The 72,089-nt window shown below is 39.2% G+C and overlaps 1 long non-coding RNA gene across 1 annotated transcript; it reads left to right on the top strand.

The window, feature by feature from the left end:
• Positions 1-41,743: 41,743 nt before the first annotated feature.
• LOC123375581 lies at positions 41,744-48,958 on the top strand. Its single transcript, XR_006581519.1, has 5 exons — positions 41,744-41,857; positions 44,185-44,284; positions 45,473-45,501; positions 47,701-47,781; positions 48,740-48,958. It is a non-coding gene; the product is annotated as an uncharacterized LOC123375581 (long non-coding RNA).
• The last annotated feature ends 23,131 nt before the right edge of the window (positions 48,959-72,089 follow it).

Genomic DNA, 72,089 nt, shown 5'->3' with positions numbered 1-72,089 from the left:
AATATTTTCACTCTGTTCTTTATAGGTTCTCATGTTGCGCTCATCATCATATCTGAACTTTTTATAGTAGTGCATTAAGCAACGTGACTAAATTATTTTATTTGATTGAAAGCATTTCCCATACTTTTTCTCCAAGACAAAAATGTTGGAGATCTGTCCTTTTCAAAACCAATCCATTACACACCTGGCTATTAGTAATATTTGAGTTATCAATGGGTCCTTTCCCGAGTCAATAACCTCCTTTGGAATGTAACCTTAAGAGAACTCCTAGAGGTCTGTGCATAGCCTAACTTTAGTTATCTTGAAAATTCTATTTGTTCATTTCCTCCAAAACACTACAATCTTATAGCATTCCCACCATATATACAAAAAGTTCCCTATTTCTCCACATCCTCTCCAGCATTTATCAGAGGGGTAGCCGTGTTAGTTTGGATCTGTAAAAGCAGCAAAGAGTCCTGTGGCACCTTATAGACTAACAGACGTATTGGAGCATGTGGGTGAATACGCACTTCGTCGGATGCATGCATGTATTCACCCACGAAAGCTCATGCTCCAATACGTCTGTTAGTCTATAAGGTGCCACAGGACTCTTTGCTGCTTTTCCAGAATTTATGACTACCTTTTAAATATATTTTCCTTAGCTCAAAGGAGTGACATACCTGATAAAATATTTTGTCATTTTCCTTAATGGTTACACAACTAGATAAGATTTTGGACTTCCTCAAGATATTTTCCCATTTTTCCAAAGTGATATCTCTAAGGTCTATTTCCTGTTTATCTAAATCTATTACTAAATCTATTACTAAATCTATTACTAAATCTATTACTATCTTCTAGATTCACCAGTAACAATTTGTTATTTTATTTGGACTTTGAGGGGGCCTTTCCTACAATTACTGTTTCTGTCTTCATTAATGGTCCACTGAAACTTGGGCTTCCTACATGGGATTTTATATAATAGTTTAATCACAAATATACCCAGACTGGTATAATTCATTTTCCCCATGAGTTTTTTTGATGTTATTAAGTTCCATTATTTTATAATTACAGAAAAGCTTGCCAATGGTTGTGGTGCCCTCTTTCTTCCCATACATTATATACTGGATTAGAGAACACTGGCTGAAATTCTGGGTTGGTTCTGATGAGTGTAATCGATACGATTCTACTCTTAAATTAATGGAAGAATGTTATCGTATTCCTTCATACTCACTTTTACTACTTCATTTGATTCCCATATATGCCCAAAGTAAGTAATCATTACAGAGGATGGTGAATCCTGGAAGCAACTTTCCATGCTTATTACTTGGATTTTTAAAGGAATTCACTTCACCTGTGTTCATATCACTTTTGTTTTTTCTTTTCACAAACATTCTAGATAATGAGTTTATGGGCAAGAATATTCAAGAAACCAGTGGAGAATGCAGAAAGCAAACTTTCAATTTGAAAGTGAATTTACCCTAAGAAATCTGATTCTAAGCATTATATTCATACAGAACAGGAACATATTATGAGACCTAAAGAACAACCATAACTCATCAACATCAATTGAATTTTGAATAATTACAATTAACTGCCAGCATACAATCCACAGGCCAAGAATTCTTCTCTGAAATATCTGCTAAATAATTGTAAATAATATATATGTGAGAGAATTGTAATCTGTTGATAATTCAAAAACATAAAGCGAAATATTGTTCAGATGCACTAAAAAGATAGTGTACCTAGCTTTGGGTAACAAAGGTCAGAGTTTGCATCTTTTTTTAAGCTGCCACCATCAACTGTTCAGCCACTCTGGTCTGATATTAGTAAAGGGGCAATTCTTTGAAACTAGGGGAAGATGAATGCAGAAAAGACAGGGACGTAGAGAAGATTTTAGAGAGCAATTATGAAAAAATTATGTTTTTAATTCACATAAATATTTTTTGGTAGACACTGGGATGTGGCACATTGATCTAGATGGTGAAGAGGCTTTGTAGTCTCAACATTTGTGCTTATTGGAAGATAATCAAACGGGTTGAAAGCTTCTTCAGCAATTAGGTCATTGCTTTCATTCAAGCCATATTGAAAGAGAAAATTCATATCTCATTTGTCTGATCCAAACTGGTGTTTAATGCCTACATGCTTGTATATGCATCATTCAGTGTGAAGTGACCCATACATCAGAAGGTTGAACTAAAGTAGATGTTCCGATGTATGTTGTCAGCATGAATCTGAATAACTACTGTACTTAGGATTTGCTTATATACCTTTATGTGGGTCACCCCAACACTGAATAAGGACCAGCAAATTGTGATATTCTGGCTAGCATGCATGTGTAACACTGCCTTTTCTAAAAGGAATGTCAGCTCCATTCAAACCCTATCATTGCTGCAGCTAAGGAAAATTTAGCTGAAGAGGTAGTACCCTTTCTTCTTGAAGCAAAAGTACCTCATCCCATCCACTAATGTAAACCTCATTCTCAATACAATAAAATGGCATCTTTCACAGAGATGCCTGACCACCATCCAGAGTTATGGAGATAGTAGAGAGGTATTTCTACAAACTATTTTGATTTAACTATATTTTTACTGTAATTAAATATAGCTACCCAGGGGCTCATCTGTTGTGCCCTGACTCACACTGAGTACTACATTACTCTGTGAGGTTTCACTGCAATCAGCAGGTTTGTTTCTGCTGACATTGCACATGCTCAGCCATGACTTACTCTGAGTTGAAATAAGGGTAAAGTACTACTCAATATGAATGAGGGTAACAGAATCAGCCTCTCGGGTATTATTACTGCATGTGAGCTAGGGGGTTAGCAAATCCCTGGAGCTCCTTTAAGGCTCAGCTCCTTTCTCTTTTTTCCCCCATCTAACATTTTACAATAATGGCCTAATCATTCTTAACTCCTTTGATATTTATTGCAAGAACATTAATTCTGATGGACTTGCTCAGTATTAATGTGGATGTGATAAGTACTTCGGTAGGATTTCAGCTGGAATTCAATATTAATTAGCTGGGCCATTATATTGAAGCATTATTCATTTAGAGCTGCTCTCTCTACCTTCTCCTCCCTTGGGGCCTGATCCTTCAGCCCTTGCCTGTCTCAAACTCCGCTGACTTCAATGAAGTCAGTGGGCCAGATTCTGCCACTGTGGCTCATGCTGAGCACATAGCCACAGTTAGGTACAAGAATGGTAAAAACTGGTCCACTGAGAGTTTGGGGCCCATGAGGGCCGCAGGATTTAACCTTCTGGCAAATAATGCTCTTTTGTGTGAGGATTGATACCAGATACTGATTCATTTGTTACTAAGTTCAAGAAGTGGGATAAAGTATGGTCAAGATGGAGTAATTCATCTCACAGAGAGAGACATTTTTAATTGAGCTGCTGTAGTTCTCTTTTCCACAGAAAGGAAACTTGATTGCATTTTAAATTCCACTGCAGCAAAAAGATGCACTGTTATTTAATAAACAGTTAAAATAAGTTCTTCAAGTCTCCATGGGAAGAAAAAAAATCTACAAATAATTGCACGTGATCTACTTATTCAGGGACTATCTGCTGACCTTCTTAACAGACTGGAAATGCAGATATTGATTACTGCAGGGTTTTTTTTAATATTACCTTAGAAATCCTTTTATGTTTTGGAGTCTTTATTGTCCTGGTGTGAATGAAATATTATGAATAGATGGTATTCCACGCAGGAATATGACTTTTCATTGTATTATACTGACAAAGCTTTTAGCTTCTTAACAGTTATTTTAATCTGCATATACAGTGCCAAGGTCAGTCCATTATTCAGTAAAATAGTCAGGGATTATAAGTGACTTAGTCATATTACCAGGATCTGTACTACACCATAGATCTTTATAAAGAGGTTTGACCCAATAAAATGTTCAATTATTTTTGGGTTCACATCTAATGGAGGGTGAACTTCTATTCACTTTTTCCTCCAACAACCTCATAGCATTCAGTAACTCATCCTCTAGAGATGTACACTGGAGCAAGCAAAATACTTTTATTTCAAATAAGGCCTGACATTAAGGCCCCTATTTTACTTGCCACTGACAGAGACATTTTAGATGTCATTCTAAGACTTGGCCTGAAGGAAAAAAAAATGCTGAGGTTTTCTGAATGTAATCTAGAATGCACAGATTTAGAATTTCCCCATTCCCTGATAACAGTAAAACTATTATAACGATTTCTAACATGCACAGACAAGTTTTCAGTGCCAGTGCAGCTGCTCCAGCCAAACAGATCGTTGCTCCTAGGAAATCAATAGGACTCTGCACAGATAGGAATCTGCCAGCATAATTGGGGCCTATAAATCCAATCAAGGACTGCCCCCATCTCATGGGAGATGTAGTCCAGCTGGGCAGCTGGGTCAATAAAGGAGAAATATGAGGTAACCAAATTATAACCCCACAGAAACATTGCCAAATCAAAATATTTCAGTGTTTGGTTGAAATGTTTCCAGTTTTACAAAAACTTCTGAGTTTTTTTGCAGAAAGCCTGGCACTTTTCACAAAAAGGGAAAAAACCTAATTTTCTGTCAAAAAATAGTCTTGATGGAAAATTTTCAACCAGCCCTGGCAGAAATACCTTATATTATGAAGAAATAATATGCTGTCAACTATATCCCATATTCTTCCTCCATGAGAATGCTCAATGGGCATTTACACTGTAAACTCTGAAGGGTAGAAGTATCTTGCCTCTCTTCCACAAAGCACTGACACGTTACCTGGCAAGGTATATTTATTGTTATAAAGTAATACTTTGTTATGGAAAATGTTTTCCACTGAAGAGCAGAAATTCTGGGCCCCATCCTGCACTTTCTTACTTAAGTATCAATCAGGAGCAACCAACTAAAGTTAATGAACTTATACTAGTGTAAAATAAGTATGAGTCAGAATCTGGGTATTTGGCTTTGTGGTTTCGTGTTGCCAAGACTGTATCTGAAACCACTGTGTAAATTAATAATGTAAATTGATTCTGCATAGATTAATCTAGTTTCTCATGTCAGATTTTCATGTAAACTATTTATTAGCAAGAGATCTATTATGGCACTAAGTGCATCACATGGCAATGCTGAATTTCTAAAATATGGAGCTTCCTCTTTAAAGAAATATTCCACCCCTATATGTACATCCTACTTAAGTTACTCAACTCAAGTGAATAGTCCCACTGAAGGAAATGGAACTATACCTCGTGTAGATGTAAAAAGAGCAAGATTTGGCTCACAGGTGATGGTATGCTCACAGGTAAGTAGGTTATGTAGAAGATGCTTGCTGGTAATGGAGTGCGTAGTAAATGTCAGCATAAGGATGCAGCATATAGTCCAGCAGATGGCACATGGGACTTGAACTAAGGGAACATTATTTTATTCCAAGCTGTGCTGCTGCTTCACTGAGTCACTTGAGCAAGTCACTTATCCACAAGTCAGTTTCCCTATCTGCAAAATAGGTATAATAATACTGAACAGTTTTATTAAGTACTTTGAAACCAATGAATGAAAAGCACTTTTTGAGTGCTGGGTATTATTAAGTGTTAAGTCAGTCCCAGCCTGGCTGCATTTTTTAATGTAAGTTTATAAGTTTGCAAAATCTTAAGTGTTGTTGAAATGAATATTGTTTGTTTTACCAGAAGAAAAACGTCATGTTATGTTAATAAATCAAATAGTATGTTTAGTTTTACTAAAAGCACTGGTTAATTGAGGACAGAATTTGTATGTTCTGCAGATGTATACGATCATAATATTTACTGGTGATATAAGCTTGGCTTTGATTCTCTGCATTAACTTTATCAATGTAAGATAACAAATGATTAAATGTACCTAACTCAAAACATTGCTGGGGAGTCAACATTTTAGTATGTCTTCTGAGTGACCTCATAAACAAATCAGCATTTCTCCCTGGCTAGAGCATGAGCACATTTCCCTTCATTCTGAGGCTGTTGATTACCACCAAAATATTATACTTTCATGGTTTACACAATCAATGAATTAAGATACAACTGATTCCCAGATGAACAGTACATGCTATAGAAGTTTGAGGGACAACATTCATTTAAAAATGTTCCTAATGGGTGCCAGATCACACTGAGGAGCACATATATCCCCACTCATCCCAAGGGACATCTACTCAGAAGTTAATACAGATTAGAATCATAGACTCATAGGGTTAGAAGGGACCCCAAGGGTCATCTAGCCTAACCCCCCTTTAGGACTCCATTACTTTCTGAGAGGAACTGTGAAATCCCTATCCCCTTCCCTTTTAACAGGGAGTTCCAGGGGCAAGTCTGGCAGGAGATACAAAGCCCAGCTGCCATTGGAGCATTGATGGAATAGCAAGGAGGCGTGGAGGTAGTATGGAGGCTCTATGCTTTCAGTGGGGTTGTCAGATAAATGGGACTTGGAGGATGAACTCACTTTGGAGAATGTAGATAGCAACACCCTCTTCTTCCATGTCCCTGCCTGTGGGGATGATCTGGGAAAAACTCTCCAAAAAAGGAAAACCTCCTGGGATTTTCCTCTTTCTGATGCCACCTCTGGACATAACTCCATCCCACAGGTTCTCTCTGCATCAGAGCAGGGAGATCTGCTGTATAGATTATATTTACTGTACAGCATATCCATTCTTATTTACAAAAAAGGACAGTACAAAGTGTAAATATCACTGATGTTGCACAGATTTTAAATATACCTCACCCTTTCTATAATCAATCAGGGTAAATTTAAACAAGAAGTAACATATAAAGGAGTTAAACAAAGAAGAAGCATTCCCAAGATTTTTACTTCTATTCACGTGCAATTAAAATCAAACAATAGTTCAAGAATAATTTTACACTATCATACAGTGTTATTCTGGAAAATCCCTGGGGGAAGTTATAAATATTTCCAGCAAACAAAATAAAGAGAAACATTAGTCAGTTTCAAGCCTCATTTACTCAATGATGGGCGGTAACAATGCCATAAATCACTAGTTACCTTAAGTCATATGATATTTTGTGCTATGGGCTTTTCAATAATCTTTACATTTACCATCATGGGGATATTTGATGAATAAATATTTAGCAGCCCAACACACACTTTTTTTATGATAGCTCATTTTTGCAAACAGCCTTGAAAAATGACCTGAGCACATAAGAGACCCTCAGTGAAATAACATTTATTATGGTACTATTTTTACATATACTTGATGTATGAGATTACATGTCTATCTTATAAGTGTACAAGGTATTTACTACAATGACTTAAAGCTCATGTCAATATTTTGAAAGTGAAGTGTACCTGTCGTTTGATAAGGAATGTTGGCTAATGCAACTGATTAAGACCATACACCCAGTTTACTCTTTATGAATGACGTTCTTCTGACCCTGTTCAAAGCCCAAGTGCTGTGGATGGAGAACTCTAGAGGGACTGGAGCATGGAATTTATCCTGTCCAGCTTGTGGGCAAGTAGCTGGGTTCAGGCAAAAGTCTGTCTGTGGCCACTCTGCCACCCTAAACTATTCATGAAGTGAAACAGGAAATCTTTTCTTAATATCCCCAAATATTTGCACAGCAGGACGTGTCATTTTAATTCTCAAGTAATTTTGGTGCACAGCACAGTTCAGGGGATCCGATTATAAACTCTTTACTCAGGCAAAACTGCCACTAAAGCGCTATCTGGTTTTGCCTTAGTAAGGAGTGGTAGATCATGCTCTCCGTAATAATTACCAGCATTTTAAAATATTTCTCTTATGCCAGATATTGCAAGTTGTGCTGTATATCCTCGGGCTAGTGCAAAAAGAAGTGGGACATTCCTTAGATGTAAAGACTGTTCATCCTATGAAAAATAGCTGTCATAACCATGTGAAAAGCTAAAACAGATAGACAAGAACAACAAAATATTTGACTTTCTGTGAAGCTGGCCCTTAAAATGGAATTATGAGTTTTGCTGGTCATGGGAATTTTTCACCATTTAACTCGGCAGTACAGTAACGACAATTGCTGTTGCCAGTTAGATTCTGAGAAACCAGAACAAGAAGGTTGCTATTTTCTTGGGCAGTGAAGAATGCAAAGATCGAGACACCATATACATACGCCCAGCATAACAGGACAAATGCTGCTTTCTTCCCAGCAGGTGTACAGAGCCCTCTGGTGGCAGGAGCAGTGTTTGTGCACCGCACATGGGAACAGGATTTATAGACTCATAGACTTTAAGGTCAGAAGGGACCATTATGATCATCTAGTCTGACCTCCTGCAGGTTGTTATCCAAAAGGCTTGTGGTCATGGGTGGCAGGTATCAAATGCAGTGGAAGGCTAAGCCTACCCAAACTGTCTGCATGGTCACACCCATACTCCACCCCCAGGTCCCCTCCTGCTTCCTACCATGCTTTGCTGTGGCTCTTCCTTCCCATGTGGTTGGGGCCCTGGGCCGGTGGCACTGGATCAGGGTGAGGGGTGGAAGCATTAGCCCTCTCACTTTTTGAAAGTGGATGGGCCAGGTCCATTCACTTTTTCCCCAGAGTGAACCCCATCCCTTTCCCCTCCTCTTCTCCCAAGGTCCCACCCCTGGCCAAGCCAGCATGGAGTCTGGGCAGGGAGCCCAGGCAGCTGTGGGGAACCACAGTGGACCCTCCACCTGTCCGGGGTGCGGGAGGGGCTTAAAGCAACCCCTGGCCTGAGTTCTTCCCTGACTGCCCGCGGAGGTGGAGGCTCCACAACTCCACACCGGCTTCCTGCAGCTGCCCAGGCTGGGGCTTCTGGGGGCTGGCCTGCAGCAAGGGACTCCGGGCAGCTGGAGCTGGTGCTCACGCTGCCTGCCCACTCAGCGCTTCGGGTCATGCTGCCTACTCTCCATGCTGGGGTCTACCTGCCCGCCTGGTGCTCTGGGGCCTCTGGATTCCAGCGGGGGAATGGGGCGGGGCCCCATGCAGAAGGGGCAGGTCAGACGGGGGCTAACGTCTCCAAGCCCGTGGTTCACCTGCTCCCCATGCTTGTGGTTGAAGATCACCCAAGGACGTGCCAGTTTATAGATACTGTAGTGAGGTGGATGTTTAAATGCTTTAATAGGTAGGGGGTCAGCTGCAGCCATGTCCTCCAAGCAGATTGGTTAGCTGGATCGGAGGTTTCTTTACTCCGTGCCCTGTGTGGAGATGTCTAATGCACAGCCCAGAGTTTGGCTGTTGATGGCTGGAAAGATTTGGGTCTCGGTGCTTAATTTGGTTTAGCTGGATGAGAGGACATTGCCTAGACTCCACATTTCAGACATTCAGTGTATATTTGGTTTTGACTTCGAAATGTCATCCTATGTGAGAGAAGTTATGACATCTTGTAACTCTGTAGGGTTTACAGGTGCATTACAAATGACATCAGCAACAGTATAGAAACTGGGTTTCAGGAACTGTAAACCAGTTTCTATTTTTCTGTGATACTGGTTTGCAATCAGGACAGAAAAACTGATGTTTAACAAAGAAATAGTCTATTTATACATATGTGCTTGTAAACTCCAGGTGAAACTTATGGACTGCAAAGCAGTAAGGACTAAAACCAAGTCAGCCATTTGCCAAACCACCTGTGAACTGAAATAGCTCAATGTTTCCCTACTCTAGTTATCAATAAAAGGTCAGTGTATGAGATTTCTGTAACTGAAGAATATCTGAAGATGGTACCAGGACTAAAAGACAACAGAAACCTAGCCCCATGAAACTGGGGATGAGCATTAATGGACACGAAAAAGCACACCTGCTAGTTAACAATCTGACAAGGACTGGATACAATCTGAGATTAAAACAGACACAAAGATAAAATACCAGATTGCCCATGGCATATTCATGGAACAGACTTGTTCATATGGAATGGGAATATAGCATTCTGACAAGACAGGCCATGTTTTACTGGCCCATTAATACATGCCTCAGGTGCATTCTGAGGCATGAGACCACAGGCTATTACTGGAGATATTTGAAATAAAACAGCTCTGGAACACCAAAAGCAATTCTGTGATCAGTCACTTCCTGCCCCTGCCCCACCCCCCCAAAAAATCCATCCTAGCATGTGAAAGAGGATCTCAATTTTAAAGGAGGAATTCCAAAGGTTTGTACAAAGTGGAAATTCATCACAAACAAATGCATCACCTAGAAATTAATACACTGAAACTTTGACCATGAAGATACTGTAGATAGTGAGATATGCAAGGTGAGTGACATATCCTTCTCCCACACTTTTATGGAATGATGTTCTTTTTTATTTCAAATCCCCTTCCTCCCCTCCCGCTCCAACTAAATTCTTCAGGGAGACACTCAGTAAAGCCATTATCTCCCACAACTCTCAAAGTTTCTCCTATAGAGAAGAGGCTTTCTTAAGGCTAAGGGAGTTATGAGAGTGTGGTTGTCGCTTGTACTCTAGATGACCAAGATATGATAGCTCCCCACAAACCTTAACCCTCATGGGGGTCTCTTGAAACTGGGCGCTAAAGCAATGATTTAGCAAAGCACTAAAGCACATACTTAATGGGGCTACTGATATTTAAAATTTAGAGGGAATAGTCATGTACTTAAATACTTGGTTGAATCACGGCCAACAGTCAGTACCAAAATGTGGCAGCATTTTACACCCATTTTGCCTTGGTGTACATGACCACACAAAGTGTATGCTAACAGAGAATGAGGGCCTCAAGGGATGCCCCATAATTCTCCAGAGCTGATATACTAGTAAGCAACCCTTTCCTTCCTATTGCAAAGTACAGCTTCTGTGTGTTTTGTGATGAATTACCTGAACTTCCCAACTCACATTGATAAAGTCATTTATAGTAAATACTAGTTCCCTTTACAAACATTGCATCCAAAATATTCTTTCTACCTTCTGTTTGTTATTTGTACAGAAGGGACAAATATAAGAAAAGCAGTCACTTCTGGACAAAAGCATTGTGTGACTAGCTAAAGGACCCGTTAGCCATAATTCACCCCCTCCAATAGTCTTTTTGCTTGGCACAGAGAAGATGAAACCATGGACTAGTTCTCAGTCCTAGATCATGCAGTCTGTGGGACCTGTGGGAAATTTCTGCAGATTTTAAACAAATTCACTCAAAACAGATTAAAAAAATGAAAATACACTATGCTCACAGATACTTACACACATACTTACCTGGGACTACTTTTATGATTTAAACATGCGCTCCATAAAGTAGGATAAGTTAGAGTAGCTTGTATGGAGGTGGGGTGAAGAGTGACATAGGAGTTGCTATACCAGCTCTGTCCATCCAGAGATAACCTTAACACAAGCTGAATTGTCCTGGAGTCAAATCCTGCAGCTTTGCAGCTGTTTGTGCCACTAGAACAGGCTAAAAACCATAAGGAAGTGGTGTCCTACAGTGTTTTATTTAAACCTCCAGTTATTGGAAACAAGCAATTAAGTAAGAACCTCCTCAGCTTTCATTAAAGGAGGGGGGAAGGGTGGAAATAAGTTTCCATCACCCATAGTTGCAGAGAAAAGGTTGAGGACTAGTAGATTTAAGCATTACATCACGGGAAAGACAGTCTTGTCTGTAATGGTTTCATTTTTGTCAGACTGCTGCTGTAGTCTTCCAAGTTCCCCCGTAGATTTCTGGATTCTTCAAAGGCTCCCTGCTGTCCTAGTTCTCAGAAGACCCTCATGAGTGATATGCTGAGTGCATGAGGGTGGCCTAAATCTCTCTGCTGCATGTTTTCTGTCTATAAAACAATGAATATAGGCTACACCAAGATTTTTTTCTCTCCAAAAAAATAACCAGCAGATACCCTCTGTCAGTTCAGTAATACAAGGCTAAAACCTTTGCCAAACTGCTTTTACAGGAATTTAGTGTATAGGATTGGGTGCAGGGGCCTCACCTAGAAGTTAGAAAGAAGTTAAAATCCTCCTCCTACCTGAGGAAAGGACCACAGCTGCATACCCTACAGGCAAGGATTGTCCATGAGGAAAGGCTGGCTAGGCCCAGGTGTTGTGAATTAAGTAATTCTTCCAGCATGCTCTTAGAAGGTTGTAAAAAGCAAGATCCAGATCCAGACTAACACGGCTACCCCTCTGATATTAGAAGGTTGTGTATTTGCAGAGTAAAGTCTAGTCAGTCATAGATATTGAAACTTCCTTCTGAGATGAAATGCAAGCTGAAAAGGCTCATTTTACAGGATTTATAGAGTTACCCTTATAATTAGGACAGATTAGGAAAACAGGCTGTAAAGAACCCTGTAGGACTCTCCATTCAGACTCTGATTTAGTTTTGACCAGGCAATAAAAGGCCCATTTATGCAAGTTGCTGAACTTCATAATGTGTTTTAGGTCCCAGAACAGCAGAGCCTGGTTAACCTGAGATGTCCCAACTTTTTCACCTAGTTTTGCTGAGATTCACTGAAAGCAAACAATCTCTATTATAGCATACAACAAATAGTTTGATTTATAACAAAGCTCTACAGCAGATGATGTTTTTTTTTCCAAAATTCTGCCTCTGACAAGAAAAAAACAAATGCATTTCACTCATGCTCATGGACTCAAGTTTTCACCTGAAAGCAGAAAAAAATCATCATCTGTATGTGGCTGGATATGGAACTAAAACCCTCATTTGATGAGATTTATATCATATCACATTAGGCTCAGTCCATCAACAAAGAAAATCAGACCAGGATTAACAAATCTCAGCACATTCCTTCATGGATATGTTACAAATCTTAAAGACACTATCAGCTCTTGACCCAATCTGTGCTTTTAGACCTAAAAGACAGGACCAGAGAGTCACTCTTTTGACCTTCTCCATTTCTGTTTTAGTAACTACGGCTAATTTGATTAATGCTGTCCCCATAACTTATGCAAGCAGTTAAGCATGATATAATTTGAACAACAAAGAGACAAAGTAGAGCCTCATGTGTGCTTTGCTTGAATGTGTAATTGGAAAAGTAACAGTCAAAGATCAAGCCTCTGTGCACAAGTCCTACCTCACAAAGTCAGGGCTGGGTCAACATATCATTTACCATAGGGATTGTTCTGCTGCTGATACTCACTCAGGTCTGGGTCAATGTGTGTTAAGTGATAGAAGATGACCTGGTGGTGGTTCCTCACTTTGTTTTTCCTGTTCTGTGGAAATCTCCCAGCCTGAAAGATTCAATTTTAACCATTTAGATTAGTTTGGGTTCAGAGATATTGTTTTCCACCCAATGAGTGGGAGGTTAATATATTTCCGCCTCACAGATTATCACTGTGAAATTCAAATGACATTGTTTCCTCTGTGCTCAGACTTCATGCCTTAGGAACCACCCAAAGAGACCACGTAGGAATCATCTATAAAAAGTGAAACTCTTTCAAGGGTCACAGAAAGTTGGCTTTTGGGGAGGGAAGGAAGTATGAGGAGAGGGGCTTATGCATTCAAGGTGAAGGGATTGGGCAGGAGGGGGAAGTGTAATTGGTAGAGGTGAACTAAACTAGGGAACAAAGTTAGAGGGATAGGTAGTGGGCAGGGATTGATTTTAAGAAAAGGCTAGGAACAGTGGATGGGAGAAGCTTGGATGAATGAAGTGTATGAACAGACAAAAGTGAAAGGAAAATAGGATGGAATCTGCAGGAAGATAAAATAACTAAAACTCAACACCATGGCCTCTAGGAACAGACCTAACCCTGTGTCCAGGCAGTTTACCTTTGGACATTTCAAAGTCCTAGGCCTGAGGAGGTGGGGCTGAAAAGGGTGGGAACAAAAGAAATACTTGGAAAAAAAAGCTATGGAAACCATGACCATTACCTTTACCCAGACATAATCTCAGACACTTATTTTGTATGCTTCCCTCCCATGAATACTCACACCATATCAGTTGACATCTATCAACCTCTCTCAACTCTCTTTCAGCTCTATTGCTTTTAAGTTTCCCCACTCTATTTTCTAATCGTAGTTTAAATGACTTTCTCCCCCGATGTATTGCATTTTATATTTTCCTCTAGTTAAATCTCATTTTGTTGATTTCTGTCCATTTGTCAAACGTTTCCTCTATATCCTTGTGTATTACTTCTCTTCCCTTATTCATGTTTGCAACACCATGCAATTTAGCATCATGTACAAATCTCATTAATATGCTATGTATCCTTCTTTCAGATAATTAAATGTGATGTTAATTAAGATTCAAACTGGCACCCATTCCCAACTAGGCACTTCCTTCCAGCTCAACATCTTAGTCTTGAGTATAACCCTTTACTTAGTTCTTCAGCCAGTTTTCAGTTCAGGTGAACCTTGCTATCTGAGTCAATTTGAATTAATTTTGAGTGTAAGGTTTTGTGACAGTGTATTAAATGCTATATTGTACTTCTGCAATCTTTCCTTCACCCACTAATTTGATAATTTTATCTACAAAAGTAAGATCTGATCTTTATGAACCCATGCACCTTATTACTTATATCTAGAATGGACTCATTTTGCCTTCTTGCTGTCCTTATTTTTCCTTACAAGCCTCAGCTGACTTTGTATTCTTGACTGGTACCTTCCCTCTGGTTAGATTATGCGCTTTCTGGCGCATGATTTTTAAGATGAAACCTAGGAGTTTCTTTGATAAAGCATGTTTAGATGCATGTTACCCAATGCATATATGACTTGTTACATTTCCCTATTGGTACAGTATTCTGCAGTATGTTTTCAACAAACTGAGAGTTGATGCAGAAATCTTTGGGTCCCGTTCTCCTTTGGCCCTGTAGTAGCTATATTGCTTTGCTGTTTCCTTCAGTTTTCAATTCTTGTATCCCAAACCAAAATAATTTGACACCTTACTTTTCATTGCTGAATTGCTTCTCTCTGGTATTGTAAAAATACTTTTGATCTACAATACCACTCAATTATAAGTAGAACTGTTTAAACCTTTAGGACTGGGAAATTTTCATATACAAGAACAGGTTTTGGTGAAAACTAAAATTTGTTCAAGGAAAATTTCAATTTTACAAAAAATATAATTTTTATAGGAAATTTCAAAACAAAATGAACTGAAACATTTCATTTAGTTATGAATTGCATTTTTCATTTTGGTTCATTTTTCAAAAAACAAAACAATATTTTTGATATGATTTGAAAGTTTTATTCTAAGTTTGTTATGAAGATATTTTAAAACAATCTCTAATTATACCCAAATAGGATCATATTCACAACCATTTAGTAGTGTGATTCCTATATTCCTTTTATTTGTATAGACACTTCAGAACCTTAATTCTCTTCTTATTCTTCATATTCAGATTTAGAATATTTCCAACTATTGTTTTATTTTATATGTTAGAAACGTATGACAGGTTATTTAAATTAAATAATCTGAGTATTTGAGATATGATGTTCTAATTTAAATTAAGAACTCTTGTTTCTAATGCAGTTGCCAATGTTCTGTATTTACAGTGACATGAGATGTATGTCTTCCTGCTTAAAAGCTTATGAAACAGCACTGAGCAAAGTGAGGGTAAAGCAGTTTTTGCATCCAAATATCTCATCTTCACTTTCTCAGTGAAGCCTTATGTTGACCTTGTGACATGAACCACGTTGACGACTTGTATTTTTCTCTGCAATTTGGAACTATTTGTCAACAATGAAATCCACTTTTAGCACATATATTATTTTCCATTGCAGCCTTCAAAATGTTATTTCCGTGGAAAAAGTTCATTTCCTTGAATGTTAACTTTGTTAGATATTTTCCTTATAATTTTCAAATAATAAAAACAGGGATTAAAGAGGATTTGGGTGTGCTTATTTTAGAAAATACATAAAAAGTAATTAATCAACAAAAGGAGTTGTCTCTGAAATAATGACAAAATAAAATTATTATTAGACATTTACTTGCCTTGTTTCCATAGTTCATTGTGGTCCTGAAACAAAGAAAGTATTTCCATTGACTGCACTGGGCCTTAGATTGAGATTTATATGATGAAAGATGGTAATATGCTCTCTCTGTCAGCAAGAGGGACTATGTATCCTTTGTAATATGTCAAAGACATAAATACAATATACTCATGGTTCTCACTAGACAATAGATTTTATACATCTTAAAGTGGAATTGCTCTAGATAGTCTCTGAATTTGTGAACTGCATTGCAAAGGCATGAAATGAGCATAAAACAAGGCAAATTTATGGATTTTTTGGGGAGCAGGGAAATTTACTAGCCGACCATTTGAGCATGAATTATATTGATGTGGTGGACAGATAACTCAAGTGTTGGTGCTATTGTATGGTTTTGCACTCACTCCTGTCACCATAGTATCTTAATTTTAGGCTTGTTTATTACTATTTTAACATATATTGGAATGGATCCATTAGAAAAGTTATCAGCACAGATGTACTTTTTAAATATAAGAACTGCAGTAAATTTGTTAAACTGTTCTTAAGGGCTTGATCTGGACAAACTGACCTTTCACAGCAGCTGGGCTGCAGATGCTCCACACATTTCCTGCACTTCATATCTGAAGGCTGCTTCCCATTCCAGTTGGGAAGCCCCAGCTTCCTAGCAAGTAGCTGAATGCTGCAACAGGTATTATCCCTTCCCAGTTAAGTATAAGGAGACATACTGGAGCAAACTACACTCTCCAGAAAATCTAATTAAGGACAACTTGGCAACAGTTTACCACCAGGAAGGCATTTGAAACCAGGTTAGATTAAGAAATATCAGTACTGTAAGAGTCCCTGAAGATTAGGGATTCCAGATTTATTATAATAATTTTTGGAAAATTTGATTCCATCCTTTTTCTCTCTATGTTGTGTGGATATTAGGGATCCCTGGGGCTTATTCTCCTTTGCTCTGCACTTTGTGTAGTTATTTACACCAATGCAAAGTGAGCATAAAATGCTATCAAATTAGAATAAAGTCATTTTGAACTGAAGTAATGACTATACAAGGTGCAGCACAATAGAGAATCTTTTTCTGTTGTATTATGAAACTAAAGAATGGCTCACTCTATCAAAGCTAAAGACCTTTATGAAAAAAAACAGCTACGTTTTTCTGACTTTCAGTCTTGCTACCCAGGAAAAACATGGAGATGGCTTTGATTCAAAGTACTTTTGTTGGCTGTTGGACTCTTATAGAAAATACTTTATAACACACCCTGCAGCGTACTAACCTTCCACTGTCCTATGACTGAAAAGGTGATAATTGCCCGGTTCATTTTAAATGGTCTCCTGCAACATGTCTGAACCCCATATGCTTAACAATGTGTCCCACCTTGTATTTAGCTTGGACAGTCTAGTTTCTTTCTTCAGACATGAAGAAGAGCTCTGTGAAGCTTGAAAGCTTGCTTCTTCCACAAACAGAAGTTGGTACAATAAAATATAGTACCTCATCCATCTTGTCTCCCATCGTCAAGACTACACCACTTCTGCAGCTCAGGAACAAAACTTTTTCTCTATTGAGTTGTTTCTATACAAAGACAAGTGTGACATAGCTGTTGTTATCCCATAATCACAGACTCATAGAATGGTAGGACTAGAAGGAACTTGAAAGGTCACCAAGTCCAGCCCCCTGTGCTGCATCAAGACTAAATGAATCTAAACCATTCATGACAGATGTTTGTTCAACATGTTCTTAAAACCCTCCACTTATGGGGATTCCACAATCTCTCTTGGAAGCCTATTAGAGAGCTCAACTACCCTTATAATTAGAAAGTTTTCCCTAATATCTAACTTAAATCTCCCTGGCTTCAGATTAAGCCCATTACTTCTTGTCCTACCTTTAGTGGACATGGAGAACAATTGATCATTGTCCTCTTTGTAACAGCCTTTAATGTGTTTGAAGACTTATCAGGTGTCCTCCCATTCCTAGGTCTTCTTTTCTCAAGACTAAACATGCCCAGTTTTAGGTCAGATTTTGTAAATCTTTTATCATTTTTGTTGCTTGACTCTAGAGTCTCCAGTTGATCCACATGTTTCCTAAAGTGTGGTGCCTAGACCCAATACTCCAACAGAGGCTTCCCCAGTGCCAAGTAGAGAGGGACAATTACCTACCATGTCTTACATATTGCACGCCTGTTAATACACCCCAGAAAGATATTAGCCATTTTTGCAACTGCTTCACATTGTTTACTCATATTCAATTTATTATCCAATATCACCCCAGATCCTTTACATCAATACTACCACCTTGCCAGTTATTCCCTGTTTTGTAGTTTGCATTTGATTTTTCCTTCCGAAGTAAAGTATTTTGCACTTGTTTTTAATTGAATTTCATCTTGTTGATTTCAGACCAATTGTCTAAATTGACAAGGTCATTTTGAATTCTAAGCCTGTCCTCCTCAGTGCTTGTAAGCCCTCCCATCTTGTTGTCATACCCACATTTTATAAGCATACTCTCCACTCCATTATCCAAGTCATTAATGAAATTACTGACTAGTACCAGCTCCAAGATTGAGCCCACTACATATGCCTTCCTGGTTTGACAGCAAATCCTTGATAACTACTCTTTAAGTATGGTCTTTTAACCAGTTGTGCACCTATCTTGCAGTAATTTCATGTTGACCACATGTCCCTAATTTCTTTATGAAAATGTCACATGGAACTGTATTGAAAGCCTAACTAAAATCAAGATATACCACGTCTATGGCTTCTCCCCATTCTCCAGGCCAGTAACCTAGTCAAAGAAATAAATAAAATTGGTTAGGCATGATTTTTTCTTGACAAATCCACGCTGGCTATTCCTTAGAGTCCTATCATCTTCTAGGTGCTTAAAAATATTTATTTAATGATTTGTTCCAATATCTTTCCAGGTATCAGAGTTAGGCTGTTTGGTTCTATAATTCTCTGAGTCATCTTTTAAAAGGGGAACAAAGAGAGGTACCATGTTTGTCTTTCTCCAGCCCTCTGGCTGCTCACCCATTCTCCATGAGTTCTCAAAGATAATAGCTAATGGTTCTGAGATTGTGTCAGTTAGCTCCTTAAATAGCCTAGGATGAATTTAATCAAGCCATGCTGACTTAAATGTATCCAACTTCTCTAAATATTCTTTAATCTGTTCTTTCTCCATTTTGACTTGTGTTCCTTCCCCATTTAACTGTATTTTGTATGTGCTCACCATTAACCTTTTCAGTGAAGACTGAATCAAAATTCTTAGGTAGTTATGAAATAGACTGCTCATTCTATGCAAAGCCAAACAGGATTCCAATACACAACATATTCCTCCCTTGACATGACTATTATTAACTAGGAAACTAGACCAGATTACCTAGATTTCTGGTTAAACTCTAAACATTGCCACTAAGTCCAATTTATACGGATGTCTTCTGTTTCTAGTCAAATGTAATTAAATTGTACGGATTGCTAGAAAACAAGGGGGAAGGTGTCTTAGAAGTATCTCAGACAGGTATCCAGAACTTCCATCCTATCACAGTATGCAAAACAGATATAATGGAATCAGCTGCTTGATGGAAGCAAAAGCTGATACATGATCTGTTGACAGCAATAAAGGAGGTGATTCAGGAATGGAACTGTTTTGACAAAAAAGTGCTTCATCCATATATTCTTAGTCTGAAATGCTTGAAATGATTAATCCAGTGGAGATGTCATACCTGCTGCTAAAAGCTGAGTAACGTGTCTCTGCCATGTGAAACCACTTACCACACCAGTAACCCATTTAGCTCTTGCAGCAGAGTTAAGCTAATACCACTTGCCTGGATGTAAAAATTCTTTTGTTGACCCTTATCATTTTATCAGTGACTATAAATTCTATTTCATGTATCAATATATTTTAATTTCTAAAACAAATACTGAAGCTCCCATCTCCAGCTCTAGGCACCCTTTACAATACTTACAACTCACTATAATAAAAAATTACATTATGCTGCCTTAAATTCACTGCTAGTTGCCCATACAACCATAATCAAATCCAACCCTACAATTTAATTATACCTAATTAGGAAATTCTCTTCTAACTCTGATACTGTTCAAGGTACCACAAGTATCATCACTGAGGGTTTCAGTAATTCCAAACAGGTATGCACGTATCTTCTGACCATCAGAGTGCATGAAATAGAAGCACAATCTGTCTTTCAAGTAATTAAGTGTATGTATCTGATCTTCTGGGTAAAGAACGTCAGGCATGTTTCATTGCTTGACAAAAATCTTTCTGCCAAATCACTGATGAGCAACGTGGTACAATGATGATTAAATATGACATAAAGCATTCAACTTCTAATGAGTGAGGTCCATTCTCACTTACTACCACTTCTGTCAGATTTTGATGGATTAAAATTTTGTGCAATTGCTGGAACATATGTTCAAGTAGATCTGGAGGTCAACACACAGATCTCCAGCCACTTAGAGTAAACATAATTTACCTCCTAGGGTACATACATGCCCTTCAGAGGTATCAAAAAATCCATATGGATGCCTTGCCAAGGATTATGAAGCATAAGAACATAAGAACATAAGAACGGCCGTACCAGGTCAGACCAAAGGTCCATCTAGCCCAGTATCTGTCTACTGACAGTGGCCAATGCCAGGTGCCCCAGAGGGAGTGAACCTAACAGGCAATGATCAAGCGATCTCTCTCCTGCCATCCATCTCCACCCTCTGATAAACAGAGGCTAAGGACCCCATTCCTTACCCATCTTGGCTAATAGCCATTTATGGACTTAACCACCATGAATTTATCCAGTTCTCTTTTAAACGCTGTTATAGTCCTAGCCTTCACAGCTTCCTCAGGCAAGGATTTCCACAAGTTGACTGTGTGCTGCGTGAAGAAGAACTTCCTTTTATTTGTTTTAAACCTGCTGCCTATTAATTTCATTTGGTGACCCCTAGTTCTTGTATTATGGGAATAAATAAATAACTTTTCCTTATCCACTTTCTCCACATCACTCATGATTTTATATACCTCTATCATATCCCCCCTTAATCTCCTCTTTTCCAAGCTGAAGAGTCCTAGCCTCTTTAATCTTTCCTCATATAGGACCCTCTCCAAACCCCTAATCATTTTAGTTGCCCTTTTCTGAACCTTTTCTTTTCTAGTGCCAGTATAGCCCTTTTCTGAACTTTTTCTAGTGCCAGCCATGATCATGGAAGCACAGATGTCAGTATAGATATATTCCTTATACTCAGCCACAAGGACAGCATATATAACTTAAAATATAACTGATAAGTTAAATCAGTTCAATACTAAACAATTATTTAACTTTGGGGAAAAAAAACCCTATAAGTACCATATACCACAGTTATAGGCAATAATATATCTCAAACTTTTTGTGTTCGTCTACACATATTTTTGTACTATTTTATGTACTGTATATTGGTTTGAAATAGGTATAGTTAAAGCAGAACAACTTCACAGTGTAAATGAAGTTATATTGGATAAAGGTGCTTGTACTATTATAGTTTATTGCCGTAAGAGTAGAGGAATAAGCTATGCTAATATAAGACACCTACACTAGGAGTTGCACTGATTCAACTCTTTTTCAGTAAAAATTCACTCCTCAAACTGATCTAGTTAAACAGTTACAAAAACCATGTGTAGATCAGGCCTTTTACTTTGGTTGTCAGCTGAAATATCTAGCCAAATACACGACTAAAGTGTATGGTTGATTACAAGTGTACCAGCTCTTTGTTTTCCTGTCATTAACCTTCCTCCCCAAAACCATCTATTTATGAATAAAGAAAACCATAATTATTGCTTAACAGAATTTTGAAAGCATATAAACCTAAGAAGAATTTCTTTGAAGAAGATAATTTAGAAGTTTTTGGTTCCTTCTTATATTGTTAGCACTAAAGCAATCTAATTGTTTTAAACGGCTCAATTTGCTGTTTTTAACTCTTCTAGTGGTAATGTGTCAGAGTAATTACAATGAACACAACTACAGTAATTTAAGCAACAGATTGTGGCATTAGCAGAGTATCAATAATTTCAGCCACAGCTATTATAGCTAAGAAAAAAAATCAGGTGTTTCTCCAGACATCTGATTATTTCAAACAAACTATACTTATGCAGTGCTATTAACTTTACTAATGAACACCTTGGAATGGAGCTCAATGAATGTTTGAATACAAACAAGGCCATTCCAAAAGTATTATATAACCACATTAAACAACTCATCCAGGCTGGATGGGCAAAATTAATTTAAACTAAGGAATATAAAGCACTTCTACATATCTAAACGAGAGAATTGATCAGCAGACCCAAACATATTTCACATTTATCAATAACATATTGCTTTCTGAGGGTGAATGTGCTGGAAAAGGAAGAGTCATTTTATTAATTAGAGTCTAGTTCCTCTTCACTGCCATTGATTGTCCTTTACATAGAAGCAGCATTATGTAGTTTCGAAAGAAATGAGTCATGCTAATGTCTCAACTTTATAAATAATCAATTAATCTGACTACTGTTTCATTGAGACCACCTACTTAATCTTTTTTCTTATGTTGTTTTTAGCATCATGCCTTGTTCTCAGATAGTGCATGATCAGATTTCAGTATATATTTACAAACAAAGCTTTCTTTAATCATTATTAATCATTTTTTTCATTAGCCTGAGACCTTAGAAGATATATACAATAATAAATAACATACTACCAGTAAGATTAGCCTTGTACAGTATATAATAAACTGGGTTTACTGTACACATGAAAGTAGTTTAACCAGGATTTTCATCATGGCTATCTTCTCTCATTCATCAAACTCTTGACAACAAAAGAAGAAGAAAAAACAACATAACATTTTTTGATGCACCTTCCCTATCACACATTTCTGCCAGTCAAGGTAATCCTGAAGATAAGTCTAACAGTAAGAAGGGACCCAATTTCTTTATTCACTACTAATTCATCACAATTTAACAGCAGGATCTCAAGAGAGATGACACTGTGTTGACCTTTAAATCTTGACTGGACTACATTTGATACTAGTTCTCACAGGTAAATCCAATCCTTCTCCTTGCCCTTTTCCCATAATTTGACTTTGATTTATCTTTTAAGTATCAGCAGTCAACATTAGCACACTGAGCTGTGGGTGTGAAAATCAAATATGGAACATTATCAGTCCTGTAATCATTTATGTCTATCCAATACAGCTCTATTAACGTTGAGGCAAAATGCAAACTGATTTCATTGATTTAACAGCAGAATAAATTTGCACAGTTAGTTATCTCTTGTTGTTACAACTATCTCTGCCTGGGGATTTCTGTACTGCCATGATATTAAACACATGTGCCCCTGTGTGCACGCACCCAAATAGTTCACTGTAACAGATGGCACTGTTTTAAAAATGCCTGTATTCCATTTACACTAGTGCTCTCACCATGGCTACTGTTGATGGAGCTACTTTAGACAAAGTCTTAGGACAGGTCTACACTATGAGGTTAGGTCGAATTTAGCCACATTAGGTCAATTTTATAATGAATGCGTCTACACAACCACCCCCATTCCACCGACCTAATGTACTTAGCGGGGACATGCACAATCGACTGTATAAAATTGGTTATTAAAGATGGACTTCTATTAAATCAACCTAATTTCGTAGTACAGACATGCCCTTAGTGAACAAGTTATGGACAAAGGAAACAGCTGCTCTCTACCATTACATATACTACAGGAGAGACTCTTCTATACCAGTATGAACACTCCTGAAATCCCAGTGCAAATAGTGTATTTTATGTTTTCATTAGCCCTTTAATTAAGGGCTCCAAATATGTTAAAATATGGATCTTCAAAAGAGCTCAATGATTTTTAATATGCCAAAATGGCCAGTTTTAAATCCTTTACTTTAGAGGCATTATTCTTGGTAATGTAAACAATTCAGTTTTCACTTAACCCAAGCTAACTGAATATGTACTGCACTTAATATAGCAACGATAGTGATGCTTTGTGCTTAGAGAATATAACACCCCCCATCTGAGGATGTCAAAGTGCATTTCTGACAATGATGAATCTTGCCCTGCAACACTCCTCTGAGGCAGGAAAGAATTATCCTCACCATTTTACAGATGGGAAAACTGAGAAATAAAGAGATAATGATGAGCCCAGACCTGCATGTTCTAACTCATATCAGGGTCCTTGCCTTGTGCTGAGATCAATAGGATTACTCCCATGCTTAAACTTAAGCACTTCATGAATCTTTGCAAAATCAGGGGACAAGTTTGTAGCAGAATCTATGAAGAGGTAGACCAAACTATTGTGCCTTTCTCCTCTAGGTCATGTTTTTTAGTGGAGTCCATGTAACTCTGATCATCCAGCCATCTGATAGCATTTTGGTGCCCCTTTGTGAAATTATATGAATCTATTATATGAATCCGGCATCATTCAGGAGTACTACATTTATTTCTAAAATAGTATGTTAAAAGTAAGCTACATATCAGCTGAGGAATCAAATGTTTTAATTACAATGCTTTATACTTACAATGCACATTTTAGCCAGTAGGATCCCAAAGCACCCTAAAAATGTTTAAAAAAAATTAGTTACACACTAATGTATGGAGAGACTGATTGTTAATTCCATAGTTCAAGTTATGTCTACTGACTTGTGCTTAAAGCAGGAATTCAGTCTCTTTGTTAATTATATGTGTATTTTCCCTGAAATTACTACACTTTTATTCTTAGAATATAGAATGGATTTTCTGTGAATTTTCAGCTAAATCTGTTAATTAGTTAATGTATATTTGAAATGGGTCCTTTAGGAAATTTTTTTGTGAAACTCACCTTTTTTTCTCATACCTCTAGCTCACAAAGCTCTTTGACAAAACTAGATACCCAGTTTACTTTGGAAGAAATTAGTAGTAATTAAGCAAAGTTATTAAATTTCAGGGCAAGATCAATAGTTGAAGTCATTCTTAAGTAGTGTCATTGTGACATTCAAGGTCATACCTTCCCCTCCAGTAAATATGCATTTTGAAAGTCTTTTGATTGGCAGGAGTCAATGGATGAAAGGGGATTCTTTGGTAATTTGAGTTCTCATTAGTAGATTGCTTGATCTTCTAGACATATACCAAAAAGATTGGCTCCTTGCTTCTGTTTGTTTTGGTGAGGCATTTGTGTATGTGTAAGATGTACATGGGCTAAACGTACCATGAAAAATCTACTACCTATAAACTGTTATTCACTTGTTTCTGAGTAGTGTGTTTGGCTTAATTTAACTGTCGATTTCCTAATTTTCAAATCTTTGAGCGGGTGTTGTCTGTACTTGAATAATCTAAACTGCTACACTTATGTAAGTCTTTATTTGTATGCTTATATAAGAATTACTAACCTTTCACCCATCCAGGAAAAACAAGACAGCTTCTTCAAAAAAGCAAATCAATATTACACAGCAATTTAGGACAGGAAGTGAAGAATACTTAATCCAACTCATAATGTTTGTGGGAGCTTTTAGTATGGAGAGTGTTAAACCTAAAGTGACATTGATGAGTTATTGTATCTCTGTTCTTTCTCTATACCTGTCGTGTTTATTTATGCTTCATGGCATACTCCCTGCATACTCAACCCATGCACCTGCAACATGTATTATTGTCTAATGGGAGAATATAGACAGATGGGGCAATAAGGTAATCTCTGAATTACAGAGGGAGGCTTGCTGTGTGTTTGAAAATTCTGTAGGAAAGGTAAGAGCCTTCTTAATCAGTAGATTCATGCCATTAGTCATGCAAAATACAGAAAAAAAAGAGAAGATAACAAACATTTTACCGTGTGCCAAAATGAGTCAACTACCTGTAAACACATACCACCCCTTGCTATGAAGATACATTGGCTTTGAGAATACAACTCCAGTAAGGATTAGCATTGATTACTGGGAAAATAATTACCTGTCATCCACAAAGGCAAATTTTTAGCTCAGTTAATATTATTTGAACTTGAACCAATGATCCAATGATTTTGTTTGTTTTTCAGCACAGACATTCCCTTTGACTGTCTTTTGTGTTGTATAATTCATAGTATATGACATTTCAATTAGTAAACAATAAATTCAGTGCAGAACAGAAAAGTAAATTACATTTTCTGTACCATTCACTTCTCTTTACAAACAGGCAATAAGTCATCACACAAGACATTATTTTGGAAAAGATGGGACAGGATGATGGATCACATAGTTAATTTGAATAAGCAAAATCCAGGCTTCTTCTTTTTCTTGTGGAATCAATTTTTTTAAAAATAATTTTTGAATTAACAACTGTCAAAATAAAATACAAATAGTTCAATAAAGAGCTTTTCTAAATTCCATGCAAATACTAATGATACTATTGTTTATCATACTCCAGTAGAAACTGTAAACAGCTTGAAAACATGTAAAAATTATAGCTGGCAAGTTAGCTCAATAATTAGACCAAAAACCCAAAGATGTCTAATGTTTTAAATTACATTAGAACCTTTCCAAGCTGTTCTGGACATTTTGCAGAACATTTTCTAGCTGGAAGATGAAGTTATTTCCACTTCCCGAATAGCAGTGGATCCCCAAATTTTTACAATCATGCACCACTTTTTATCAAAGGAAATGAACTCAGGCTCCACTTTCATATGTATTAGTGGTCAGTAAATGGGATAAAGTATTCACAAATATTGTCGTGGAGAATCTCATCTGGATTTTTCATCAGAATTGTTAATTATGCAAATTTCCATTAATGAAATTAGAACAGCAGCCACATCTGACACATAACAGTGATATGGAGGAGCTTGTTATTGAGCACAGAGCGGGAAAAATTGATCCACCTGGAACCTGGTGTGTTACCTGGACATCACGCATGGGGGAGACAGACTGAAGGGACAGAACAGGACAGGAGAGGGACAGAGATCCAAGGGGAACCCTGTCTCTGATAGAACTACCTGCTGCTTTGACCTTGCTCTCTCCTCTTGAGTAACTCCACAGTGTCTGAGCTCAGGACAAGGGACAATCCCCCTCAGTTTGAGCATGCCTGCCCCAGAGCATCAGCCATAAGCCCTGATAGGAGAGATGATGCTGAACTAGTTGAACCATTGTTCTCTGTGAATAAGGAAGACCGTCATAAAATAATATTTTGCTTGGTTCACTGAGAGAAATTATCCACCAGAAATTTGGAGGGTCATTTGTGTGTGTGTGTGTGTGTGTGTGTGTGTGTGTGTGTGTGTGTGTGTGTGTGTGTGTGTGTGTGTGTGTGTGTGTGTGTGTGTGAGAGAGAGAGAGAGAGAGAGAGAGAGAGAGAGAGAGAATTTATATATATATTTACAATTCTTCCTTCTTTTTATCTGTGTGTCTCCTTATTCCTGGACCTTTGTGAGCAGATTTATCATTGTATTTAAAACTTTTGGCCTGAGACCATAAACATAGTGAGCAATTGTATCTAACCAAATCAATTAAAAATTAAGATGTGACCAAAAATAAAATAAAATAAAAATAAAAAAAGGTAAAGAAGGGATCTTGTGGTTAAGGCCCTGAGCTAAACCCTAGTAGATACAGGTCCAGTTCCAGGTTGTCTCTAGACCTGGGTTCTACCTGTGTCACCTTGGATATGTTACTTTATCTCTGTGTCTGAGTTCCCCATCAGTACACTGGTAATAACAGTAAGTCCTTTCTCCTTTTGTCTTGTCTATTTAAATAGTAAGCTTTTCATTGCAAAGATTCTCTTACTATGTGTTTGTAGAGCATTTAGCACCCTGATCTCAGCTAGTGCCTTAGGTGCTTCCACAATATAATTTTAATACAATATAAAATAATAATATAATATATTTGAGGTCCATAGTCTTTAACAGAATACAGCTGTACACTTACACTGGAGAAGTATATATATTTTAAAAATGAACTACAAAGCTTTTTAACTTATCCCTACCCAAGTAGAGTCACTCAGGTTTGTGAATTTCTATTTCCATATTTTTTGATATCACCAACACTCAAACTCACAGCAACAACAAAAATGGGTGATTTAAAAAATCAAGATGATAATAAAACAGGATGGAGAAGTGCATTTCTTACACTAGTTTAGGTATCATTATCTTTTAGCAGAGTGTGAGCTTAAACTCAATGCTGACAGGTAAGTGAAGCAGAAGTATATTTTTGGTCTTTTTAAATTTCCTTGTGAGATGCTGCACACATAGTTCCCACTGAAGACAATGAGAGCTGATGGTGCCAACTACACTCGAAGATCCAGGTCCTTGGTCCATAGTTTGTGACCTATCTTAATAATAATAATCTCTCTGCTGCAAATTTCAATCCACTCATTCCTCTCTTTCTCTGTTACAATTCTCTTTGCTTCACCTTCCCTTTCTGCTTATATCTCCCTCTCCACCTAGAATTCCTTTCTTGTCTCAGCTTTTCTTCCCCTATACACCAGATTTTATTGCTCCATTCTGTTTGTTCCTATTGCTCCACTGTGTTATTTCTAGGGCAGGGGATTCAAAGGAGGCCTTTTCACTTCCCCGATCCTCAGCCATCTGTGTGCCAAACTAGTTCCCCTGAATAAAGTAGACCTATTTTAAATCATACCAGCTGCCAATGGCTGCTATGGATGGATCCATCATAGATGCATGAGGAGCCTCTTGGTATATGCCACTTTCCACAACCACAACCACAATAGCAGTTGGCTGGGGTAGATGGTGTGTAGGAGCTGCTGTGCTCCCCCTGCACTGGGAAGTTCCTTCCATGGCCAGCTTATCAGCCTCAGGTCTGCTTTGCATTGGCACTGCAGCACAGAGCTTCACTGCAGCACATCTTCTTGACCATTTGGGGAGAAGATCAAAGGACCCTCAAATTGAAACATGTCCGACTCAACATTTAAATGGGTTCTCACCTAACATTTTCTCAAATATCTTTTTTTTCAGATGACATTCTCACCAATAGTGCCTACATATTTAGCTGATTTCCATTCCTGGCCTAGATACCTACAGTGCATACATAGCTCTCTTTGTTATGTGTCACAGTTTTGGTAATATCGCTGCTTGATAGACTGCACTTCTTATTTTCATATATTCCAAATTCTATAGACTATGCTGCATTCCTCACAAACCACAGAAAAGCAAAACCCAGAGTTGAAAAGACAGGAATTAAGCAGGTTCAGATAAATGTAAGCAGTGTGCATGCCTTCACGACCAAACCAGGCTGGATGTGATAGTTTTAGTATCTTCCTTTATAACACAGAAAAATTATTTAATATCAGTGTTTCATCACTTCCCACCCCAATGTTTTTCCATTGTATTTAATTCTAGCTGAATATTCTGCAAGCTTTATGAACCTACGACCATAAAAAACCACAGCATCTTTCTGGAAACTGGCAACTCAAACGTACACTGTATTGAGTCAGAGATAATGGGCAGATGGTACCACTCAATGTGGCTGAAGGAAATGACATTTTTACCATTGATGCCAAGTTTTCTCTGTCCAGCTTGGCACCAATTGAGAAAATGACATCTTACTGTAATGCCATCTTTTATTAAATGACTCACTTCTGCAGAGCCCCAGCTGAAATGTCAAGTTACCTAAAATCAATTGCTGCAAGTTCCAAGTTTCTAACGCCCACAATAGATTTCCATTCCACTAACAATAAAGAAAGAAAACATTTAGAATGTTGAAACTGGAATTAAAGGGACACATTATCTGATACAATGCAACTAAGGCATGAACTCTTTACATTCCCATATCCTCTCCCATTGTTATTTCTTACATAAACTGTCTGTAACTGTGCTAGTGTATGTTAATAAAATATAATACAGGGAATAAGTGCAAATTGATGGTCTTTTTATTTAAACTTTATATGAAGTAATTGTATTTAAGAAGCGACAAAGAGTCCTGTGGCATCTTATAACAGAAGTATTGGAGCATAAGCTTACGTGAGTGACTACGTCTGACGAAGTGGGTATTTACCCCCAAAAGCTCATGCTCCAATATGTCTGTTAGTCTATTAGGTGCCACAGGACTCTTTGTCACTTTTTACAGATCCAGACTAACACGGCTACCTCTCTGATACTTGTATTTAAGAGTTTCCTTTTCATGTGTTTTCTCATTTAATTTATTTGGGCATTTTAGAAAAAAATTTGATGCATTTTACAGGAAAAAATGCTTCCTACATTTACATTAAATCACCTGGCCCTGCTGCTATTCAGTCATGACTTTTTCCTGTTAAAAAGGGCTCTGAAACAGTATGTTATTGCTTAATTATCCCACACTGTCTTTTTATTGGACAATCAAAACTTCAGCGCTGCTGACATTAATTTACTAGTAAACACAAAGCCTTGTGTGCCTATTATGGACTGAACAAAAGCTAAATCATGGGGGCAGTAGTTACAGGATATTGTAATCGTATTGCATTACTCAGAGCCATGAACAATTTAAAATATTTTATAATTGTACAATGTTCAATCTTATTTGCTCATTTTCCTAATCTTGAAAAAAAGTCCTTTTTTCCTTTGGCAGATATTAATTTTTGGAGACTTTTATCTAAGTATTTCCCTGTACCCATTCAGAGGTTGTACTCTCTGTATTGTAAAAGTTACTTGCATCCTCTTTATGTATTTTTCCATTTAAAACACATTGTAGGCCCTGGTTCTGCAAAAGCCTATGCTTGCAAGTATCTTTGAGGCCAACCCAAAGCCTATTGAGACTACTCACATGCATGAAGTTATTCAAATGGGTAAATATTTTTAAAATCAAACCTAAAAGCATAACTCCAATCCTTTAGACCTTTAACCATTATTGTTTATTAATTAGTGATTAGAAGGCTCAGGCCAATAACTGCAATCTTCTTTCATTAAAAACATGACTTTTATTTATATCATAACTATAATCATTTCTGGAAACTATAAAGCGAACCTTTAAATTGTGTCTCTATTTCAGTAAATATGTCCTCTTTCAGTCTTTAATCAGCAGCTATTAATAAATTAATATCACAATGAGCTGAGATGGGTTGGGAAAAAATTACCATTGACTTACTTGAAAGAATTATTTTTCTGTCAGTTGAAAAAAGAAACTCCTGCAGTTTGCAACTCAGAGGAGTTTTGGTTCAAGCTCAACTTCCCAAAATTGTCCCCTTAAAGGATTGAAGATTAAATTCCATGAGATGATGTATTCTGTCTTTGGGTAACAAAGAGATTTATTAGCAACGTGTCACCAAGACTGTCACTGTATTAATCATTATGTGAACTACTGCTTTACAATAATCCTATAACACACAAAAAGCTGTACATTCATATTAATGTTGATGTTTCATTGCTGTATTCTATCATCCATATCCCATAGATCATTCTATTTCAATAACAGCATAGTCATATAGTAACAAAAATATGAATTTTACTGTGAATTAATGTAGCAATAAAATGCCTGTTATACAAGGGATTGGAGCATAATGCTTTCCCTCCTGCCCCAAATTAAGTTTTATAATAATTTGGATAATGGGTTATCCATTATCTACTAAATCTGTGGCAGTCTAATAGGGTTGATGCATGATGACCACTAGCATTAATGATACACTTCACTCTAGTTAAATATTAGAAAATGCATTTAGGGATCAGAAGTGGACACATACTGTGTAGTAATGTTATACAGTCTTTATGAATTAATACTTTGCAAACTTTTTTTAATGAAGCTCTGTGCAAACTACCAGTGCAGCCCTAGCAATAGAGTAATTCTGAAATGATAGATTTTTGTCATTGAGGCTCTTTTGCCATTTGCACCAAATTAATTAGTAATAAATGAAGAAGCAGTATTCTGACCTAATTATAAATCTCTACTGGGGATATGTGTATTTATAGACTGTTTCATTGGGCTAGATCATGAAACAGTGTGCAATAAACTAACTTAAAATGATTTAGCAGTTGTGAGTTTTGTCAGGTTTCACATACACCTCCAATGAGCAGAAAAAATTATAATATTATCACCAAATGCTAAAAAGTACCAACCCTGAACATGTCCTGGCTTTAAATTTTACACACCTTATTGACATTTTGATCTTGCAGCTCAATATCCTAGTGAATGAACTTTTACTTGGGATGAGAGCGTTATTGATCCAAGCAACATCTAAAGCTATTCTGATCTTTAAAAAGTCTTTTTTATTTACTTTTCCCTCCTTAATACATATTAAATCCTTTAGTATTCTCCAATGCACTGAACACACCTAACTGTAATACCAGTCTTAGGGTGGATAATGCTTTTCTGCTAGACTAAACTGTCTACATTTACGAGCACAGCTGGTGTCCCTCACGATTGCTTTATGGTGCTTTCTTGTGGATTTCTCTGAGATAATATCTCAGCCTTACATATCAGAAGGAAATCTGAACATTAATCACAAGAATATAGAGAACTGTGCTTCTGTGTTAAAGCCCTAGGTGTTTTTAAGGTAAATCTTTTTTGGTTGAATTGTGCATGTGCATATATATCTATACAGTATTCTCCTGTGAACACCTGTGAACAGTTGAGTTTAATTAAACTGCAGCTGGTGCTGATTATAAGTAGAGATTTACTGAATAATTTGCTGTCTTTACATTTTGTTTCACTGTAGTGTTTTGTTTTTTTCATTCCCTTTTAGCATTTGTTGTTGTTGTTTTAAATGGTTAAGGTAGTCTGTATAGTAACTATAAAATTAAAGACTTAAAAATAAGTGTGGTATCCAGTGCTATTTGTGCACAGTGCAAGTTATGACACTTCTCAGATGAAGACCTCAGAGTACTGCGTATGCAAATTATATCAGCTTATTGAGCACCTTGAGAGCAAAATTGTTGATCATGAGACAACTGGGAAAATAGAGAGTATTCATAGATAAATGAATTTATGCCCCAGAGTTATGAGCCATCCTACCATGGGATAAACTATCAAGTAGGCCATTTCCTAGTAAGGAAAAAAAAAGGCAGAAGTAATAGAAAAGTTTCAAATAGAAATGTAGAGAATAAAAGGAAATTACACAGCAGGGTGAAAAAAAGTATGGAAGGAACTGAAGGAGACATTATTAAATGTTCTTTAGTTCCAGAATGAATACAACTGGAAGCATAATTAGTTGCTTTATTCTGTAAATTAATGAAAATTGAATTACATTACTCTTGTCTGAATTAAGCATTTACTGGATGAGAAAAGGGGAAACAAAAACTTCACTAACAAAAAAAAAAGTACAGAATGAGATTGCAAACTCTGCTGCCATAATGTTTGCTTTGTATTCTGTATAAGGGTCAGAGACAAAACTAATGTTAGAAACAAAATATTGCAGGAATTATTTCATAATACTGTAATTTCAGTGCAGGGTCATATGCTGTGCAAATTATAAACTAATGTCAGGCAATCCAGCATTAGCTGTCAAGGACCACCTACAGAAGAGTGAATCTGAAGGGGCTTCTGTCCTTAGGTGGTCAATAGTCTCTTGTATGTAACTCTTTAGAATGCCTTCTTGCTCCTATAAATTAAGCAAAAAGTTAATTTTCTCTCAGATGTTTCTTTCAAGTGGAAATAATCAAACTCAGTCTTAGAACGTGCTTCCTTGAATCATCTCACTCTGGAATCACAATAGTGTTTCTGTTAAATGAAAAATAATATTTTAATTACTTGAACCCTGTTTTTTAAATTGATTTTGAACAGTTTTGTCTTTTAGCACCTAGAGCAGTAACATAGTGGGTTATATCAAGTCCAAATAGCAAATACTGTCTGCCATTAAAAGTTAACATACTTGCCACACAGGTGCATTTGTGATGCTGCAATATTTCCTTATATTTATCATTTGTTGTTAATAACAATAATAAAAGGATTAAAGTGTTTCATTTTTATTTTAACTAAATATTTCATTTCCATTTGTGCGGTTGCTCACCTGCTTTTGTTCATATCCCATGTATTCAGAACGTGCCATATTGCTCAAAATTTCTCATTTTACTTCAGATACTGTAATATACTCTGTGAGATTTAAGCATAAAGGCATACAATCGGACATATATCTATTAGTTTAGGCTCCAATTTAGCAAAGCATTTATGCACACAGGTAACTTTAAGCACATGCTTAAGTTCATCCCTTATCAGCAAACCACTTACGGCACATGCTTAGGTCCCTCTGAAGTCAATGGATGTTAAGCACATGCTTAGGTGCTTTGCTGAATTAGGCACTCATAAAACAATTTTTGCCCCAAAATTTATAGCAGTGCCCAAAGCACCATGTACTGTGCTTGCAGGGCCGAGAAATTTGTACCTCTACAAGTATTCATCCTTTGAAGTTTTCTTTTGTGCTTGCCATTGATTTAGTTTTGTATAGCATGCAGCAGTGTTAGTATATTCAGCTGTTCTTACTAGAGTCCTCTTTCCTCACCTTATCTCAGGGTCTAACTCTCAAAGGGAAGATGTGTTTTGCCACATCGACCAATCAGGATTCTCCACTTTGTTTAACCTTGATTTGACCAGCAAAGAAAGAACTGAATCATTTTCCTAGATTCAGGGAAAATCTACATAATGAGCATGTTCTCTAGCATATTGAACCATCACAATGAGTACTTTTTTAATATAATAACCCAGCACACTTTTTAGATGAAGTAATCTTTTATTTGCAAATTGTATCAACTAAAAGCTTGAATAAAGTTACACCATTAAATGACAGTAGAAAATAAATTGGCTGGTCACTCTCAGCTTTTGACACCTGGTTTTGCCTTTTGTCTTTTGATCTATTATAATTTATCTAATGAGCCAAGCTCACATACCATTTTTTATGAAACACTAGACATTTCAAATTTTACATATTTTACATCTAGCTTTTGCTAGCTAGGGAGCTCATTAGCAGTTACTTCTTGTGGTGAATAAAATGCCACCTGAGAGTATGAGAACTCCCTAATTCACAAGTTCACATTCTTCTAAGAGGTCACTTAACCTTTAAGTCAACTGTAGCATATTAACATGAAGCTGTTTTCAGCAGATAACGGGTTATACAGTTGTATTGGAATTCCCAGGTTATACAGTTGCATTGGAATGTAACTATTTAAAACAGTACCAGACATGAAGTTTGTATAATTAAAATCTGAGCAACCCTTTGAAAATGTAGGGTTAAATATGTTTTGAATGAGATGCAATCTTTGAGAGGAAATGTGTCACAGTTATTTTGACTACTGTAACACAAATTATCAGCCTAATATCTGGAACCAGTAATAGTATCCCAGACTGCAAATGAAATGAACATTTTAAAGGAATCACTTTTGTTTTTAATATTAAAAAAAAGAGTTTGTGCAAGGTTGCAAATGGACAACCTTGGGAACTGAAGCCCTCTCTTTAATAGCACAACAGCTGAGTGGAATTTCATATTTCCTCAAACCACTCACTAGAGCTCAGTGAACTGTTTTATTTGCATGGCAAAAATACCAAGTTCTGAAGTGAGCTCAGAGCCAACAGTGATTGGGGAGAATGTTGTGAGTGTTTGTGAACTATCCACAGAAGCATTTTGCTCTACCAGGCTACTACTCATAAATGGGCTTGTCGGGCACATGGGACAAGTCACCCTATGGGTAGTTGTATTGAATTTCTTCTGCTTCCGTGATTGCCCCCTCAAAGTACAAGTTCAAGAGAAGATGTTTGCAATTTATTTCTAGGTAGTAGGGTTATGATAATGAGTTCTCTGATCTTGCTAAAAAAAAGGAGAAATATTATCTTTTCCTAGTCTGCATGTCCAGCTCTGGCAAATAACCCAGGTCTCTGTTCCATTTGGTAATCACTACAATACCTGGGAACTGTCGCCCTATTTTAAATGTTGGCTCACTTAACAATTGCTTGTTTTAGAAGGAGAAATTTGATTCCTTGAAACCAGGGACGTATTGTTGGCTCATGGCGAGGGCTTAGTTCCAGTCCTGAGCTAGATGAATCAGTGATTCTGGCATGATCTCAGGTAAACGGGCATGAACCCATTAAACCCAGACCTTGCCAATGGGCTCACAATCAGTTGACCCTGAGAAAGCTTGATTTATTGAAACGTGAAACTTTTTCTCTTCTAGGTTAGTGAAGCTTGGTGTGCTCTAGCTGAGCTCCCCCTTGTGAACGCTTATGGAGCTGCTGTTATGGACCCAGCCTTTGAATCCTATGGGCTTTAAGTGTAATGAGTCTTAGCATCATTCAGTCCCTGTCTCTATATCTGGCCTTTCAGGCAAACTTTTAGCATATCAACTCCAAATCTGGTACCCCTTCTCAAGATATGGGACCCTACAGTCCAGCTGCCCTAATCCCCAAGATCAGTGCCGACCCTCCCAAGCCTCACCAGTAGCTTGCACATGCCCTCCACAGAGCTCTTGGGTACTCGGGCTTATAGTTTAACTCTGTGTTGTCTTTGACAACTGAAACAAGTAACACCCAGACTCTGCATAGGAATCTGAAACCACGCACACTTTCCTCAAAGCGGAAGAGATATACATAACTATAGAAAAATAACAAACACCTGTATGCAAGACACTGACTCCGTTTTCTCCCCTCTCCTGAGAGCCTTCTGCGTGTTAATGTCTTCCAGGGAATCTGTTCTTCTACACGCCATCACCTCCTGCCCAGTCTTGTCTTCTGGTTCTCGACTGCCTCCCTTGCTGGAAGGAATCTCCCTTTTATAAAGTCCCAGTCCCCACATCAAGTGACAACCTGAGTGGCTTCAAGTCGCTCATTAGCTGATTTGTTGCTTAGTTCTAGCCCACCTGAAGTGCTGACTGAGAAAACTGATAGTTCTAGAGCTGAATGGAAGACCATCCTGGTTGCTCTTTATTGTAAACTCTCTGCTAGGTGCAAGGGTTTCTCCTGACACCTCCTGGTTTTTGTTTGGTTGTTTTTTTTTCTGCTCAGGATGGAGGCTGCAGTGCCAAAATGGAAGCACAGCATGGTTTTACAGTCAAAATGGTGCTCATGAAACAGAATGGGGTTCGTAGATTGATATAGACATATATTATGTCACACTACGCAAACTGGGTTTTACACAAAACTTCATGTATAATGAATCCAAAAGAGTTTGCTGTCAAACTAGACTGTCAAACCAATGAGTTTTAAAACTGTTTTATAGGGACCACTTCAGAAAGAATATTGAGTCTGTATGCCAATTATATATTTTGTCCCATGGCCCAAATCTGTGCCAACTGTGATGGTCATTTGTGATCTAGAAATCTGTCTCCTAGATATTGATCTCTGTAGATATCCCAAGATTTGCCAGCATAGCAGGCTGAAACATGTCTTTCATGTGGGGAAAATATCTCTTCCTACTGAGAACATTTGGAAGAAACTCCATGAAATGAAACACACGGAGTGTCTATCCTCAACATGTTCTCCCCCCAGAAGTGGTCTGGAACATCTAATCATATGTTTTAAAATATTTTCTTTTTTTTTTCTCTTCACATGGTTTTCTTGCACCAGACAGGTGAACATTTTGCTCCATTGACCATATGTACAATTATTTTGTCTGGCCTTTTTTCTTAAATGGGGATACTCCTGTATGAGTTGTGGTGAACCATTCTGCTCACTTGCAGACTGCATTAAATTAATCACGTTTCATAGTACTGGAAAGGCAATAGGAAGTGACCATACTGAGAATTTTTCAATCATGTATACTAAAGTTTCTCATGTCTATTTTAGAAATAAATCCTTAGCTAGTGACCGTAACCCTAAAATGTTCCTTTCATGTTTAATTTCAGAATCAATTTCTACCTGTTTGCACTTCAGTAATACTTAAATTTAGTGTGTCAAATATCACACAAGCACAATGATCCTGATTCTGATCTCACTGGTTTTACACTGGTATAATGTTATTGTTCCTGACTTGTACTAGTTCGAAATCAGAATCGGGCTCTTGATATCAAAATATATTGTTTTGATATTATTGAACCAATCTTCCAAAAATATATACAGTATTAGTAATCTTTAGTCAGAGATTTTATTATAAGAAGTCATTGGCTTCCTTTCCCCTCACTAAATCATTCATAAGACTGTAAGAACTGTCATGTTGGCTCAGATCAATGGTCCACTTATTGGAGTCCTGGATTGGATAGTTTTTTAATTCCACTTCCATCTTGCCCCACAATACCTTCTCCCACCCGCTCCCATATTGTTTCTTGCATTTTTATCCTGCTCCCACCTGTAAAAATCTTAGATCATACAACTCCTGCAACAGAGACAGAGTCAAAACAAAACAAAACAAAAAAAAACACTTGGGTAATATATTATAAATAGAATTCAGGCACAATTTTACCTCTAAAAGAATAAAACAAATCTTGCTTAAACTATGTAAAAATACTTTGATAATAGATATCAAATCTCTTTCTATCCCTCACATAATTTTAAGTATTAAAATCTTTATTTAAAAAAAAAGATGTAGTGTTTTCCCGCAAATTACTGCAGTATTTTTTGCCCTCTCAATTCCGCCCACAACAAAGTACATTTTACCTGCTCCCGCTATTATGGCAGTGGGTCTTGTGGGACCAGTGGGATCCCAATCCCACTGAAGGGCTCTACCATCTAGCCCAGTATCCTGTCTCTACAGTCGCCAGTTCCAGAGCTTCAACAAGAGTGTGCAGAACAAGGCAATTTTGGAATGATCCACCCCTATCTTCCACTCGCAGCTTCTGGCAGTCAGAGGTTTAGGATCATTCTGAGCATAGGGTTGCATCTCTGACCATTTGGGCTAATAGCCATTGATGGACCTATCCTCCGGAACTTATCCAGTTATACTGAACTCAATTATACTTTTGGTCATCAGAACATCCCTTGGCAATGAGTTTCACAGAGTTAATTGTGCAGTGTGTGAAAAGTACTCCTTCTTGTGTGCATAAAAGCTGCAGCCTATGAAATTCATTGTGTGACCCTTGGTTTTTTCTTTGTGGGAAAGGGTAAATAACATTTGGCTATTCACTTTTTCCATATCATTCATGATTTTGCAGACCTTGACTTGTCTGGTAAATGGTCTGTATTTTGGTCTGCCTAGGCAATATTTTTAACTATGGCATTTCACATTTGGTGTGGGAGTTAGGAATTGAGTCTGTACACAGGGCTGGGGGGGGGGTGGGGAAAATCTGCCAAACCAAATATGAATCCCAGGGCCTAGATGTCTAAAATGCTGGGCACCAAATCCCAAGGGACCCAAAATTAGAGGCCACTTTTGTAGAATGTGGGTATAAGTGACTTGTCTGAGGAAACAGAATAGATCAATGTCAGAGAAGGTATTAGAGTTCACGTGTTTCTGGTTTTCACTTCACTGCTAGGTCCACAAATACATGCTGTTTCCCCAAATGTTAACTACCCTAACTCTTCCAGGTTTTCCAGTCCAGCCTGATTACAAAAATATTACTGGAAAACTCTCACCATGTAGTCAGGAATGCAGGCATATTTTATAGAAATTATTCTGAAACAAATGTCTTTGGAGCAAGGTCATTTGTGAACTAGTAAGGAGATAGCATTACATGCCAACACAATTATAATTTGAAATATATCTGATTCTTTAAAAATTGCGTGTTCGCAATTATTCAAAATGTCAAATAATTTTGTTTTTAAAATGTGGCTTCGTATTGAGTCTATTAAATGGAAGATACAGATTTGCCTTAATATGTCTCACTGCTGTGCCAACTTTTAGAGCAAGTCTGTGGAGTACAGCCACAGCTCACAATAAGGGCCATGTGGAGCAGCTCCATCCCAGAGGAGTATGCTAAAGGAGGCATGATGGTCTCCAGTGACATGAGGGGGAGGAAAAATCTGTGACATCCCTTTAAGGAGTGAGTGTGTATACTTTCTCTAACGAGCCAGGCAACACATGGGGGAAGTGGAGCCATGGGTCTGCTGCTCTCTACTTTCCCTGAGCGTAGGGACTGAATTCTCACCAGCCTTTATGCAGGCCATATAAGGCTGTAAGACTAAGAAGGACCTAGAGTTCATCAATGCAAGCTGATGGCCAGGCTGCTACCAACCAAACATAGGTTACAAGCCCAGCTTGTAACACTAGGCTCCATGTGAGCTTAAAGATCTCTTTCCTACACGCCTGCCTGCCTGCCTGCGGGAGGTTGGGGCTCCCTTGAATCCCCACCAGAACTACTTCAAGTTGTTTATAATGCCCTTCCCTAGTCTGTAGTATATAAGGGGTTCTCCAAGCAAAACAAAGAAAAGAACGGTCCTTTTCTCCGTCACTCACTTACGAGAGAGGGGATTCAGAGAAAAAGAAAGGAAAGGCAAAGGTGGGCAGTCTCTTAGGCAGTGTTTCTGGAGTCGGCCCCTTTGAGCTTGGTTTATCAGCTTGTCTATTGACTTTAATTCAGGTCTACCTTTAGCCACTGTTCTTGTCGCATCCTGCTTTACAGTCCGTACAGTTTCAGGGCAGTGAGACCTGAAACTGTCTCCCTCTTGGGTGATCTGCCTTTGAGGTGTAGCAGTTGCAGTCCTAGTCCTAGTCCTAGTCCTCGTCTTCATCCTCTTCCTCCACCTCAACCTGTGTCAGGTTTTCCCTTTTTAAGCTCCCCCTCTCCAGGCAGAACAGGGCTTATAGGTGTGCCTCATTACTGCTGAACCAGCCCAGAGCAGCTCGTTAATCGCCTTTCCACCAGAATGAGGCCATGCTTCTTCACACTCACATCAATCATTGCTAGCTAAAAAGATGAGCAGGCTCTTTTCTCTCTCACACTGTGCAGACATTTAAGGGCTTGTCCTCGGCACTTCTTTTATGATCATTTATTTATATTATGTAAAGTGCAACCCAAGATTGAGGCTCCCCTGTGCTAGGCACTGTGCATATGGATGGTGAAAAACAGTCCTTGTCCCTAAAAGCTTACAATCTAAATAGACAAAACAGGAAAGGGTGGGAGGGGAACCAGGCATAGAGTGGTGAAGCGTGTTACCCAAGGCCCCCCAGCAGGTCAGTGGCAAAGGCAGGAATTGTACGCCGGTCTCATGCATTTCGTCCTATGCCCTATCTTCAGAGCCAAGCTTTTTGTATCACTATACATTCAACTAATTAAATTTTATTATTTTAACCAGGGAACCAGTCTTGTACCCAAGGTCCCCTTATTTTGAATCCAAATTAAGGCTTTTGTTAAAAAAAAAGAAAGAGTAGAGGTACAAAGAAAAGCAGATACAATATCAGAGCCGTGCAGTTTCTCAAACACTGAGAGATAGTACCTCTAACACACACAAATAAGTGGCAAGAGCCAGTAATCAAGTAGCATATCAGCATGGCAGTCCACAGGCCAAAGTGTACAGCAGTCTAAAGACAAGAAACTTTTAATAAAAGTTGGAACATGGTTAAAGTGTAGATTTAAAACAAACAAACAAACAAGAAGACAGATCGTGAAAAAGAAATATCAAAAGATAAGATTTATGTCCAATCAATGTCCAAGTCTAATTGATCTTCACTGTGTTTGGATTCTGCATTGATCTTGTACAGCAAATACATTGCTGATTTTAAGTCCTCCAAATCTGAGCCATTGGAGATACACTGGATATACAACTATGTGTCTGAGAGCAGAAGTTAGCCCTAAGTCTTCTTTGTATGTCAGAGATTTAACTGAACAAGGCATAACAGTGTGGAAAGGGCACATTTCAGTGACAGTCAGATGTGTCTGTTTGCTTGGGTATTTAAAGGGGGGAGAAATCAATTTGATTATTATTTGACATGACCTTTGCTCCCCTTCCTCAGCGTTTATCTCAGAGGATCACCATCTAGAATCTGCAGTGCCAAGTATACTCACAGTTCTCCTACTCCCTTTTAGAAGGTTTCATCCTTTAACGTCATGGATATAATTTGATTTCCCAACATTTTGATGGAGTTACAAAGTATTTTGTTATCTTTGACAGCAATGGTTGCAAGTGATAACACACATTCTAATTTGCTTTCTCAGAATTGCTTGGCTGAGTATCCGTATGTTTGAAATGTCTTACTACCTGCACATCTTTTTGCTCCATAGGCTGTCACTGACTGCATTTTTCATCCAAGGTAATAGCTGCCTGGACCCTGTCAGATTTAGCATTCAGTTCAAGAACAAGCAGTGAGAAGTTTACCATTTTGCTTTTGAGGGCCTGAGGAAGTTGATGGATCTTCTATGTTGGCAGGTAATCCTGTGTATGGTAGTCTGTGGGTCTCTGAGGTCAGCAGTCTCTTAATTAGACAAAGGTCTAGCAGAAGCACTTTATTTTAGTTTTTGGGCATCTCAATTACCTTCAGTGACCTGAAAAATGAGCAATCCTATGCCAAGTCAGAAAACAAAATGATTGAATAGTAAGAAAAACAAAGATAAGGAAACCTGTGTATGTAGCTGTATTCTCAACAATACCTACACAAAAAAGCGCACTAGTGCTAATAAATGACCTTTCCTGAAGCAGGTAACATTCTCAATGACACAAGCTAGTCCTTAAAAATGTTGTGTGTGTTGTAACAAGCTGTAAAATATCTGGGCACCATATAGAATTAAATGTGCTCATTCTCTTCTTGTTTTAATAACTTAACCTGGATATAAATCCCAACATCAATTTTTACAGTTATAGGGCAGATGTTAAATGTATTTGTGCATCCACAATCTTTACGTACAGTAATGTCAGCTACTAAAAGAGCTATTTTAATGGAAACATATATATATATAAATAAAAGTTTCCATTAAAATATAGATAATCTCTAACCATCATTACTAGGATTCCTATCTAGCCTGGTTATTTATGCCACAAGTACCTCCCATTTCCATGTAACTTTGAGTGAGAGAGCTTCATTACATTGTTTCTTTATCTAATACATAGAGAGGGCAAACCCCAACACCTCTCCATGAATGGATGGGGAGATTAGTAGTAGGTCAGGTCAACTATCCCAGTGTGCAGTAAAGTTCCATGTGGATATCTTTGGCACTGCTGCAGAGGCTTGTTATGTGAGGAGGAAAAAAAGGAGGGTAATGGTGGTAAACAATAGCAGATGTGAGGGCATATCATCTGTTTAGAAGAGGCCATATTAGTAGCTACTGTAGCCCCAAGGCTTCAGGCATGGCCACAGAGTGGCCACTATTGCTCCATGGCTTGAGTATTCCTTCCTTCCTGGCCTCTACAGAGCTCTGTTGAAACAAACCAAGCCCCGCTGAACAGCCTTGGGACTGTGACTGTGATTTGGCCCAGAGGACACACAAATAAGCTATGTCTTCACTGCAAAAAAGGCGGGGTAACTAAGACATATTCGTTTTTCTGCTGTACAATCCTAACAGAGACAAGGCCGCTCTAGCTTTTGCCGGAAGATAGCTAGGCATTGTCAACACTAGAGCTGAGCAGTGGAATATTCATTCATTTTTTTTTTGGAAATGAAAACTTTTCTGCAGAATGGAGATTTTTGAAAAGTTCTAGCTTCCTGGCCAGCTCCCTGACTCCCCAACTGTGGCTGACCGACTACCAGGGAGGCTGGTGGGAAGGCAGGAGCCCGAGGAACCAGACAAACTGCCTATCTTCCTGATGGCTGTTGGGTTGTAGTCTGGCTAGAAACCAGACAGGCAGGCTTGCTGGTCCTGGCCAGCCTACCTGGTTCCTGTCAAACAATTCAATGGAATCAAAATGTTCCCATCAGAAAATTGTTGACTAGCTCTAATCAACCCTGCACCCCTCTGTCCCCCTTGTGGTTAACCTTGCCTAGTTTATCTGATGGTAGTGCCTTATATCCAATAGGACTTTACAGCGGCAAAGCTAACTCTAGTTATCCTGCAGAAAACACACGCCTTTTTTGGAACTGAAGAAAAAAATCACGTAACTACTAACATTAGGGAACTTTTGATTACACAAGATAAGTTGGGAAAGTTATTTGCACACTTCAGCTTGTGAAGCTAATGAAACATTTTCCATTAAATATTGCACAAAACTCCTTACTGTTTGTTTCATTTGGGGCAATTTAACCCCCTTTATTTGTTTCACAAAATTCAATGAAATGTCTATTTTCTAACTATAAATTGACCTTGAATAACTTATTCAGTCACTTTTTTTTTATTTGACCAACTCTATAGCAGATGAAATACCATTAACAGAATAATGATATTTGTCACCCGGTATCTAATTTGGTACATTGTTTGCAAACAAGTTTTTACATTATTTTACTAACTTAAACATTAACCCCTGCACAGCATCACATTGTTATTTTTGTTCTACTATAAATACAAAAAAAGAATTAAACTAGTTAACCCTCTAAATTATTTCCCTCTAAAATGATGACCAAATAGATTTTTCACTTTTCTCCGATTCAGTATTTTCAGTACACAGACTTAAGTTTAAGGCCAGAAGGGACTATTTATTAAACCATCCAATCTGATCTCCTGTATATCACAGACCAACTTATTTTACCCCATTACCCGTGTATTGAACCCAATAACCTGAGTTTGACTAAAACATAACTTATGATTTGGCTAAATCATTTGTTTCAGCGAGGCATCCAGTCTTGATTTGAAGACATTAAGCAATGGATTGTCCACCACTTCCTGTGGTAGTTTGTTCCAGTGGATCATCACCCTCACTGTTAAAAAGGTGTGCCTAATTTCTAATTTGAAATTGTCTGGCTTCAGCTTCCAGCCATTATTATGCTTTTTCTCTTCTAGATTAAGGAGTCCTTTAGCAGCCTTGTGAAAGTACTTGTACATTGTAATCAAATCACCTCTAAATCTTATTTTTTATAAACTAAACACATTGAGCTTCACTTCTCTCACTGTGAGACTTTTTACTCCAGCTCTCAAATCATTTCTGTAGCTCTTTCTTGCCCCCTCTCCAATTTTCCAACATCCTTTTCGAGAGTTAATCAAAAGGAGAAGCTGGGCTACAGAGAAGGGAGCACTTACTAAAATATTATATTTGACTTTGGCCTAGTGCAGAGGACCCGTACAAGTCTCTGTGCAATACATAAGGCCTTAAATTCTGCTACTTGGGGTTTCTGCGGGGTATATGTGGTGCAATAGGGGCTTATGTTATACAAATGTAGTTAATAGCACAATTCACTATTTACTCAACTTGCTTTTCATATATTGTCCATCTAGATAGTAAGTCATTAGGGATTATTTATTTGCTTGGAGGTTTAGCATATAGATGCTGAATGCTCGACAGAAACGTTGCGCAAAGCCCTATGCACCACTTAAGATGTACTTGAGTCAGCTTCAAATCCTGCTCCTAGTATCTACAGTGAATATTTGGCTTGGGTGCTGGTGGGAATCTCTGGAAGCAAGGGGGATAAATCCAGCCCCACCTAGGGCAAAAAAACAGCAACAGGTCCACTCTGTAGTAACTCAGTAGCATCCATGCCAGTTGCCCTCCCTCTGCCAGGTAAATGGCCAATGACAGTTCAGTCCTACCCATGTCTACCTCCCAAATAGCTACTGTACACCACAGTACAGGTGGCCCTCTCTATGGGCCTGATCCAAAGGCCATCCAAGTCAATGGGAACACTCCAGTTGACTTAACTGGACTTTGGATCAAGCCTTTAGCTAGTGCACAAAAGGTACATAGTAGCCTGCAGAACCTCCCAGACCTGTACACTCCTACTCCCACCAAACACACAGCAGAACCATACTGCTTATATGAACATTGTATATTAACTTATATGAGCTCATACTGCAGTTGGGCCCTTTTGTATAGTATAGAGTGGGTGGGTTTTTTGCTTGCTGACTATTGGCCTAATTGCTAAAGCAGAAAAATGAGACTCAAGAGAACATTATTCTGTTCCAGGTCAGCTGCTGATTTTCTATATGATCTTGGTAAGTCCTTTAACATCTCTGTGCTTCAGTTTACCCACTTCTCTACCTTATTGTGCCATTGATGTTTATAAAGCATTCCAAGATGCTCAGATAGAAGAGTGTGTAGAAATACAAAGTAGCATGTAATGTATTAATCAGGGGAATTGTCAGCCAGGTAGTTATTCCAAAAGTTGGCTGTTTGTTTCTTCCCTCTTAAGACATTCTTCTAGGAGCTTTTAATATACACGTATTTTACATTCAAAGTGAATTTTTCTCTGGCAGCGGCAGAAATTGTTCCTTAGCTCAGTGTTTAGTTTTAAAGGTCCATTTTAGTGTAGAAACAGCAACAAGTTACAATCCTACCTCCTCCCAAGGAAGCCACCTGTTAGGAAATTTGCACACCCAACTAACCCAATGACCAGTTAGAAGCACTCGTTAACATTTCTCTTTGGCCAACAATAGCTTGCCATTTTCAAAGACAAAAACCTCTAATTAAAATAATTTAAATGTATAATAATATAGTTTAACACCTAGTAAACTTTCATTGTTTAAGGAATTAGGCAGGATGGGTAAGGAATGGTGTCCCTAGCCTTTGTTTTTCAGAGGGTGGAGATGGCTGGCAGGAGAGAGATCACTTGATCATTACCTGTTAGGTTCAGTCCCTCTGGGGCACTTGGCATTGGCCACTGTCAGTAGACAGGATACTGGGCTAGATGGACCTTTGGTCTGACCCAGTACGGCCGTTCTTATGTTCTTGTGTAGTCTGTTAAAATCAGCAGAATAATATATGTTTAAACTCTTGAAACTTGGACTAAAGGTTTTCATTTGACCCATTTTACCTAACGTGCTTTGCATTTCACACAATGGGCTAAACTCATCTTGCTGGGGAAGGAAGATACAAAATTGTGCATTTCTTGGGGCCCTGGATCTTCAAGAAGCCCCTGAACGGCTTTCACATCCAAGGAAAGTCAGGTAATGTTTCCACTGCTCCCACTCTTGGAGGGTCTTCTGTGGAGGACAGCTTTCATTATCACTGGGCTCTCCATAGAAGGCTTGCTGGCATAAGTTGCACTGGGAATGCACTCTACCAGCTGCCCTGAAAACAGCCTCTCTCAGGCAGCTCCACCCTCCTTTTCAGGATTTATTGGTGCCATATAGGACCCAGGGCCGGCTCTAGTCCCCAGTGTGTCAAGCACGCGCGTGGGGCGGCATTTTCCCAGGAGGGCGGCAGGCGGGTCCAGCGGACCTTCTGCAGCCATGCCTGCGGGAGGTCCACCGGAGCTGCCGGACCAGCCGACCTCCCGCAGGCATGACTGCTGAGGGTCTGCTGGTCCCGCGGCTCTTGTGGACCTCCCGCAGGCATGACTGCGGACGGTTCCCTGGTTCCGCGGCTCGGGTGGACCTCCCGCAGGCATGCCTGCGGAAGCTCCACTGGAGCCGCGGGACCAGCGCACCCTCCGCTGGCACGTCCCCCGGAGCCGCAGGACCGGCGCCCGGAAGCGCGCCCCCTGTGACATGCCGCCCTGCTTGGGGCGGCCGGATTACTAGAGCCGCCCCTGATAGGACCTTTGGCAAAATGGAAGCTGCAGCCACCTTCCTCCAGAGAAACCTCTTCATAAACTAGAAGTGAATCTGACCAATTGCTCTTTGAGGCATGTAGTAACTGCCAGATTTGAAATCCTAGCACCTAGCAGTCAAAGTCTGGCATCTGAGACTAGAATATAAGTTTATCATCTTAAAATATCATGAACGTGGATTTATATTGTGGTATTTGTGTTGTTGGCCATAGTAAGGAATTCAGAATGTGCACTTTACTGTTATCCTTATGACCTTGGGCTCAGAAATGAAGCACCACAGTTAATGTCGGGAAATGCTATCAGTGTTAGTAGCAAAGAGTCCTGTGGCACCTTATAGACTAACAGATGTTTTGCAGCATGAGCTTTTCGTGGGTGAATACCCACTTCTTCAGACTTGCATCTGAAGAAGTGGGTATTCACCCACGAAAGCTCATGCTGCAAAACATCTGTTAGTCTATAAGGTGCCACAGGACTCTTTGCTGCTTCTACAGAACCAGACTAACACGGCTACCCCTCTGATACATCAGTGTTAGTGTTAGTCTGGGGAATATTGTGCATTTTTAACCTACAGGGTAGGCTTAGAATCTCGCTTCCCCATATTTGTATTTTTTTTTTACCTGACTGTCCATTTCTTGTCTTGCAGGTTACTGAGGTTATATAAACATGCAAGATTGTGAATGGAGTCACAGACAGGGAATGAATCAGCCTGAACAGCTCTTGGGAGGTCAGAGGAGTTGCTGCCTGTCTGTCTCAAGGACACCCATCCCCTGCAGCATCTCAGCATTAGTATAGTTTACAATTATCTTTCTCAGAATATCTGATGCAACAAAATTATCATGTCATGTATTTCTAAAAAAGATGGTTATGAAGAGAAATGGCCTTAAATAATTGCACTGTTATGATGAGGAGGGTAAAAATCCTGGAAAACCTACAAACTCAGTCCTTTATCATTGTTAAAAGTGGAATATTGTAGTGGTCACTTTGAAAACAAGCATACTGACATCTGCAGAAGTCCAAGAAAAGATGGAGTTGGAGCCAGTGGAGGATAGTTGGAATTAAAACTATTATTTCTCAGAGAAGAAAGTAAAATGGAGGCTGGATATACTGTAGCTTCCTAAGAAATAAGACTTAGAACCAGAGATACCTGAGTAATGGTGGAAAACATGTGTGGATTGATTTTGTTTTCATTTTCTGAAAATTGTCAAAATTTTGAAAATTCAAACAATTTCAACCAGCTCTACTCAGAGCCTATTCTTTAAGGTCAGTTAGATGTTGGAAGGCTGCTAGGCTCTGGCTGGGAACCTCCATTACGGGTCGTTGTCCTGTACAGCAGGAAGGAGAGACCCTATAAGCAAAGCCACAGAAAAAAGAGCTATATAATATGACTAAGTCTGCAGTGTATAAACCAGTAACCGATATAGTTTAATAAAAACTCCTTTGGATCCTAATGTACTAAGATTGGATTCCCATTCTTCAGGGGATGTCTCAAATTAAGCTTGAATTCTAGGGCAGAAGATGATGGCAGTGGTGATGTGTATTTCATGGGCTATTATACAATTCAGGATGGCTGTTTTGTGGGACACTTTAATAGAGCTGCCGTCAGCTGTTCAGGAGAAGTTGTTTTTTAGCTGTGGAAAACAAACCACTCCAAGCTTGCAAACACCTTGTTGTCTGCCCCTTAGGCACATCTGGCAGAGAGACTGCTGCTGCTGACATGAACGCTCAAGTCTGATCCCACTGCTCCCAGGATGAAACAGGTGAAACTGATGTGAAAGAGCAGAAGACAGCTTGAAGCACAAGGAGAAATTGTCTTTTTCTATGAAATATTTCTGTGAACTGAGGGAAAAGGGGGGCTTGGATAAGATTTTTTTTTTACAGGAGGGACCGGTGAGCTGACTTTTCCCCCCTTTCATCCTTTATTTTTCTCTTTGACAAGGTCTGTAAATATGTCAAATAATATCAGTAAGTCATCCACACAAGACTCATCCAAAAAGGTCACGGGAAAAAAGGTCCATTCAACACTTTCATATTAATATCATCATTATTCTTATGCTTCATTTTCTCTATTATGCCTCATTTTATAAATCTTTACTTGCCTGAAAAATCCTCTCTTCTGGTTCTTTCCCCAAGCAAAAGGATACTTCAAACATAGTTTTTTAAACATGGAAACATGGAATTGCATCATTTATGCAATTAAAAAAGGTTGCGGGTTGGATGAAAAAGAGATATGTCCTACCCCAGATTATATAATCACCTCATTCACATTTGAGGGAGAGGAAACATCTTTTAATAAGTCGTATTGGGGAGTATTACTCCATGTGGTCTCAATATGAAAGAAAACTGACATATTCAACCTAAAATGAACATATATTTTATACAGATCTTTTTTAAAGATATTGGACAAAAAACATCCCTGTCAAAGTTGACTGCTTTCAGGGGAATTACAACAGCTATCAGTTTAACCATTTATTTTGAAGCCCCCTCCCCACCAAAATTAAAAAAAAAATCACCACACCCAGAGTTTGTGCAATGCATGAGAAGTGGTGGATGGGGTGAATAAGTGAGATTCTTTCATCAACACTGAGCAGAGATAGAAAAGAATTCATTTCATGTAATTATTTTCCTCCATTTCCCTCCTCAGACATCACTTCAATCTCTTGCCTTTCAGCACTGTATAGACACACACGCAGGCACGCTCTGTCTCCCCTGCCCCTTCAGGGCAATACACAATTCCTTTACCCATTCTGACAAGAAATTCACGTTGCAGTCACACGCCAGAGGCCATGGTTACACAAAAGTCACAGGTCAATAAGAATCACTTACACTTCCTATGAGCCTTTTTATCCTCTCTTCCTCCTGTGGGAGGCAGGGCCTCAGAAAGGAAAGAAATAAATGTCATGGTTCTCTTTGCTAAATGCTTAAAAAATCCCCCAAACCCACAATTGGATGTTCCCTAACCTTCTGTTACCTTGCCTTAAGGAAAGTGGCCTTTTTCTCTTGGCCTCCTTCACCCCCAAGGAGTTCTTCATCCCTTCAAGAAGTTGGTCGCTAACTTCTCTCATGATTTACAAGAAAGTAGAAGAGATTAGTCAGTACTCTTTTTAAATTGTCTCTTACAAGTAAGCCAATAAAATGATCTACATTGTATCACAGTTCAACATATTTGACATCTGTTCTGTAATAAAATTCACTTCATACATATGCTTCTTCAAGCTCATACATATGCTCCCCACAAGCATTCCCAGGCTGCTCTTCTGAGCCGTTTTGGTAACATATCCATACTGTTATGATACTGGTATTTAAATGGGCATCCTTTCCTGGCACCTCTGGCCTACTGACTTTTGTGAGCAACTATGCTTGGTGAAGATATTACCATAAACTTCATTAGTAGAGCTGGGTGAATGCCACAAGCATTTGCTCATATTTAAAAATGAGTTTGCTGGGATCATGCTTGAACCCTTTTTTGGACGTGCTTCCATCAACCTTGCAGCAAACATATTTGGCTCTCACAATTGCATCTGGCAAGTGAATGATTGCTTGATGCAAGAGGGGCAGGATTCCCCAAACACCTTCCCAGAGACCAAGCACAGTACAAATGAAATGACAAGAATCTGACTGCACCCTTCACCAGTAGTACCTGTTATGTCCCTGATACTGGTGATGACACTAAACTGCAGACTTGAAATTGCAGTAATACACTTGCTGTAATTTATATGGGATGGATGCTGACTAAAACAGTGGGGCTTCTCATATTCTTCCTGGCAAACAGTCAGCCTTAAAGCCATCTTTGTATGGAAGCAGAGGCTATTCAGGTAATCAGGTGCTGGCAGTGTAATGCAAACCGAACGTATGTAAGACCGTAGGTGGAAAATCAACATTAATTGGTTGTGTTCTCATTTCAGATATGGGACAGCTGGCTACACATATGAGGGTGTGGATATGTGGGCACAATTTTGTGTTTTGGGTGCATAGGCATGCATCCAGGTTGCCCAAGAGCTCCCAGCTGGCATTCACTGGCACAAAAGAATGGATAAATAGCTTGGAAAAGGAATTAAGTAGAGGGGCTTGGTAATTGAGGGAGCTGGGGGCAGTTGGAGACTCCTCTGATTGGTACAGCAGGGAGCCAACCCCCCATCATTATAGTCCACCTTAACCCCTCTTACGAGCAGTAAGGTCAGTAAGGTCCCCGCAAGGGGATTGCTGGAGGGAACTAGATGAAAAGGGGAGGAAGCTGGTGGAAGCCCTTTCCCGGAATTGGCCGGAATTGGAAAGGTCCCAGCAAGGGAATTGCTGGAGGCACCTGGATAAAAAGGGGGGGAGCTAGTGGAAGTCCCCCCCCCGGAATTGGCTGGAATGGGAGGTTCCCGGCAGTGGATCTGCTGGAGGGACATGAACGGAAAGGGGGGGGGGGGCTGAAAAAAGCACCCCCCCATGAATTGTGGGGTTTTCACCTGCACTGCACATTTTATCCGCCAGGTTAGTCCCAGACATCTAACAATAAATTTGCGGCCTGATTAAACCCATATCTAATGTCTCCTGTCATTCTTTTGACATAGCCAGACAAATCCCCACACATGAGTTGCACAAAAGGACCCATCCTAAGGAGCTGGTCCTACATTTGTTGAGTCAATTATTTACTGTGAATTACATCCTTAGTTCTACTCATTTTACCTTGGATCTGTGATAATGATGGTGATTACAGTAATGTTTGCAGCAACCATCCCATTTCCTCTTACACTAATTAGGCATCATGAGGATAAGTAAGTACCTCTTAGGGATGGAGGGTTCCTGGATTGGGGCTTCATATTCCTGCACTACTGCTTCATTCCCTTTACTTTACAAAGAACATTAATTTCATAGAATTGATGCCAATCTTCTCTTCTATTATTCTGTTAATTAAATTCAGCACTCCTGGTTAGAGGTAAAACAAGTGCTGTTTATACACACACACACACACACACACACTTGTAGGCAGGCATTAACATCACAGGCACCTGTCACCAAAAGTAGCAGCAGGTAATTAATCACATTAATGGGGCATTTGGCAACTGAAAATACCCTATCACCAGCAGGTGCAGTTAATTCTGTCTCATAGCAACATTCAGATTGTGAATACGAACTCTGAAAGGCTGACCAAATTACTTGGATACATCACAGAGATGACACAGGACACTTACTGAGGTTGCTATCAAAATGTCAGCATCTGCCAACACTTACAACACATACAGTGGTATGTTGGAATTATGTAGGATTGATCTCATGGAAGGAGCCTCCTGATGGGTATCTGAACAGGGGAAAGACTTAATTCTATGTTCTTTTCCAATGGGTCTTGACAGGTCCAGTAGAACTAGGGGACTATAACAGGCTAAGAAGGCACCCTTGTGAAGCCTGCTGAAGTATTCATCCAGAAACATATTGATAGAGCCTTTTCTTCCCAGAAAAGTCTCCTTCCTTTATTCTGAGCATGTTTATTTTGCTGCCATTCCAGCCTATGATCTCATACTGCAATGAAATCTATGGTAATGTGCCAGATTTTCACAGAAATTTGTTCAGAAATGAAACAGGACATGAGACCAGACAGAAGTCCTGGATAGCATGAAAACTGTCAATAAATGAATAAACAAACTAAGGCAAGCAGAACATTTGGCTACAACAGATTGGAAATCAGGTTCCTAGGGATTAGGAAAAAATAGGAATGAGTCAGGATTAATTTACTGGACTAGCCAGTATGCCTGTAGATGGGACCCCTCAAGCCCTGGCTGAATAAGTATGCCCTGCACTGGGAGATAGTGACTTTGATTTTAGTCCAGGATGTACAGTATAACTTTGATTATCCAAATCCCAATTATCTAAAACTCATTGTTGTCCAAAACAGTTCCTGGCCCTCCATGTCTATTAATTACACTGTTAAAGTCCTTCAATTATCTGAAGATTCAATTATGCATAAGAAATGATACTGCATAATTCTTGAACGTAAATTACTAATGCTGGAAGATTTGTGCAAAAAGATGATGCATTGTGTTTTGGAAATAGAACAAGTCTTAGGGTTGGTCTTCACAAGCAACTTACGTCAGTATAACTATGTCACCCCGAGCGACACAGCCATACTGACCTAACTCCCAGTGTAGACATCACCGTGTCAGTGGGAAGGCTTCTCCTGTTGACATAGCTACCAAGCCCTCCTGTTGGTATAGGTAGCATCTTCACTGAAGTGCTATGGCGGTGCTGCTGCAGCCTCTCAAGTGTTTATTTTGATGTCTTGAGGAACCTCCACTAAGAAGGCAGTGCCTCCTGCCACTACAACTTTATCCTGGACTCTGACCATTGAAACGTTCCGACAGAGCACAGCTCTGGCAGAGGGTCACTAGGACAGCTCAGGACCTACCCCCTTAAGAGTTTTAGGGTTAAGACAAAGACCTTGAAACATATCCCCAAATAAGTGGAGTAATTATGTGATGTGCTCTCAGTGGCCTTTTTGCTTAAAGACTCTTTTATGCTCACAAACTCACTTTGAGCTATTATTTTCCCTATGTTCTGGATGGGAAAACAGACAACAAAGATATGATTTCTCCAAGGCTTCAGGAGTCAAGGCTTCAGAGTTACAGAAGGACTTAAACTCTCGAGTACTGTGCCTGGGCAACTACACCTGCCTCTCCTACATATATTCTCAGTTACATTGTCATAAATCCAGAGCAACTCCATTGTAAACTGATGTAACAGGGGTTAGAATCCAGCCCATAAGTTTCTGAACAGCCCCTTACTTGATATGGAATGAAATAACTTTTATAAAACATTGTGACCCATCCCTAGATCAGTTGACCAAAGCCATTTAATCATATTTTCACTGTTCTTGATCAGGCAAGAGCAAAAGTTAAGAATGAGGAAACACAGCTTGGACTACATTATTCTTGGACTACTTTAGCACCCTGAAAGGTGTTTGCCGCAACAGAATATCTTGTAAGGATGATCAGCAGTAATGTACAAACAATACACACTGTGGAACCAGTCTTCACACACACATATTCAGTCTGATTGGTTGTGCCATAACTGGCAATCCTTGCTCCTAGCAGGATTTTTATAGGAAAAACAACAATTTATTTTCAAGGCCTCCAACCACTGACCTATAAGTCACAGTACTATTGGAAGTTTATGGTTATGTTTCAAGGGGTGTGGAAAATGGGATAGGAGGGTGATGAGGGTAAATGCACATTTTGAACATCTTATTTTCATGACTTTAGAGCTGCCACTGAAATATCAAAGTCTTCAACTTTATCTTTAAAATTATAAACTTTAAGACATCAGCATTACTTGCTAATTCATATAACGAACTTTAATGGAAACAGTTAAACCCAACATATATTTTGTTAAGGGATCGAGATACAGAACTGGATTACTTATCTAAAATTGATATTCTAATTGCTCCCTAAGAGGTTAACCTGTAAAGTTGCCCCTTCTCACTACTCTTATTATTGGCTTCCGGGGTTTTGAATTAACGGTGATCAGAATAGACAAACTCTGGTTAAGAACCCAAAGGGTTATGCATTGTTTTAAATCAGAAATGTGTCAAACACTACTAATCCCCTCACCCTATTATTTTATACTTGATAAGGGATCCCTCTTGAGAAAGGTTTATATGTCCCGACACATTTGGAAACATTCCTTGACAGAATAAATTCTTTGAGGAAATACATCAAAACTCTGTTTATCTCTACAGCTGCTCCCCTAAAACCTGTCAGTGCTAATAGCATCAGATCTTGGATTAAATAAGTTCTATGGAGAGACAGTGCGGCCATTTTTATATTCAAAACACACACATACTATCAGAAGAACCTCTACTACAAGAGTGGGGAACAGACAAGGAGAGATTATAACAATGTTCTTTCAGCGTACAGGAGACTCTGACTCAGGAACTTTCCCAGATTACTACTCAGCTCTTGTTGCATAGTCTGTATACACTCGGAGATGTTTCTTCCAAAATCATAATTATAAAAAATCAATGTCTTTCATGAATACAACTGGGCTGTTATTTCATGTATGGATGGATGTACATTTCTATTTACTGCAAAAATTGTGATTTGTGGTATAACAAAGCAGAAAACATTACCTTTAAAATGATGAATAGTAACTCTGATTCTGTAGGTGATAGCAATGAGTACAAAATGTACCTTCCTCCTGCCTTCTGGTTTTGCACTTCCCAGATAAAGACATACTAAATTGCAGTTGTTTTTTATACTTTATTTTTGGAAGAAACATGTTAAAGTCTGTATAGACAACACTGAAAACTGAGACTAAATTCATCATCTGTAGTTTCATTTTAGAGCTGACTGCTACATTATTTTCAGCATGAATTGATTTTTCACCTATTTCTCAATACGGTTGGCGTTTATATTAACACTGTTATTGATAACAAAAGCTTGCATTATTATCTACCTAGGGTTTTATTGATCATATTGAACCCTGTATATAATGCAGACAAAGATTTTTGGACAGATTCTGCTCTCATTTACACTAATGTGAATATGTGTCAGCAAGGTATTGCCGAGAAGCCATAGACATGCCCCTTATGCTGGCACCTCTATACCACTGAAAGGTTCATCCTACCATGGGTAATCATCCCACGGCCAGCTACTTCAGTTTTAGGGAGGCTTTGTGCCAGTGGTCTGGAGCAAAGTACTGTAGTGAAGCCTAGGATTTGGGCCATGATTTATTTTATACCATAAATATTTTTGTAGTGGGGAAAAGCTTTCATCACTGATATTTAAAGAACCATGAACACATTTCTATTTCTCTTAAGTTTAATAAGCTACTACTTTCCCCCCAATCATACATACTTTGCCTCAAACTAGTGGTGCATCCTTTTAAATATGAGGGTTAAAATTTCAGCAACCTCATACCAGAGGCCCCAGTAACGAATATTTTGAAATACATATACACTTAGCATATACATATACACTTATGCATTCCTTATTCTGCCAAAACTCAGACTGAGGCAGATCCTGATACTCTTAGTAAAGTGAACAGCACTTTATTCCAGAAGTATTAATATTGGTTTCAATGGGACTACTCAAGGAGTGAGGGTAAGGGTATCAGAAACAGGGCCACTCACAGTACTAAGGGAGTATATACAGTTTAACTTGGTGTGGATTTTATGTATCCTCATTAAACGATCTGCAAAAAAAGATGTCACACTGTCATTTCAGACACACTGAATTGTTGTTCTGTGATCAAGTTAACGTTGCCTTGCATTTTTGCAGCCATGCAGCACCAAGCTGTTCCTTTATGCTTTCTGGGATTGTTCATGCTCCACATTCTGAGACTTCTGCCAGAAGGCAATGGAATTCTGAGGTTAGGGGTCAAACAGAATAATTCTCATGCTTCCTGTTCTTTCAACCCATCATCCTTCTTGTTTCTGTGATTCAGCACCATTTTCAAAGGGCTGTCAGGTGGCATAGAAGAAATATTGATGATAGCTTCAATCTTAGGGAAGCTCACCACCCTTGATTGCTATTAGTCAGTTGCTGACCGGTTTAGTGTTGGTAGATCAACCATTGGGGCTGCTATGGAGACATGCATTGCTATCAAGGAGGTGCTGGGCTCCCAAGTCATAAGAATAGGCAATGTGTAGGCAGTTATTAATGGCTTTTCATTGTTGGGGTTCCCCAATTGTACAGGGGCCACTGATGGGACCCATGTTCATATTCTTTGTCTCCTCCCCACCAAGCCTTAGAGTTCATCAACAAAAATGGTATTTCTCTGTGGTGCTGCAAGGCCTGGCAGATGGTTCACTAATATTTATGTGGGAAGCTGAGAACAGATTCATAATGCCAGGATCTTTAGAAGGTCTGGATTTTTTAATGCAGTGGCCAATGGAACTTTTGCACCCATTGTCTATATGGTCATTAATGATGTTGCCATTCCTCCAGTCACTCTTGAAGATCCAGCTTACTTTTTCCTCCCTTGGCTTATAAAACCTTGTACTGGACAATTGGATAGGAGAAAGGAACTGTTCGGTTATATCCGGAGTAGTTCCAGAATGGCATGAAATGTACATTTGGAAGACTGAAATGTAGATGGATGAGCCTGATGTTGAGGCTGGATGCTGATGAAGAACATCTTCCTATGATGATAGCTGCTTGATGTGTTATGCACAACCTTTGTGAGAGCAAGGGACAGAGCCTTGTATGTGGATGGGAGCAGGAGACAGACACCCCTAGTGAATGTTCTGAACAGGCAAAAACTTCTACAAAATGATGCTACTACTGAGGAGCATATAGTGAGGGGTGCATTGTGCTCCTATATAGAATGTAGAGTACAGAACGTGTGAGAAATGTATATAGATTTTTGTGTTTATTAAGATAAAGTACATTAAGAACAGAGACATAAAATGTACAGTTGTGTGGTTTGTAATGCAATGCTTTAAATATGTTTAATATACTTGTTTTAATGGTGTTATTCTGCCTGGGTGGATGTTATGACAGCGATGCTCCCCAGTTGAAAGGAGAGTCCAAACCCAGAAACATGAATGCAAGGACATTACCAACTACTTTTTAAAACAATAAGACACCAATATGAACTCTGTTAGCATTAAAACAGGTACTGAGCAATCCTATTGCTGTGCAAAGGCCATGTGATCCAGGAACATTGTCTGCCTTTCCATAGACCAATGTCCTTTTATCTCTGTTTCTCTCTCCTCTTCCATATGCTGCTGATATGGTGAAAAATAAAGAATAAGTAAATTTACAGTAAAAGTGCCTTTATTTAAGAGTCTCCTTCCTGGTTTAGCCATGTGATGCTGCTGTTTTTGTGTGGGGTACAGGAGACAGCTGGGTGAAGGGGGAAAAGATGAATAAACACCATGGCAGAAGGATGAGAGCTGGCACACAGCAAGTTTACACATTTCTGTGTCTTCACATTATTGTAAAATTGAACTGAGAGCTTGTCCAGTCTATAGCATGGCCTTTGCATTTAGCAATGGGGGGAGGGTGGGAGCTAACAGCACACAAGATAGAGAAAAGTTAAACCAACATGGCATTGTATACTTCCCCACCCATATTTAAGCTGTATTTTGATATATCATTTAATATTTCAAGAACTGGTACCATCCACCGTATTGGTCTCCATTGTGCCTCAGGTTCGGCCTCCAGCTTTGAACATAGGTGGTTCAGGACCTCAATGATTTGTCTAAACCAGGGTTCACCAGGCTCACTGACTTGTCCAATTCTAGGGTGCATGGATCAGTCAGGGTGTCCACAACAATCTCTGGTGCAGTGGTGTCACATCTAGCAAAGACAGTCAAGCTTGTCAGAGAAGAAGCAGCTAGTGGTGCCGCTTTGTACCGTCAAATTATACTTTGCATTTCTATAGCCCCTTTGGCTTACCATAACACCGGAGAGTATTCTGGTTGTGCCTCTTATAGAGCATTTGTCATGATACCATCTTGTATATCTGTGCTAAGGTACTGCTGGGCATATGGGAAAATAAAGTTCCTCTCCCCAGAGGTCTATATCCAGAATCTCAATATGGGACCATGATATAGCAACATGAAGCATGACTGGAGAGTTATCATGTGTATTACACACAGGTACGTGAAGTCTCCAAGAGCTGGAATCACAAAGGATGGCATCTGACTGTGTGCGACTATTTAAACAACAAGGTGACATCCTGATCAGTAGAGCAGGTGCACATATACATAGGCAGGCAATCCAGATAGTTAGCAAAGCAGGATACAGGAGAGAGGACTTGGCAGATGTGAGAAACTCCCTACAGGATGTGGATGAATCCAGTGCCTACTTTGCTGCAAGTGAACTCATTCCGCAACTAAGTAAATCCACTCTCAAAGTGGGTTTGACAATGTGTGTTAAAACACATGATGATTTGTGGATCCAAGGCTTTTTAAGACAAAAGATCTCAAGTTGACCCACAACAAATTTGAAGTCTAGACAAGCCCTGGGTCTGATTCTACCACCCTTACTCCCATGGTCTACTCATGGATGGAAGTACTTTTACATAAGGGTGATAAACTCTAGCCTCGTGATAGTTTTCCATGATCTGGGAGAGCAGAGCAGGTTCCCTAAGATAAAAACAAACACTGAACAAGCATTACAAAAAAGTCCTTGATCTGTGTGCTATTTACAGCATAGGCAACTCCACCCTGAATTTTGGGATTGATTTTTTAAATAATAAGACTTTATTAAAAATAAAATATTATTTTCACCTTTATTTGTTTAGTATTTATCAGAATATAAATAAATAAATCAGACAGATGAAACAAGTTATCTCTAGCTATGATGTATGTATAAATCAGTAGGTTGATAAGAGTAATTTTTAATGCATGGACAATCTATATCCTACCTGATGCCTTCAGGGTTACAAACCAAATGTTCATTTGTTACCCAGATAGACATTCATTATTCTGACTGAAACAAACAGGATTACCTGTTTATCAATTCAACATAATCTATTTTTTATTGACCAATATATTACATTGCTGAGCAGAAAGTTATCCTTGCTTTGTTTATGTGCCTGCCTATTTTAAATGCTTATTATTGTAGAAGATTCATTTTGCTTTAATTATGAAGAAAAGAACCACATCATTTTATTAATTTCAGGATTTATGCCAAGTTGGAAACAGAATCTAAAACATGGAATCAGTTGGTAGTTGACAGCAGCTTTGTTAGCACTTCTATGATATTATATTGGGAAATAAGCTGGATGCAGAAATGGATATATTATTTTGATCAAAAATAGCTCATGCAGTTCTTACTCCTTTTATTAAAAAAATCTGAACACATTTTTGTATGGTATATATCTTAGGCCTAAGATGCAGACATTTGTGCTTGATTTTTGGGAGTCAACCACAAAAAATATTTTAGTAGGTTAATTAGTTGGGATCATGCTTTAGCCTGCATTCACATGAGAGGAATGACAGGAATCCTGAAGATTACAACTAGGGTCATGCAATGGATGAGTTCAATGTGAGATTTAGGATCTGGAAGGGACAGGACAGCTGTATCAACCACACTGAACTTCCATGGGTAAATGATGCTGACTACACTATTTAACACTATGGTCTGTCTCTTTCCTGTGCTACCTGTATCTTGTCATAAACATAGGTCCTGGTGCTGCAACTCACTTTCCAGGCAGCCCGCTGTGTCTGTGTGGAATCCCACTGATTTCAGTATATTTCTGTGCAGGTACAGGGGTTTGCTTGTGCAATTGATTTTAGAATCAGGACCTTAGAATGTAAACTATGCAGTCTTTTTAATTCATATGTGTACAGCTCCTAGCACAATGGGGCCCTGATCTTTGATTATTGTTCTGAGATGCTATCGTGATACAAATAAACAATAACATCAATAAGGAGAAATCAAATTATTAGCACAGCTAATAACCTCCCCATAATATTCTTCCAAGTATGAAAATAATGATCGTGAAGCATTATAACCTTGAACATGACATGTTCTCTTCATTTTCTTTCTTGGCCTCATTGTGCACTTCACAACGGCTGCCATCAGCTTCATTGAGAGTTTGGGGTAGGGTGGGGAATTCAAGAGCTGGGCCCTCTCCAGGTGTTTTGTAAAATGGACGTCATAAACCCTGCAGTAGATAGCATCATGACAGGTCATTAAACCCAAGCAGCTCCATCTCTACTAAATCGCTCTGAAATAGATGTGTCTGGGACTGATGCTGCTCTTCAAAGGGAAAGGCATTTCAAAAATAAACATTTTGGTTTTCTATTCAGAGCCAAGTTCAGAAGAGAAGAAGATAGGAAAAACCGTAGGAGAAAGACGAAGAAGAAAAAAAGCTGGTTTCTTTTTGATTACCAGCTTCAGCCCAAACCATGTCAATTTCAAAGATTCCCCCTTAGCAGTGCAGGATCACCTCAGGTTTAAAGGGCCAGTTTGCCACTAGTTGCTGCAGGCTTTCCTCTTTAAGCTTTATAGGCTCAAGACCACTAGTGTTGTTTTAATATTCCTTTTAAATTAAGAACAAAGACAGCAAATTTTTTCTGTATAAAAAGGAACTATTTTAAGTAGTTAATCTGTTGTGCAAAAACATAGTACATGACATCTGGTATTTGGCTGCTGAAATCACCAGGCCTTCTAGCTCTTGTCCCAGGAAGAACCCAAGCTCGTGCTTTTAACTCAGTTCAGCCACTTTAATACACAAAATGAAAAAAATTACAAGTTAAAAGGATACAGTCAAGCTATTGTTTCATGCAAAATAGTTGTTCATCCTTCTTGCAATTTAGAAATACACCATTGAAAATTAAAACTGAAATCTGTTGTTTTCTCCATCCATTGCTCATTGATTTGTTATTATATGATTGCCGCTGACCTGCTGTCATTGATCTATATCTATCTATCTATCTATCTATCTATCTATCTATCTATCTCAGGGATCAGTAACCTTTGGCATGCGGCCTGTCAGGGAAATCCGCTGGGGAGCCAGGACGGTTTGTTTACCTGCAGCATCCTCAGGTTGAGCCAATCACAGCTCCAACTGGCTGCGGTTTGCCGTTTCAGGCCAATGGGTGCTGCAGGAAGCAGTGCGGGCTGAGGGATGTGCTGGCTGCCGCTTCCTGAAGCGCCCATTGGCCTGGAATGGCGAACCGCGGCCAGTGGGAGGTGCGATCGGCTGAACCTGTGGACTCTGCAAGTAAACAAACCGTCCCAGTCCACCAGCAGAGTTCCCTGATGGGCCGTGTGCCAAAGATTGCTGATCCCAGATATAGATAAAGTTGAAGTATTTGTTTTGAAAACAATATACACTATATTATGTGAACTTTTCAAACGGATATGGGATCAAGAAATTAATCTAAATTCAGGGCCTCCTAAGTTTGATGGTATCATCTAAGGTTGCCTTAGTATCCTTGATTCAGTCCTTGATACTGACATGTTTGAGGACAGTATGTTTAGTAATAATCATGCAGATGCAGACCCAGTGTAATATCGAGAGAGCTGAGCAAATAATTCACAGTGAATAATTTACTGAAGCCTTATTTTCTGCTTGTGGAGTGTCAATGAGCAGATTGTGATTTCCTGGAATTTTATTTGTTGTGTTCAAATTAACACAACATATTTTATTTTACATGTCATTTTATTTTCAATGTATGGATTAATAGGAAATAGTTCACTAAAGTGTATCTTATTCAAAATTAGAGCACTGTTCCGTAGCTTCCATTGGGCACATAAGTCACATGGTATTGTATCTGATTCTTGGCTAGATCAGTGTAATATCTGTAACTGAGAGGTGGACCTTTGAATCGTTCAGGGAGAGATAGCTAATGTGCAGGATTATGGAATTTTAGAAAAATGTACCCCTTTTTCTCTTCAGGCAACCCATACATACCATTCTTTGAAAAAAGAGACAATAGAAAGATTTGCTACATTGGTGCAGAGTTTAAATTTAGTGTTCTCTGTCAGTCACTTTCATACTTTATAATTGTCTATTCCTAGCCTTGTTTGGCCCATTAAATGACTCTGTGCCAGAGTCCTGCCAAGGGATGCAGTAACATTATTCCCCTAATGTGTCACGCAGTTGGCATCCCAGCCATATAAAATATAGCAGGTGCATTATTGCATTCACTGGCCAGCAATTTGATTCATATCAGTCTCTGAAACAATGTAATTATGTTGGTTTGTAGTTGTGTAGGGTGTAATCATCAGATCCTTGTTTTGCTTGTGTAATTGCTTCTATTGCAGGGCTTGGGTTGTGAGAACCTTGACCAACTACTGTTTCCAGAAGTGTTCCTTCCATATAATAGCAGGCAAGCTTCAAATTTGCTTTGTTGTGGCTAGATTTATCATTTGAGATTTTCTATCATTTAGACAATTGAGAGTCATAGCTTCACCTCTCCAACGAATATGAAACAGAGTCCCATAGAATTTAAAGAAGGTTCTAAAAAAGAATTACTCTAGAAATCTATAGGATTGAAGATTATTTCCCTAAAGTAGAATTCTAAGGGTAGGTTTTAAAAACAATCCATAGAAAGGGAATCTATAGGCCAGGTTGTTAGACTATGACAGTGGGCATGATGATATGAAAAAACACCCAAAGAAAAAAAAATCAAGCAATGTTTAAGTTATTGAGATGTACAGCCCAAATGTGCCTAGACTTAAGAGAATGTTAAAACAAAGAGATTCTCTTTTTTTCCATTCCACTTATTAAATTATAGATAAATGATTTTGCTGTCAGTGCATCATCAATGGAAGATATTGGCAAATCAGTGAGACAGTGCCAGCATATGCGACCCTTGACATGACAGAGCTTTGAAATAAAACATACAAAGAATATTTTCACATAACTATACTGTTAGCTCTGTGTAAAGAAATTAAAATGGGTGGTAGTGTCCAGCTGTCTGAAATACCAAGTTCTACCTAGTCCAGAAACATAAGAAAAATCACAATATAAAGTTTATTTATCTCCTGTTAAGTTTTTGGAATCGTAGCAGCATGTTCTAAATGATGTACAAAGTATAAAATACTGACCCACCCAAGCAGAAAATATAGAGAGGGCTTTACATTTACTTTGGTGCAATATTGACTGTGCTATTTATCTCAGAATCGACACAAACACTCCAAACAAAATAAGCACCAGCAATTTATCAGTCAAAAAGATAAAAAAAAATCCATATATAATATTCCTTAAATTGGGGTGTGTAGAGATATGTTTGTGGAAGATTAGAGATGCTCCCTCATAAGGGACAGTGATATGAATATAGGACTTTAGAAATGTGCCCTGGTGTTGAGAATATAGCATAGCTGTGTTCAGCAATTTACCACAGAAGTTCTCTAGTTTGTTTTATTAAAAGTTTTATTCCTTTCTCATTGACTGGTTTGTTGTTCAATGAACTCCAAGAGCATTACAAGGTGGTTGTGATGTGTTTCTTTTTATTCCCTCTCCCTTCATTTTTCCTGCCATATTTTACTCTTTCCCTCCCCCCACCCCTCACCCCGCCAAATATGACAGAGAGAGAGAGAGAGAGATTAAAAAAAAACCTAATTTACAATAGGAAAAAAAAGGAGGTAAATTTCCAAAAGTGAGCTTTAAAATTACATCCTCAACTTTGGAGGCCATGATTCTCCACAGCAACAATAGTATCATTAAATGTTTAAAAATCCTACTGGGGTTTCAGCATGATCTCTCTGAGGGGAGGGATAGCCATGGGGTTAAAGCACAGGAATGAGAGTTACATGATGGGGGATCTATTTCCAGCTTCGTCACAGATTTTCTGTGTGAACTGGAGCAAGTCACTTATTCACTCAGGGCCCAATTCCATGAGATAGGGAGTGTCTCTTAAGAGGCACTTTAGGAAAAGCCTGTGAGCACATCACAGTTCAGGGCTCTCAGTTTGCTCAGTAACATCCACCTGTTAATGTGTTGTGAGGTTATAGATTGTTTTAAGGATCATGGATAGTAAATGCAGTAGAAATGCTTTTTAATTTTAAATTTAAATTTTTTTAAAAATATATAATTCATGAAGAACTATTCATTTTTCTTTTGGTTTTTAACTTCACATTTTAGAAAAAGAAGTTGCCTGTTCATCAGAAAGAAAGAAAGAAAGATCTACCTGTAGAGGCAGGAAGTCTTAGAAAAATCCATATGACATGGATCAGGTAGCTGAGTTTGAGTTAATTAGAAAACTTTACAGTCTTCTTTCTGTTAGTCCTTCCATACCTATTTAGGCAGATGGTCCAGTTTCCGAAATGTCATGAAAAACGATACCCAACCACCTAGTGTCCTGTAAGTAGAGGGTAGGAGTGTAGAGTAAGAGAATAAGTAGAGTAGGGAGTTAAATGTTGCAGGTTCCTAACACATTTTTATGCACCTTATTACCTTTAGAAAAACAAACGAGCAAAAAAACCCTGAGGGAAGTTGAGGATGCTCAGTGCATTGCTGGATTGGGTTTTAAGAAGAGATGGCAGGAAAATGTGCTTCCTCTTTCACTCCCCCCTGGAAAATTTAGCTAAAAGACAAAAACAAAATAAAAACCACCTTTTTATCAATTTTTTCTATGGAATATTTAGTCTTTTCAGTGACAATAATATAAAAAAAATTCTGAAAACTAACATAGGTGGATTCAGAAATCCTGCTGTGGTGCTTCATGGAAGTTGCAGTTTGGGTGCCTCGTACTTCCATTCTCCATTGGAGGCTAGAGCCTGTTGGATTGTGTCTCCCATGACGCACAATCTTGGTGAAGAGACACAGGGCATCCTAAGAGATGAAGTCTGGCCATATTCAAATTAATGAATGATGAAAAATAGAAGTTTTCCAAAGGAAGGAGACACTTTTTGTGAAAAAATCATGTTATCAAAATCTCCACTGAAAAACAGTTTTGACGGAAAATTGTCAGCCAGCCTTGGTTCTAACATGAATGTTGTGACAGTGAAAAAAACTTTAATGACAACCCTAGAGACTGAGGTTCAGTATTCACACAACAGATTCCACATGGACTATAGAAATGCAAGCTGTATTCACTGCTCCACCAATATACCTCACCTCTGACAGTCTTGGGGAACTACTGCTAGATGTATAAAGCAGAGCCACCTTCACCTCTATTCAGCCTTTGACCTCTCTGCTGAGATTGCCAATACGGGTGCCAGCTCGCACTAGTTGTGAATCTGACTTATGGACACCTGTTTACAGAACAATAGGATCTGGAAAATGGAAGATCTATTAGTTTGTTTCAGCCCATCTCTCTTCCACTGGAAAATGTGTTGTACTTTTCCTAGTGATTTACCAATCTAGTTGTAATTGTGTCAAGAAATGGAACTTCCATTTCTCTTCTTGGGAGAATATTCACCAGTCTACTACATTTCACTGTTAGGAAGTTTTTCCTGATATTCAGCCTAAATCTACCTTGTCTTGGTTTTCCCCTAATTACTCCTACTTATGCGGCCTTTTATAACAAATGCTTCTGTTCTTCTTTTTATAAGCACCAGCTAGATTATATGAGTTAGACAATGGCTAACTTTGTTCTCCTTTGATTCCTAGTGTAAAGACCCATACAAACAACACCAAGTGGTCATCATATGATGATAAATTTCACTCACTAACAAATTAGGCTGGATCTGAACTGGTGCTTAAGAGGTGACTTCAGTGGGACTTAAGAATGTTGTTAACATTAAGCACACGGTTAAAGTGTTTTCTTGAATTGAGGCCTATGGCCATGGCAAGTTTTAAGTCAACCCTTTATTCTTGCTTCATTATTTTCTTGTGCTGACTTTTTTTTAAAATTGTGTTTGTGTGTGAGTAAACCTTTCCATTGGCATAGCATTGGGTTGGAAAGAAAGGCAATATCTTTTAAGAGCTGAAGAGAGACCCTTAACAATATTTTAATCTTTTTTGTATTGAATAAAACTGACAGCTCCCCAGGCAAGGCTGAATTCTACAATACAATACAGTAGCTCCACAGCATGGGTTTCTAGAGATTATAGTATATTCATGCATTCAGGGGAAAGTGGATAAAATAAAATATTGCTTCCAGCTCCAAAACAAACAAAAGGGAATTTTGAAATTTTGCTAGAGAAACATGCTCCATGGCAGTGTATTTAAAAAGCTTGAGTTATTATGCCAAGGTTGTCCTTGTAGGGCCTGAATAATTGAGGCATTTGCCGCAGCTATTATATTGTGTATAAAGAAGACTTGAGAACCACAGAATCATGGAAAATATTAATTTCCTTTTAGTTCTCCCTTAACCAGGGCTGGATTTAGGGGTGGGCGAACCAGGCAATGGCTTAGGGTGCCAGGCTTGGGGGTCTGTGTGTGTGTGTGTGCCAGGTTCGGGGTGGTGTTTTTGCTGTTAGTAACAAAAGGGAAAATAGAACGTTTGAAGAAAAAATGTGTCTGGTGTTCTCTCTGTGTGTATTCATTTTTCACTAACTTTTTAGAATGTTCTGGACCTTTGTAGAATCTCGTGGAACCTTCCAGACTTTCTAAGAACTACATTTTCCCTCAAACCTACTAGAATGTTGTCAGCCATGCCCTTGTAGGCATATAAGGGGCTGGGTGTCACCAGTCAGCTAGTGAGATATAAGAACGAACTGAAATGAAGTGACAGCTCAGCTGCGATATTGTGAACCTTGTTTTATTGTCTGTGAAAGTGTATTTATGTTTTAAGACTTGAAGAGTAACTATTAAAGAACATATTTAATGAGATGCCAAAGTTATCTATTGAGCCCTGTCTATGCAACGATATAAAAGTAATGTTTGATGACTATCTAAGACTGGGGAACATAGACTTTTGCTTTCCCTAATACTTTGTGTTTTCAATACAAATGCAATAAAAATAAGGTATTCAGAAGTTTAACAAATGGGGAGAGGTGCCGAAGATGCTTCTCGCTTGGGGAGCCTTTTGGTCTAGGGCTGGTCCTGCCCTTAACATTCAGTGGTCCTGATTCTCCATTCTGTTACACTGCTGCTATGCCAGTGTAACTCCTATGAAGTAAATTGAACTGTGTCCGCATAGAAAGGATGCAATGATGTAGAGAGTCAGACCCAGTGTTCTCAAGACCTTTAGGGCTTGATCTTGCACCATGGAAGTCAATGAAAGCTTCATCATTAACTTCAATGGGCGCAAGCTCAAGCAGTTAGGCTTCAGCTACGGTAGCCTATTTTCCATCTCTTAGACAGCCACCTCAGGGAGTAGGGAGCCTCCTGGAGACTTGGTACTGATAAATGTGGCGGGAGAATGAAGCAGAGACATGAAGGGTCCCTGCAGTTTTGCATTACACAGGAGGGTGACATAAGCTTTGAGAGACTGCTCAAGCTACCAGAACCAACTAAAAATCTCAGGGATTTCAGATGTGCTGTGACTGTAGGTGCCATAACTGTGAAATTAGGGATGAGTCCTTTACAAACAGACCACGAAGGTAACAGTTCTTTAGCCCAACTTTTGCAGGGATTCACTTAAAATAGAGCATATGTGTCACAAGTGAGCCTTGAGCAATCAGGGCCAGTGTCAAAGTCAGAGACCCTAGGGTGGGATTCAAATGCCAGAGTCAGGGGTCAAGGCCAGAGTCTGAGTTCAGCTACCAAAGCTGAAGAAGACCTGGTGCCAAATGGGGAGACAGAGTTCAATTACCAAAGCCTGGGATTGGCATTGGAGTTGGGATTCACAGGCAGAAACAAAGAGTCCAAGTCAGGGTGTGAGCTGAGAGGCAGATCCATCACTGCAGCTGGCTGGTAAGCCCGCCTAATTGCACAGCCACTTTCTGGAACTTCTTTTTGACTTAAACAGGGTGCCTGGGCCAATCAGAGGCCATAAGGGAAGCTGTCAGTCTGGCCTTCAGAGGTGGTATTTCCTCTGATGCTTAATCTCTGCAGGATCTATGTGATAATGCATATAGCCTTTCATGGCTGCCAGGTAGTGGTGTGGCAACATCCTGCAGACCTGGGGGTCTATTCCTTGCAGAACCTTGCAATCTCTTGCTTTTTGAAGATATATATTTTAATGACTTTTTTTTTTGGTTTCAGGTACCAGAGAGAAACCCAGTTGAAAGATGGGAAGGGTGTGAGCTGAAAAAATATCTCAGGCTTTTCAATATTTCATTGTAGGCTGTTATGAAGGTGGTGAGAGTCGTGCAGAGGAAAAGGGGGCTCCCTGGAGGGTTAGTGATGTTCAGAGCAGATGGGGGAGGAGGGATGAGAGAACAGAAACAGATGGGAGGGGGAAGAGAGACCAGAAAGGGAGCAGATGGGGGGGAAGGAGAGAGAAACAGTAGGATTAATTTTTGTTGAAGACAAATATGAATTTAATTTGTAATTATCCATTTAGAAATTAGACATTGTAGGATACTCAGCTTTCAACTAGTGTAATAAACCACCAATAGCACCTTTAAGAAAAGGCATGACAAAATATTACTGTTGTCACCAGGATCGAGAGTTTGGGAGCAGGAGGACAGTCTAGGAGAGCATCTCTGCCATAAGATTTTGTCCCTACTATATAAAAAAAAAGTATGAGAGCCCCCTACCAAGTAGTATTCAACTAGATGTGGTTAGTAACATATCACCAGTAGACATGGAGACATCAGAGTATTCAGAACTGGAGATAATGGAAAAAAAAAAGAGAAGCTCCGTAAGTGGACAATGAATATGGTGTTGCATTTTGTCAGTTAGTGAGGACGGCTACGTAAAAATTTGAGACAAAGCAATGTGATAGCTGTACCGGGCCATTCTTAATGAGAGAAATAAAAAACACAATTAATGTCCATATGTGGGGCATTTTTGTTTATACCAAACCATTCCATATTTTCTAGCTAATTCAGTATTTTAAAGTTACATTTCACTGCCATGCTTCCTGGCAGCAGGGTGTATAGGTTGAAGAGGAGTCTGACTGAGAATTCCACCGCTGAAAATTAATTAGTGAGTTGGCAAGCTGTCAGCTACACTTTTGTCTGTTTGCTTTTTTGTATAGAAATGAATGAGAGTATATTCCAGAGGTGTCTGAGTACAATTAAGTATCTTGCGCTCTAAAATAAATATTTTATGTTAGTGCACACTTTTAGGAATAGATCAGAATTTATTTGCTGATGTTATTTTCCACTGATGTCCTGTAAATGCAAATTTGTAGAAAGGAAGGAGAAAGACGTGTAGTATAAATGCATTTGGTTCATGAAATTTAATGGGCCAGATTCTGATCTCATTCACACTTGTGTAAAACTAGGATAATTCTGAATCAATAGAGCTGCTCAAGATTTATAAAGGTGTAACTGAGATCAGATTTTGGCCCAATGTAATTAGCTCTAATTTGGTACCTGGTTATGCAGTGGTAGAGTCTGTAAAATGAGTCAAAGGGGGTGTTATGCTGTTTTTGTACACAAAGCTGAAGATGAGGCATTCCACATATATCTAGGATGGCACCCACTCTGGAATAGTAATTGCTCATGGCCATGTTGGCAGAAAATTGTGAGGGATACATGCAGCAAACAGGCATTTCCTGGCTCTTGACCCCTATGACACCAATAATTAATTACTGTATTACTCATTTTTGGTGCCATCTTGCATTGCAAACACATCATATTTGTTCTTTCTTGCCACTTTTCCACTGATGTATCAATTTCCATTTCTCCTAGAAGAATCTTACAGTGTTCTATTCTGCCATTTTTCTGCTCATGGGAAGAAGTTGGTTTCTTTAAAATAACAAATTAAGATCTTAAAAATGGTTCATCTTACTATCGTTATTCTTTTTAGTATGATAAATACATGATTTAACCACTGTGGCAAAACTGGAAATATTCCTTTTTAGCATTCATTGAAGTTACTAAAATGCATAGGGCACCACGTGTGCATGTCTGGACATGCAGGCTGCACCATTCTTTAGGACAGTGCAGCCTACTCATCCTGTTATGCCCAGCCTGAATTGTGGGCCAGTATACAAAAGCTAGGGTGACCAGACGTTCCATTTTTAAAGGCACAGTGCCATATTTAAGCTCTCCTGCAGGTGTCCCGACTTTTTCTTAAAAATGGGGAAATTGTCCCATATGTGTCCCCCTCATCAGTACTGGTGGGTCCTACAGCTGGCTGGATCCCTGCTCGCCAGTCACCCGCCCACCAGTGGTGAGTGGGCGGGTCAGCTGGCCGATAATGCAGGTGCATGTGCAAGGCTGGTGGGAGGGCGAAGATGCAGCGTGCCAGGCAGGTGCTCCCCTGCTGGTCCATTAGCACAGTCCCTGCTGCGTGCTGGCTCTTGGCCAGCAGGGCCCCTCCCTGCATCCCATTTCTGGCTAGCACTGGCTGTGAGCTGCGGTGATTGGTGAGTATGGGCAGGCACCAGGTGGCAGCCAGTTACGTGTCACCTGTGCTGCCCACCCATCGGCCCTCTACGTGTTCCCCCCTCTTATTGTCCTCTCCCTGATTTGACCCTTTGCCCCACCCCCCTAACCTCACTGCTTCTCCATATTCCCTCCAGCAGGGTGCGTCCTGCTCCCAGTGCTGTGCAGAGAACCAGCCCCTGGTTGGGGCGCTCACCAATAGCCTGGCCAGCAAGCTCCTTCCTTCCTCCACTGCCTCTGGCTGGGCCGGCACCCAGGAAAGCCCAAGACCCTCTGGCCAGGAGAAGCTGAGCTCTGCATGTGCCAAAGTCCCTCACGGCGCTGGGGAAGCCTCTCCACACCTCTGCTAAGCTCTGGAGTGGCAGGGCAAGAGAAGCAATTTCCAGCCTGTCCAACCTGCAGACTCCACAGCAGCCCCTGGGGCAGGGGCTTAGCACCTTCCTCACCTGCATCCCCAAAGCACCCTCATCTGCTGAGCCACCTCTATGTCCTGGTTCGCGGAAGCCCTGCAGTCAGGTTCTCTAGGCCCTGGTGCACAATGCAGCCTGAGAGCTTAACCCCTTCCTCTGCCTGCGCAGTAGCCAGAGGACAGGAGGGGCTGGGTTCTGTTGGTGGCCAGCAGCAGCCTGGAGGTGTTAGCTGCCTTTCGACACTGTGTGGGCAGGAAGGAACAAAGTGCTTCCAGCCATGGGGGTGGGGGGCTGTTTCTCTTCCCCCGCCCCCATGGCTGGAAGCAGCTCCTGTCCCTTCCCTCCTGCACAGGGCCAAAAGGCTTCTGCTGGCCACATTCTGGCGTGAACCCTGGCAGAAATCTGGGGAGGGGGAGCATGTGACCCCGCGTGTGACCCTGCCCCCAACATGTTGTCTTGGGAAGAAGCAGTGTCAGGTACCAGGAGAGGCAGGTCCATCCAGAGGGCCCAGCAAGGCATGGAGGGCAGAGAACACCAGAAAGGGAAGGTTCGGTCAGTAGGTTACATCATCTGTGTACAGGAGTGTGTGTGTGTCATCCCTCCCCGTGTGAACCCTAAAGCCTTAAAGATAAGAAGGTAAATAAAAAGAATCCAACTACTCAGTATTTCTTTTTAAAAGGGGCTCAGTCAACTTGATGTTAATTTGAATGCTTGTACGATTGCTTGCTGTTAAACTTGCTTGAATACGAGTAATTTTACCAGGTGTCCTGTATTCAGCACAGGGAAATATGGTCACCCTAACAAAAGCTGAAGTCCTGGCACTGCTTCCATCTATCACATCCCCTCCC

Source organism: Mauremys mutica, chromosome 8, assembly GCF_020497125.1.
Source record: "Mauremys mutica isolate MM-2020 ecotype Southern chromosome 8, ASM2049712v1, whole genome shotgun sequence".
Taxonomy (NCBI): Eukaryota; Metazoa; Chordata; order Testudines; family Geoemydidae; genus Mauremys; species Mauremys mutica.
Note: the sequence above shows the minus strand (reverse complement) of the source record. Positions and strands in the feature narration are given on the sequence as shown.